The sequence below is a fragment of the Miscanthus floridulus genome, chromosome 1 (assembly GCF_019320115.1).
Source record: "Miscanthus floridulus cultivar M001 chromosome 1, ASM1932011v1, whole genome shotgun sequence".
NCBI classification, from domain to species: Eukaryota; Viridiplantae; Streptophyta; class Magnoliopsida; order Poales; family Poaceae; genus Miscanthus; species Miscanthus floridulus.
This window is the reverse complement of record NC_089580.1, coordinates 170,170,610-170,242,698: the sequence shown is the minus strand read 5'-3', so window position 1 is coordinate 170,242,698 and position 72,089 is coordinate 170,170,610. Positions and strand designations below refer to the sequence as shown.

General features: G+C 46.2%; 2 protein-coding genes across 4 annotated transcripts; one reads left to right on the top strand and one right to left on the bottom strand.

Moving 5' to 3' along the window:
* The first annotated feature begins 46,167 nt into the window (after positions 1-46,167).
* LOC136547930 (serine/threonine-protein phosphatase PP1) lies at positions 46,168-52,009 on the top strand. Of its 3 annotated transcripts, XR_010781792.1 has the most exons (5): positions 46,170-46,542; positions 47,682-48,241; positions 48,341-48,563; positions 51,351-51,474; positions 51,598-52,009. XR_010781792.1 is itself a non-coding variant. In XM_066539622.1 (4 exons), exons 1-3 carry the CDS (start codon positions 46,323-46,325, stop codon positions 48,527-48,529), a joined length of 969 nt encoding a protein of 322 aa, XP_066395719.1. In that variant the 5' UTR covers positions 46,168-46,322; the 3' UTR covers positions 48,530-48,563; positions 49,087-50,098. The 3 variants fall into 3 exon arrangements, 2 of the variants coding, with proteins under 2 accessions (XP_066395719.1, XP_066395712.1); XM_066539622.1 differs by lacking the exons at positions 51,351-51,474; positions 51,598-52,009 and adding an exon at positions 49,087-50,098 and having other exon boundaries at positions 46,168-46,542; XM_066539615.1 differs by having other exon boundaries at positions 51,351-52,009.
* Positions 52,010-54,197: 2,188 nt separating this feature from the next.
* Positions 54,198-58,307, bottom strand: LOC136547950 (E3 ubiquitin-protein ligase BRE1-like). The gene is made up of 15 exons (XM_066539630.1): positions 57,837-58,307; positions 57,614-57,695; positions 57,427-57,449; positions 57,223-57,297; positions 57,100-57,153; positions 56,930-57,007; positions 56,759-56,827; positions 56,543-56,695; positions 56,292-56,460; positions 55,688-55,728; positions 55,289-55,378; positions 55,108-55,212; positions 54,844-55,014; positions 54,623-54,732; positions 54,198-54,538 (listed from the first exon to the last, which is right to left on the bottom strand). The coding sequence occupies exons 1-15, from the start codon at positions 57,867-57,869 to the stop codon at positions 54,463-54,465; spliced, it is 1,329 nt and encodes a 442-aa protein (XP_066395727.1). The 5' UTR covers positions 57,870-58,307; the 3' UTR covers positions 54,198-54,462.
* Positions 58,308-72,089: the final 13,782 nt, after the last annotated feature.

Here is a 72,089-nt window from a genome sequence, read left to right as displayed (position 1 = left end):
ATATGGATTAGTAAATTGATAGGATAATCTAAAAGAATGCTTTAATAAAAGTCTTATCATTTCTCTAAGTCTCCCGTTACTAATCTGGAGGGTTGTCCGTAATGGTTGGTTCTTATCTGTTTATAGATGAACCTAAGGTCTGATCACGGGAGTACCAGCGTAGGGGTAGGCCCAAGCGATAACGATCGCAGTGAAGGCATTGGCAACACCAACGAGGAGAGTCATGAGGCCCCACTTCTGGCTCCTCCTCCTCCGCCATCGCCACCTCCGATGACCCATGCGGAGATGATGGCAGAGATGTTGGCTGCTCGACGTGAGTTAGCACGTGCCTTGGAGATGCTTGCCCAGGCCATTGGTGGCCTCACCCATGGAGGCCCTGGTGGCAATGGCAGGAACGGGGGTGGTCCCCGTGGTCTTGAGGGGCCATGCTCTTACTAGGATTTTTGAAGACGCACCCACCCACGTTCACATCGACTGTCGAGCCTCTAGATGCGGAGCATTGACTTCGTATTCTAGAGCAGAAGTTTTAGCTGCTCACTATAACTAAGGAGTAGAAGGTGCGCTTTGCAGCATAGCAGATGTTGGGTTCTGCCAGTGCATGGTGGGACACGTTCAATGCCATGCAGCTGGTGGATCACCGTATGACTTGGCAGGAGTTTACTGCCGCTTTTAGAGAGTACTACATTCCTGCTGGTGTGCTGAATCAGAAGTTAACAGAGTTTCTGGACCTAAGGCAAGGCAACATGTCTATGATGGATTACGTGAACAAGTTTAACCATCTATCATAGTATGCTAGGACCCACATCGATACTGATGAGAAGAAGAGGGACCGTTTCTATCGTGGCCTCTCTTGCAATCTACAGAAGGAGCTGTACACAGGGAACTACCAGACTTTTGGTGCTACGATGAATGCTGCTATTGCCATGGAAGGACTTCAGTGTGACTCTCAGGCTGAGTGGAAGGGCAAGCGGGTGATTACTGGGTTTTCTAGTCACCTCTAGACTCAGAAGGTATAGGTTGTTAGGCAGGTGCCCTATCAGTCTTCGGGTGGGTAGTCATTCTGTCAGCCTTAGCAGACCTACCAAGCACCTCCCACTCAGTACCATGCATCTACTCCGTAGGTGCAACAACAATAGCCCCAGGGGACAGTAGGTTCTGCCTCGTTAAGGGTAGGGGAACAAGCCTGGTGCTTGTTTCAAGTGTGGCAAGGAAGACCACAATGCTTGAGAGTGTCCGTAGAACTAGCCTGCATAGTCTGCTCAGCCCTCAGCTAACTCCCGTCTAATCAAGCGGACGATCATCAAGAAGAAGGTGCCCGTAAGCTGCTCTGGGCAAGTCAACTTCATTGAGGCTGAGGAAATCTTGCAGAATGAACCAGTGATGGCTGCTAGGTTTGCTATTGATTCCCACCTAGCATATGTGTTGTTTGATTCTGGTGCATCACATTCATTCATGAGCATATGGTTTGCACAGAGGCACAATATATCTCTTATGGCTATTCCTATTGCCTATAGAATTAGTACTCTGGGTGCGTAGTTGTGCGTTAATACTCGAACGGACACAGTTGGATTAGTGCTAGCCACTCACACTTACCGCCTCCAGTTCATGGTGCTGCCTAGGTAAGGCATAGATGCAATTCTGGGCATGAACTGGTTGCGTGTTTATGGGGTAATCTTAGACCTTAAGCAGAGAGTTGTTGAGTTATAGCTTCCTTCTTCCGATGATAGGATGTCTCTTCTTATGCCCTCAGATCCAACCTTACCAGTTGCTGCTCATGTTGAAGCTTCTCTTGATCTTGCCTCTATTCCTGTGGTCTATGAGTTTCTAGATGTCTTCCCTAAAGATCTACCTGGGTTGCCATCAGATAGAGATGTGGAGTTTTCCATTGAGTTAGAACCTAGCACTGCTCCTATTTTCCAGCGTCCCTACCGCATGGCTCCTAAAGAACTAGCTAAAATGAAGAAGCAATTAGAGAAATTATTGGAGAAAGGATTTATCCGTCCTAGCTCTTCACCACGGGGTTGTCCAACTATTTCTATGAAGAAGAAGGATGGTACTTTGCGGATGTGCATGGATTATCGCCCTCTCAATGTTGTAACCATTAAGAACAAGTATCCTTTACCTTGTATTGATACTTTGTTTGATCAGTTGACTGGTGCAAAGGTGTTTTCAAAGATTGATCTTCGTTCTATGTATCATCAAATTAAGATCCGGCCATAAGATATACCAAAGACTGCTTTCTCTACAAGGTATGGGCTGTATGAATACCTAGTCATGTCATTTGGTCTCACCAATGCTCTTGTATTTTTCATGTATCTCATGAATTCAGTCTTTATGCTAGAGTTGGATAAGTTTGTAGTGGTGTTCATTGATGATATCTTGATATACTCTAAGAACAATAAAGAGTATGCATAGAATCTTCGGATAGTACTGACTCGATTAAGGGAACACAAGCTATATGCAAAACTCAGCAAGTGTGAGTTTTGGTTAGATCGAGTGTAATTTTTGGGACATGTTCTGACACCTAAAGGTATCTCTGTAGACCCAAGCAAGGTGCAGGATGTGTTAAATTGGAAGTATCTGAAGTCAGTGCATCAGATCCGTCAGTTCCTTGGTCTTGCTGGTTATTATCGGTGCTTCATTCCTGACTTCTCCAAAATAGCCCAACCCATGACCAAGTTGCTCCAGAAGGATGTCAAGTTTGTATGGAGTCCGGCTTGTGAAGAAGCTTTCCAATCCCTGAAGAAAATTCTTACCACTGCTCCTAATCTTGCCCAACCAAATATTGATAGGTCATTTGATGTGTATTGTGATGCCTCAAGGATTAGATTGAGATGCGTGCTTATGTAGGATGGGCGTGTGATAGCTTATGCTTTACGCCAGCTGAAAAAGCACGAGGTGAATTATCCCACCCATGATTTAGAGTTGGCCGCTATGGTGCATGCTCTAAAAATTTGGAGGCATTATTTGTTGGGAAATAAAGTACACATTTTGATAGATCACAAGAGCCTCAAATATATTTTCACTCAGTCCGATCTGAACATGAGGCAACGAAGATTGTTGGAGCTAATAAGGATTATAATTTAGAAGTTCATTATCATCCTAGAAAAGCTAATGTGGTAGCTGATGCTTTGAGCCAGAAGTCATATCAAGTTGAAGAAGCACCCTTGTCTCTCAACCATGCTGAGGTGCTAGCCCATATTGCTCTAGTCTTGGATTTACTTGAGCAAATTATTATAGAGCAAAGACATAATGTTTTGGAAATCCTGCATATCAAGAAGTTGATTGCCGAAGGGCGTGGTCCTCATTTTAGGGTTGAAGATCAAGGTGTAGTGAGATTTAAGAACAGATTGGTTGTTCCCTCAAGTGATGAGCTTAGAAGAAAGATTTTGGATGAAGCTCATCATTCCAAGTTATCCATCCACCCAGGAAGTAACAAGATGTACCATGATTTGCTCCACTTGTATTGGCGATCAAATATGAAGCAGGATATCACCAAGTACGTCATGGAATGCGACACTTGTGGAAGAGTTAAGGAAGACCATATGCATACCCTGGGATTTTTGCAGCCCTTGCCTATCCCTGTATGCAAATGGAAGGAGATTTCCATGGATTTCATTATGGGTTTACCCCGCACGTCCAAGGGCTATAACTCTATTTGGGTCATTGTGGATCGCCTTACCTAGTCCGCTCATTTTCTCCCGGTGGATACCAGATATTCAGCCAAGAAGTATGCCAAGTTGTATTTTGATAGGATTGTGACCCTGCATGATGTTCCTCTTACTATCATCTCTGATAGAGGGTCAGTATTTCTCTCATTTTTTGGAGCAACTCCAAGAATGTCTTGGTACTAGTCTCCTCAGAAGTTCAGATTATCATCCACAAACTGATGGTCACATAGAAAGAGTCAATTAGGTACTTGAGGATATGTTGAGGGCTTGTGCCATTTCTTTTCCTAAAAAGTGGGACGAATGCTTGGCTCTAGCTGAGTTTTCTTATAATAATAGCTATCAAGAAAGCATTCGTATGGCACCTTTTGAGGCCCTATATGGTAAGAAATATAGAACACCTCTTAACTGGGTTGAGGTGGGTGATCGTTGATATTTTGGGTCTAATTTTATCAAAGAAGCTCGAGAGCAAGTCAGTATTATTCAGAGCCATTTGAAGGTAGCTCAAAGTCGTCAGAAAACTTATGCGGACAAGCAAAGAAGGCCCTTGCAATTTGAAGTTGGTGATCATGTGTATCTCAAAGTGTCACCCATAAGAGGGGTGCATCACTTTGGTGTTCGTGGAAAGCTAGCCCCTCGCTATGTTGGACCTTACAAGATTTTGGCCTAGTGTAGTTCTGCTGCCTACCGTATCTGGCTCCTAGATATTTTGTCAGCAGTACATAATGTCTTCCATGTTTCCTAGTTAAAGAAGTGTTTGCGGGTCCCCGATGAAGCTGTGGAAATTGAAGGACTTCATTTGCAGCCTGACTTGTCTTATATTGAGCATCCTGTTAAGATCTTAGATGAAAAAGAAAGAGTGACTAGAAATAATGTGGTGAGGTTTTATAAAGTTCAGTGGTAAAATCACTCGAAGGACGAAGCAACATGGAAGCAAGAAAGCTATATCATGAAGTATTATCCCCACCTTCTTTCTAGTTCACCGAGGTAATTGTTTAAATCAGAATTTATTTCTTATCTCTTTTCCCCACACTAGGCACATGAAATCTTGGGACAAGATTTTGTTTAAGGGGGTAGATTTGTAACACCCTCGGTGTTACGTCGTAAATCACTTACTAAAACATATCATAAGCATCATGTTTAAATGTTATTGCATGTGATAATATGAACAAGTAAAGCATTGAAATTTAAACGAAAAGTCATTTCGCGACTGAGAAAATTAGCAAGTAAGGATATTCTCGAATTTTTATTGAACAAGAACACTATAGAACATGTAGGTGGCACTAAAATAAAGTTGGGAGTGCAAACTTTGTAGAGGGTGATGAAATACTTGCTAATGAAAAATGATATGGTTAAGTGGTATTTCTAATAGCTTAGAAATGCAAGCTGAAATAGAGTTGATTTGAGACTTAGAGAAAATTTCATGTTGGGAACAACAGGACATAACCATGTTTGTCAATTTATTTAGGAGAATTGGGTTAGGGAGTGAAGGGGTGCTTCAGCTCGGTTTAGTAGACCTATGTGCCAACTTGGGGTGGAAGAGGTGGTTTGGAGGTAGGAGTAACGGTTTAGGAAATTTTCACGCTTTAAAAACTGTGCATGCATTGTTCCCGGCGGCCGCCTCTGTCTGAGTGCGGTCACCGGGACAGGCAAGCTCAACATCATGGCCCTGGCGCACCTGGCATGCGCACTCGCGCTGCCATGTGTGGCTAGCCATCTCTACTGCTACCCCATGCCAGTTGTCGTGCCCATTTGTCCCTACGCCTGCTGCCCTGACATCGCGGCACCGGTGTGTTGGCGTGCGTGCACCCTGCGTGTGGCCGCCCTTTGCGCACCCATCGCTGCCTCTGCTGCTGCTGTTGTCGCATCCCCTTGCTATGAGCTGCCCTGCACTGCACCATGTGCTTCCGCACACTGCGCTGCTGGGCGCTAATCACTATGCCATGGCCCCGCTCAGCGCTGCATTTCTGGCTCGCCTAGGCTCTGCACGCATGTAGCCGAGCCACCATCACCTCATCATTAATAGCATTAAGGTGCGCGGGCCGCACCGGCCATGGGGGTGTGCCCGTCACCTTGTGCTTGGCTACGGGGTGTTCCCATCGCGCCTTTAGCGTCACGCCAAGCCACGTTGAGTCATGACCGTCTCCCCACTACCGTCCGTTCCCTCTCTGCTCGCACCCCTACCCCCGACGTTGTTGCACTGTGCCTATGTGCCTAGGGCAAGACATCGCATCCCACCATTTATTTTACCACTACTTCGCCACCACACCCCTCTCTGGCCACCCCACCCGCTTTGATTGTGGCTCAATCGAGCCCTAATTTGTAGCGGCGCCTGCCACCGCACTGTTAAGACCCATCCCCCCATGCCATGGATACAGTTGTGCCATTGCTGCCATCGATCACCCCTGCCATGCGCACATGGCCAGCTTCGCTCGGGTTGGCTTCGACCAAGCCAGCACCCCGAATAGGTCTCAAGTGAGTCGTCATTGCTCGCCTGCCTCCCCTATCGCCTTATGGTTGTGGTGGCTCACCAGAATGCCTTTGTCATTGCTGCAAGATCCACGCCAGTGTGGCTAGGCCTTGCTACGGTGTCCCGGTCTGTGTTTTCACCACCCATCGATTCACGTCGGCGTCTAGGTGAGCACCGGTCCCTTAGATAGGGCAGGAAAGGTCCCAGTTGGATGGCGGGGGTCACCAGGGCCATCGGCCGCCGCATCGGCATGTGCAGCCAGGGTGAGGACCTCTCCATTGCGAAGGAGAGAAGGAGTGAGGGTTTTGTTGCAAAGTCGTAGTGTTATGAAATAGTGCACATAGCGTTAGTAGTATTATCGGAGAACGTGAGGGCATTTTTGCAAGTTGGTCGGCGTGCGCGCGGGCTCCCCCATCGTGGGCCATTTGCGTGCGTGGGCCGTGCCTTGCATGGGCCGAGTTGGCCCGCGCGGGAGGCAATCGTTTTCCTTTTTAAGGATTAGAAATAGCTTATTATTTTATGTTGTATGTAGAACTTTTGAAAAAGCATATCAATTCGAGCAGGCATCAAAAAATTGTGAAACCAATTTTGTTAGGTTCCTAAAATTGTGCTCTATCTATTAGTGTATTTAGTTCATATATATATTTGTTGATACCAGCAGCTATTAAATCATTTGCGAGTGTTTAGTTTTGTTTAGATTAGTATTTGTAGGAATTTTTATGGCAAATTGGTAATAGCTTTGACCATGAAATTTTTATAGTAGATTCATTGTATTATTATGTGCTCACTGTAATTTTTGTGGCCTTAGAATAGGTTGAGAAATATGGTAGCTAAGTACTCCTTGTTATAGTATATACTAAATCGTTAATAAGAGTAAGAATATATTTTAGTTGCTAAGTAGCACTTGTAGGTGAAACCCTGCTGGTTTGAGGGGAATGATGATTAGCTCAGTATCTTAGTCATTAGAGCTAGCTTAGTGGCTTAGTAGATGTATTCTTATTTTAAGAACTGTTGTTGCCTTAATATTGAGTGTTGCCTCATCATTGCATGCATGTAGAGGATGAGTTGGTGGAGTTCGTGACCGCGTGCGAGCAGGAGTACGAATAGGTGATTGTAGAGTACGAGGAGATCCTCATGCAAGAGGAGGTCCTAGAACCACCACTGACTGACTGAGCTGACACCACGCTTGCCCAAGGCAAGCCCCAGTGCATAACCCTTATTTTGAATTATCACTGGATATATATATATATATACATACATATATGTGTATGTGTGTGTGATGCGCATTTATGTTATAGGCATTTAATGGAACTACATGCATAGATAACCTACCTATGAGTCCTACTAGCTGTCAGCATGAAAATGTGTCCGCACACAGCAAGCCAGAAGGATCTGCTTGATGGAGTTGGAGATCCGCTTGGCTTCAACGTCGGGATAACCGATCTTGCGTATTCCTCCCAAGACGTGCCTGCCAATTTGACCCTGCAATTGATAAGAAGAGAAAATTTATCAGTAATTTAAGGTGGAACATGTCAGTCTGTGCCTAGTCAGTTTCAATTGTGCTGCTTCAGAAGCAGCCAGACAAGAAAAACGACTAAATAGCCGATACGCACAGAAATCGATTGTTATGGACTGTAAAGCTCGTGGGTAGCGATTGATTTTATGTTGATAGGTACAGTACATGTAGATGTAAATGAGATCATCAGCTAGGTAGATATTACCAGTGTGAATCATTAAGCCGATGAATCTAACGAGAAAGGATATAACATGCGAACAAATTGACTATCTAATACAAATAGATCTACAAATACTCTGAATCTAATCTATTACCATCAATAGTGAGGTTCGACCAAATCGATGATAGCTATGATGATAATAACAAACTAAAACTGAAGAATCCGTAAAACCATCTATAATTCGATAGGCTTTTCGAAAGACATGCTATACGTGAAGGCTCAGGTGAATCAGCTAAAATAGCCGATTCAGGTGAAAAGGGACTACAACGTGTGAACAATCGACTATTTCATGTGGATAAACCTATGGACTCATCAGACCTAACCTGCTATCCCTAACAGTGGGGTTCGACCGAATCGATGCAGCCGTGATAAGGACAACAAATCAAACCTTTAAAGTAAACAAATCTATTCACATTTAACAGAATCATGTAAGCACACTATAGGCGTTAACACATAGGAGATCGACTATTTAACCGATGTAGGCATAACAAATAGTTAAGGTCATGCCTAATCAAGAATAGATCTACTAATTAGCATCCTCCAATCTATAGTGCTATTAGTGGGGTTCGACCGCATCGTTACAACCATAATAGTGGGCCGTAGACCAGATTTAACTAGCCAGCAAACCTCTTCAAGATCATACATGCCTTAATCTCGTACTATGCATGATCAAGATCAAAGTAAAAACAACCATTGAAACATAAACCGTCGCTCAAGGTAAACGATATCGTGTTGTAGCAAGGCAAACGACGAACTAAAGGATATGAGGCCGATCTAGATCGATCTCGACCGAGCAGGTTGATATTGCTGAAAACTAATAACAATAAAAACATTAGCAAGATCGATAACTTAATGAATCTACCCGAAGGACGCCACCCTTAGGTAGAGCCGATAACTTGACCTTAATCTAATTCGAGCAGTGGAGGTCAACCAGATCGATGCAGCTTTACTTGAACTAGATAAGAGTCGATAACTAGCTTATACTAGAGCTAGCAGTGGAGGTCGACCAGATAGATGCAGCTATACAAACAGAAGTTTAAGCCATGATGGTACTTATAGACAAGCCGGAGGTCGGCCAGACCGATGCAGCCCTGCTTGCTGAAGAACTCGCCGAGATCTACTCTACTCCTACTCCTAAGGGTTGGCACAGAACCGAAAAAAGTAAATTATATTTGATTGATTGGATGTCCTTTTACAATAGCCGAGGTCCAATATTTATACTCGGAATCTAAACATGAGTCCTACTTATGCACGACTCATTACAATCTTTGGCATAAGAGAAAATATTCCTAATTTAAGATAACTTGGACCCTAATCTTTCCCTTTTTGTAGAGTCCGACATATTTCTCCCGACGCCAACCGTAGCTTTCTGTCATTATCTGCTGGCATCATCCGAAGAGAGCCGATTCCAGTGTTGCTTTTGAATCAGCTGATATTGACTTTTATGCAATTGAATCCTTGATGACACATTCTTTGGGAGCTTCGAATTCCCGCATTTATCTTCCCAAATTTTGGTGTAAACATATGCCCCCCAATTTTGGGATAAAAGTAATTTTATTCCAAAATTTCCATGCCTGTGCCTCCGATAGGTCTGTAGTCACGGGTAGAGAATCTTGATCTAGGGTCCATTATCTGTCATCATCTTTGCCAGCTTATGAGCTCATGCTTCAAAGCTTTACGAGAGCATTATTGCTTCATGGGCGCTTGGATCCTTCTTTCTAGGCCGACTATAAATGTTTATCCGACTCTAGCGAGAGCAACTCAACAACTTCAGTTATGTTTCTCCTCTGTTTGCTTCCTTGAGTGCCCCTAGCTTCGCCAGACCCTCCATGGCCTAATTGCTTGCTATGAGGATCTTGAGTGGTTAGAAGAATTCTTGTCCATAGGGTGATTGTGTCACTCATTTTAGTGCCTTGTCGAGCAAGAGGATTAGCTACGGTGGTTAGAAGAATTCTTGTGACATCACCTGAGTTTTCTCACCATGATCGTAGAGCTATTCTAGTGTTTGCAAGGGCTAAAATGTGTGGATACCTTCCCCTTGTTCGCTTCATCAAATGTCCATTGGGAAAACCATAGACTTCTTTCCCACGGTTTCCCAGCCACTGATAAATGGGCATCTCTTAATAGGCGGCTTTCTTTCCCATTGTTTTCCAGTGACCGAGAAATCCATTGGGTATACGGGCATCTTTTAAGCAAGCGGCCTTTCCTCTTCCCCTAATGCAATTTTATCAATGAGCCGATATGACTTGGTCCATGATGACCTTTGACCCTGTGGGGATGCAGACTCCCTTCAATCCAAAGAAGTCTTGGTGGGTTGATCACCAGTTAATGTAAACCCTTCGTATCAATCCCATTATATTTTGTAATTATGGGAAGCAATAAGTTCGAATCTATTGTCTCTTTATGATCTATGCCCTGAATTTTTAGAGTGTTGATCCATTTCCATATCCGATTTTAATTCCATAACCCCGACGAAGCCTATCTTTTCACCCCTCAGGCTATATATTTGGGCCACGGCTGTGGATCGAAAAACAACCTACCTCATCCCAAACCTTCTGTACCTTTGGTGTGATTCTGCCTTCCCATAGGTTTGAAGGCATGGAGAACGGCAAGAGGTCTACTGAGGAGGCCTTCAACGGGTCTATGTTACCACGCTAGCATCTTTGTCCCAGAGCATAGGGCTGACTCCGCTCAACTTTTGAGCTTGTCTTCATCAACAACTCACCACTAGCTCCCCTACTACCTGAGGAGGCAGATCGACAACGACGATCTGATTGCCTCCATCGACTAGGCTGGCCAGAAGCTTGTTGACTATCTCTCCATCACAGAATCGGCTTTGGCCATGGCTCGATGCCGATCACCCACCAAGGTCGACCCGGTGGAGGATAGGTTGGCCAAGGCTGAGGCCAAAATCATGGGTGAGATGCCTACCACAACTTTCTATCTCTTCTTGATTTTATCTTCAAGATCTTAATCATCCTTCCCTTGAATCTTTTTAGATCTATCGACTCAGCTGGAAAGCCTTCGATCAGCTACGGAGTACGCAGCGGGATTCATTAATGCTAGGGGCATCGTTCTGGTGGTTCTCTTGTATGACATTCTGAACCATGTCAGAGAGGTCGCTCTTCATGGTGTTCGTCATGGTGCTACCATGGCATTGGCTGCTGCGCTAGCCCGCTTTGGCCACAAGCTTTGGCTTCTTCCCCATGGTTTTCCAGCCACCGAACACCCTGGGGATCATGAGCGCCTGGTCGAGGATTTCTTCAATGTCGCCAACTCTATAGCCCTCGCTACCTAGGATGAGGACATAGTGAATAAAGTGTTCCCCAACCTTTAGCTTATAATAGGAGAAGCTGGCAAACAATTTTGTTGCTTTAATTGATTTCTCTTTTTGTCTCATGCATCATGTTCCATGCATCAATTTATCTATGTTTGTTTTGCTCTTATAGGCGATACATATCGTATTGGCTTTTCCCCCCTTGGGTTTATTTTTGAACTAGAGGCGACACCCTTCTGGTATCGGCTATTAGAGCCGATGATCGAACAAAATCGACTGTCAAGTATTAATCCAAATGCTAGGATAATATTTCTTTAGATATTTTCCATTGATTGCTCTGTCAAACTCTTCTTTTCCTCCTAGCATTTCCAAAATATAAGCATTGCCAGGCGCACAATATTTAATCCGATAAGGTCCTTCCCAATTAGGCGACCATTTGCCAAACTTGTTGTCCTTTGACCCAATCGGTAATTTCACCTTCCAGACTAAGTCTCCTTCAAAAAAATATTTGCCCCTGTCCTTTTTATTGTAATACTTTGCAATCCTTAGCTTATTGGCTTTGATATTCTCAAGAGCATGTAGCCAATGTCAACTCAAGTCCTCTAAGTTATCTATCATAAGATTCTTGTAGACTTCGACTGACAAATCATTTTGTAATGCGACACGCCTCGATCTAGTTTGAATTTCCCAAGGAAGGACTGTATTATGACCATACACAAGTTCATAAGGCGATGTTTTAATCGATGCATAACAGGCCATCCTATATGCCCATAATGCCTCATTAAGTGTCGAATGCCACTTCCTTGGCTGTTCCTCAATCTTTTTCTTGATCAGCTTAATCATAATCTGATTGGTCGCCTCTGTCTGGCCATTAGCCTGAGCATAGTAAGGACAGGAATTTAGCAGCTTAATTCCCATTCTGGCAATAAAATCTCCAAACTCTTCTGATGTGAACATTGTCCCTTGATCGGTGGTGATAGTTTGAAGAATCCCAAAACGATACACAATATGCTCCTTGACAAAATCAACCATGTTCTTCGAGGTTATCGTCTTCAAAGGAATTGCCTCAACCCACTTACTGAAGTAATCTGTTGCTACCAATATGAACTTATGTACTTTACTTGAAGGTGGAAAATCTGGCCAATTAGATCAATTCCCCAACCTCGAAATGACCATAGTTTGATTATTGGATTCATAGCCGATGCGGGTGGTTTCTGAACATTACCAAAGCATTGATAGTCTAGCACCCCTTATAATATTTAAAATAGTCTTCCAGTATTGTTAGCCAGAAATATCCAGTCCTGCGAATAATCCATTTCATCTTATAAGCCGATTGATGAGCTCCACATATCCCTTCATGTACTTCACCCATCAACACCTTAGCTTCTGCTTGATTTAAGCAACACCCCATCGACTATTTTGTAATATAGCTGATCATCTAGAAAAACATACTTAGTGGATTTGTACCTTAGCTTCATGGTAACTTTCTATGATGGATTCCTAAGGTAATCGGTTATTTCAACTCTCCAATCATTATTCGAGGTTTCACTACTTAAGACCTATTGAAACACTCGATAACCTGATGCACTCTGAGCTAAATGATTGGCTTCTTGATTTTGTGCTCTTGGAATATGTTAAAGAGAGACATGAGGAAATTCCTTAAGGAACCCTTGGCACTCATCATAATATCCCCTTAGAGTATCTTCTTTGCATTCATATAGGCCGATCAACTGATTAATAATTAACTGTGAATCTCTAAATACTTCAATTGCCTCTGCTTTTACTTCATGAAGAAGTTAAAGCCCCTTAAGAATAGCTTCATATTCCGCTTGGTTGTTGGTAATCATTGGTTCGGCTGGAAAAGCAAACTCAGAACTTGCCCCCCGAGGTGAAACAATAACAACATTAATGCCACCACCTTGCTTGCATGATGACCCATCAAAGAACATCGTCCAGGGTACTGGCTCCACATAGCCAACACTTGGCTTATGATGTTGGGTGACAAAATTGGCTATTACTTGCCATTTGACTACTTTAGCCGATTCGTACCTCAAGTCAAATTCTGACAATGCAAGAATCCACTTTTCCATTCTTCCATTTAATATTGGCATTGATAGTATGTGCTTGACCACATCAGTCTTAGAGACAACTATACACTCAGTCGACAACAAGTAATGTCGTAACTTAGTGAAAGAGAAATATAAGCATAAGCATAACTTTTCGATGGGAGAATATTTTGTCTCTGGATCCAGAAGCCTCCTACTGAGATAGAAAACAACTCGCTCTTTCCCTTTGAATTCTTGCATCAGGGCTGATCCAATCATTTGGTCATCGGCTAATATGTACAACTTAAAAGGCTTACCTTACAGAGGAGGGATCAACATGGGTGGATATTTCATGTATTATTTTATCTTCTCAAATGCTTTTTGTTGTACGTCACCCCATTTAAATTCTTGATCATTTTCAACTTCAACAAGGGAGAAAACGACAAAACTCTTTTCGACAAATTCAAAATAAACCTCCTGATAAAATTAATCTTACTAAGCAAAGATTGTAACTCTATTTTAGTAGTCGGGGGCACTGCCTCATCAATTGCTTTCATGCTTTTTTGACCAATTTCGATTCCTCTCTCGTGGACCAAGAAACCCAGGAACTGTCCTGCTGATGCTCTAAAGGCACACTTATTAGGATTCATCTTTAGACCATGTTTTATTGTGCACTCCAAAGTCTCTCACAAATCAGCTAGATGTTCTTTGTACCCTTTGGATTTTATCATCATATCATCAATGTAAATTTCAACAATCCTACTGATCAACTTATGAAAAATATAATTTATTGCCCTCTGATAAGTTGCACCAGCAGGTCATTACAATCCATTTGAACAAACTGATTGCATCAGGGCATCTGAAAGCTGTTTTTGCGATGTCTTCCTTAGCTATGAAAATTTGGTTATATCCTGCATTGCCGTCCATGAAACTAATAACCTTATGTCTAGCTACTGCATCTACCAACATATCGGCTATCAGCATCGGATAACCATCCATGCGTGTAGCTTTGTTTAGATCTCTAAAGTCGATGCAAACTCTTAACTTCCCATTTTTCTTATACACAGGAACAATATTCGATATCCATTCTGCAAATTAGCGCGGTCGAATAAGTTTTGCTTCCAGTAATCTTTCAGTCTCCTTTTTTATATCAGCAAGTACGTTTGGGTTGAATCTCCTTGGAGCTTGTTTAAATGGCTGATATCCAGGTTTGATTGACAACCGATGTTCAACAATCGATCGGTCTAGACCAGGCATCTCATAGTATTCCCAAGCAAAACAATATTTAAATTCCTTTAATAAATGAACTAATTCTTGCCTATACTCGGGGTCCAACTTGGTACTTATATATGTCGGCCTAGGCCTATCTCCAGAACCAATATCTATCTCTTCTAATTCATCGGCCAACGTAAAGCCATGTCCTAGTTTACCATATGTACCATCTATTGGATTATCCATTAAAACAAATTTTCAAAGCCGACTGCTTGGATCGACTATTGTCTTTCATTATTGATCTTAATGAAGCTTCCTTTCCATAACTTGCAAGAAAAGCACTCAAAGTCTTCTAGCTCCCAATATACTGGATCGGTTGTTGCGATACTAACAAACTCATCGGTGCGAACCAGCTCGACATGATCTCCATGGCATTGAATCAAACACTGATGCATGGTTGATGGCACACAATAGTTTGCATGAATCCAATCACGACCAAGGAGTAAACTATATGGCCCTTTTCCATCAATGACGAAGAATGTGGTGAGCAAAGTCTTACTTCCGATTATCAATAGACGCATTACCCTCAAAATCCTTAAGCATCATATCAGTTTCAATCAAATCTTCTAGCCCTTGCCAAGCTTGTGAAAAAGGGTGTAAGGCATAAGATTGACAGAAGCACCTCCATCCACCAACATCTTGCTCACCGGCTTCCCATCAACAAAACCTTTTATATATAAAACCTTTAAGTGCTGATGCTTGACTGGCTTATCGAATATGGCCTGTTGTATTACCATCAACTTGGCAACTATCTCTTCATGCTTCGATTCATCAAAATCTGAATAGACTTGATCTAATAGAGCTCTAAATTCTAACGGCAATAGGAAAGCCATCTGAATATTAGCCGATGGTTGCCCCTTATCGACTGTTTGCTTAGCATGCCACACTTGAGGTTTGCCAGACGCCTAAGCCTATTCTACCTCTCTGTTTCTTAGGCATTGCACTCTTCTTTTCTGGCTTCTTGTCAGACCCCATGGACACCATTGGCCTTCCTGCCAAACATATTCTTCCTCATTACTTTTTTCTCCATAATCAGCCCAATTTTGATCAACAACTCGTTTCCCAAGCCGATCATAAACACTTTTATTTTTTAAGCGCCGATCTATGTTATTTGATGATACTCATCTTGAGCATGGATAGACCGGTGGTTCGCTTGAGATTGCCTGAACTCCCAATATTGCTCGTTGCATTCTAGACAGTTATTTCTAGTAGGCAATTTCAAACCTTCGTTCTAGCAATGTCTGGAGAAAGGACAATTACAATGTGATTCGGCTTGTTTTATTTCATACCTCTCTTTTTCCTATTGACACTGGTATTCTTGCTCTTCTGACCAACGCTGATAATCCTTTTCCTTCTGCCACTATCATTTATTCAACAAAATTCGAGATGTAACACGCGGCCTTGTTGCCCCATCCTTTAATGTCTCTCCCTGCTCATATTGGTTCTTTTGTTGGTCATGACACCTTTTAACCTCTCTATATTTAGTAGCCGATATTTGCATCTCAGGATCGACTGTTCCTGCTTCTCTTGATTTAATTGATGTTAGGACTTTAGTCTTTCCTTTGAGCAATTTAGCATCAACCATGTTCTGATCTCTAGGGAAAGGATTATCAACTTTCATCTTTCGAGGTGTGTCAAATTTGAGCCTTCCTTGCTGAATAGCCCTCTGTATATGCTACTGGAAAACTCTGCACTCATTGGTAGAATGAGAAGTGGCGTTATAAAATTTGTAGTACTTCTTGTTCTTCAACTGATCAGGGGGCAACATAACATGATTATCGACAACTTGATTTGTCCCTTCTCGAGCAAGAAATCAAAGAGCTTGTTTGATTTTGTGACATCAAAATTGTAGCTCTCTTCAACTCCTCTTCCCCAAGAATTTGGCACCATTACTATCTTCTTACTCCAATTCCATTCAGCCACAACAACCTCTTCTCCTTTATCGTCCTCATATTTGTCATCGACTGAATATGGATTATAGGCTTTGGCCATTGTGGTATTCTTCTGGAATCGGGTATCTTTGTGCATATTCTGGAATTGGCTATTGAGTGCTGCCACTCGTTGAACCAACTAACCCAAGTTGTCAAATTCTTGTCCCAACAGCTTCTCTCTCTATGTTGGCAACATTCATTGAACGACCAAAGCAACTAGCTGATCATCAGTTAAGTTCAATGAGAAGCACAAATTTCTAGTCTCTCAGAACCTCTGAAGAAACTCGGTGCTCGATTCATTAGTTCTCTGCCTTATGGTCGTCAGATCGGTAATTTTCTTTTCTCCAATTCCAGTATAAAAATATGTATGAAACTTCTTCTCTAGGTCAGCTCAATTGGCAATTGAGTTAACGGGCAGTGATGAAAACCAAGTAAAGGTTGGCCCCGACAGAGATAAGGAGAAGAAACGAACTCGATGGGCCTCTTCAATGGATGCTTCACCCAACTATGTAAGATACCGACTAACATGTTCTATTGTGCTTTTACTATCTTGGCCAGTGAACTTAGCAAACTCCGAGAGCCTAAAATTCACTGGAAGAGCGACCAAATCATACCATTCTGGATATGGGCATTTGTACGAGAAGGTCTGCCCTTTTGGCTTCAAACCAAACTAATTCTTCATCATCTCGATCACTCTTAGCAATAACTCATTAGCATTTGAATTTGAATCTCTCTGCAATTGTTGACCCATCTGTGGATTAAAATTTTGAGTACCTTGATACCCTGGATTTGGAATCATGTGAAGGGTGTTGTAATCTATGCCACAATGATACCCTTGTGGAATCTCTATCTGCTGGGTCCTTTGCTGGTTTGCTGCTTGAAGTCTCTGATTGTTGATGTTAGGATCTATATCTTTACGAATCCTTTGAACTAATGGCGCTATTTTTTGAGACGACAAAAGTATCTGGCATGATGTGCCAAAATTTTCCATTTGATTTCGAACTTGCCCCATCGGCTGTTGCACATGCTATTGCAACAATCAAGGATTATACTATATCTGATTAGTAGTAGCACCCAAAACTTGCTCAGCTAAGGTCTGAACCACCTGGACATCATCATTACTAACTGGTGCTGCTTCTTGATGGATAGTACTGGCTTGATTAGTCCCTTGAGTCAACGGATGTGGAATGTTGTAATAAGCCAGTCCAACCTGATCAACTAAAAACCCATGAAACACCTCTTTCATGGTGTTGTGGAATGTGTTCAAGAAAACTTCATTATGGTTTGATATGGCATCATGAACATATTTATTTACAACTTCTATGTAGAAATGCCTATCTTTAGCTTCATCTGCATCTGTCTACCCATGCAACAAAACTCTTGGTAGTGGATATTTCTAAACAATTGTATTGTCATGTGTCTTAGTGGAGGACAACAAACACTTGTTCTGAAATTCTTCTATAGCTTTACTGATGACATTTTTATCTCCATCAGGTAAGTCTTCATAAGGCACCATAAGGATGTCATTGTTGTTGTAAGCCGCCATGATGATTGTGGTGTCCCACTGAGCGTGCCAAAACATGTGTCTACACAAAAATGTGTCAGCACACAGCAAGCCAGAAGGATATGCTTGATGGAGCTGGAGATCCGCTTGGCTTCAACGTAGGGATAACCGATCCTACGTATTCCTCCCGAGACGTGCCAGTCAACTTGACCCTGTAATTGACAAAGAGAGAAAGTTTATCAGTAATTTAAGATGGAATATGTCGATCTATGCCCAAACAGTTCTAAGTGTGCCGCTTTGGGAGCAGCCAGACGGGGAAAATGACTAAATAGTCGATATGCACACAAATCAGCTGTTACGAACTATAAAGCTTATGGGTAGCGATTGATTTTATGTTGACAGGTACAACACACGTAGATGTAAATGAGATCATCGGCTAGGTAGATATTACTAGTGTGAATCATTGAGCCGATGAATCTAACGAGAAAAGATATAACATACGAACAAATCGACTATCTAATACAAATGGATCTATAGATGCTATGAATCTAATCTGTTACCATCAATAGTGAGGTTCGACCAGATCGATGACAGCTATGATGATAATAACAAACTAAAACCGAAGAATATGTAAAACCATCCATACTTCGACAGGCTTTTCGAAAGACATGCTATACATGAAGGCTCTAGTGAATCGGCTAAAATAGCCGATTCAGGTAAAAAGAGACTACAACATGTGAGCAATTGACTATTTCATGTAGACAAACCTATTGACTCATCAGACCTAACCTGCTATCCCTAATAGTGGGGTTCGACCGGATCGATGCATCTATGATAATGACAACAAATCAAACCTTTAAAGTAAACAAATCTATTCATATTTAACATAATCATGTAAGCACACTATAGGAGTTAACGCATAGGCCATCGACTGTTTAGGCGATGCAGGCATAGCAAACAGTTAAGGTCATGCCTAATCAAGAACAGATCTACTAACTAGCATTCTTCAATCTACAGTGCTATCTATAACAGAACCGACCAATTTATAAGAGCACAAGTACGAAAGCAATCACCGGAGTGATCAAACCATCATACTTGAACCCATATAAACCCGATAGTCAACTGAAACCACGAAGGATTTCAAACCAACTTGCATACAACCAAGATCATAGTAATTCAACATAACAAGCCACATGTTACATCCATTTCACAAGTAGTTCGCAAGTACCTCATACATCAGAGTGCACATAGTTATTACAAAACGAGTTCACAAATAGCGGAAGCAAAGTAGTTTGAGACCGTCACATACACTTAGTTCAAATACAGGCCAGTTCCATAGTCATATCCAACAAAAGCAGTAAGATAAGATAGCATAGATGATCATGCCCATGATCTAGTCTTCATCCCCCATAGGGTGGAGACAATACTTGCAGTAGCCATTATAGAGCACGTCATCTGCAACAAGGGGGAATAAACCCTGAGTACGAGAATGTACTCAGCTAGACTTACCCGTCATAAACCAGAAATAAATGACATCAAGGAGTATGCAAGGCTCTATCGATGGATCTTGCTTGACAACCATTTTGCATAAAAGCTTTGGTGATAAGAGAGCATAATTTAATTTATGAGTAAGCAGCAAGTTAACAATATTAACCTGTCAACTAGATTAGCACCTGTATTAGAGCAAGCAATTGATTAACTCCAAACATTAGTAACCATATCCGGTATAATGTTGTATCATCATCATCGATTTAACCATCAAGTTCCATTAAGTGCATCTACGTTGCCGCTGCTCAGTCAAGTTCTCACTATCCGGGAGAGACGGCGATTCGAATTGATTCCTATCCAGCTGGAGGGGTATTCCTAACACAAACCCAATCAACCTGATCAGTGGTTTCCTCGGGTCACCTTTGGTACAACTCAGAAATCGCGGGTCCGCCCAGCCCCTCACCCTCAGGGAGTCCACTCTGCCAGGTGGTCAATCTCACCTAGGACTTATGCCAATGGCTCCCCGCACATCCTTACTACCTCCAGGGTGCGCAGTTTCACTTTTCGGTTCCCGGCCTGAGTTGAGCTACTCGGCTTCACGGTCGGAACGAGTTATCTGGCCAACTAAGTGATAGGCATGCGTTCAACATGACATGAGGACGTACAGCGAATCGGTCCTTAACCGACACAGACGGGGATAGATCCACACCCAAGACCTCCTTGCCTTGTTGCTTCTCTATCGACATCCCGCCCAGTCACAATTCATTATTAACACATGGTTATTTTTCACGATAGCAAATATAGCCAACCGTGACCAGACATCATCCTAACTTGCAGGTGATAGGAAATCACCTGACTTTTACCGGTCTAAGCAAGGCTAAGCTTTGATTCGCTCATGGACCTAAATAGGATTTAGGGTACGTTTACTGGACAAGGAATAGATATATATGCAACAAGAGTTTGCATCCAGTTCCTATCACTTAATGCATCACAATTAAAGATACTCAAGGTAACCATTTTTAAAACATAGGAGACTTAGAATGCTCTAGGGCTTGCCTTTCAGAAAAGACGAAGGTTGGTGATCGGAACACTCAAGAACTTCCTCGTCGGCTCCTTCTTCGGGTGTCTACACCTCCTGCTCCTGAGCTTGCTGCTGCTCCTCCGGAAGTACTTGCTCGAATTCCAGAAGCATGACTCCCTCCGAAACACCTATTGCATGCATATGCATAGTATAAGAATCATGCATGCATAAGAGATGGAAGGTGATGATGAAATGTACAGCCATGTATGAATGGACGCATGAAAGACATAATGATACAAGATTAACATCGATTTTATCAAGTAGGTGCATATCTCTTTTAGAAAACAAGAATGGCACACTCACCAAGTTCTAATAACCTAAGATAAAGTTGTTCATCTTCAGTAAGAGGTCTAGCACCTGCAACTAACAATTTATCTTAATTAGCCTAGCATCTAAATTACCACATCAACTCATATAGAGCAAGCAAGTCATTCACTGCGCTCAACAGTTTTCAGGCTGCAAACAGTAGCTACAAGTTTGATCCATAACTAGAGTTCTACAGATCCAAATACCATGATTTAAGACTTTCTGGAAATCTTATAAAATTGTCTACAACTTTCATTTAATCACCAAAGACTAATTCAAACTCAAACTAGGTCACCCAGACTGATCTTACAAAACTGTCCGTGGATTCCAGAGAGTAGGCAGTTGGGAGTGCTGTCTTCCAACTGAGATAACTCTCAAACTACTAGGCCAAATGTCTTGAAATTTTGACACAAGCTATATAAACAAGTTTCCTACCACTTTGTTATTGACCAATTTCACAGCAATCATCAAATTTACTAGTTAATCTGCTTAACTCTAAAATCTATCCAGAAAGTCACTATAATAGAATTATAGTGAAAATAATACTTCATTACATACATGAATAGTACCACGAGTACTACCAAGGTTACCAACAGTTAACATACATCAAATGAACATAAGCAAATATAGTGGCCCTTCCTAAATAAATCATTTTCATTCCTTTATTAATTTATTTAGATAATTAGGTTAAATAATAAACACATATCCAAAGTATACAGAAAATTCTACAAAAATTACAGTAGCTTAGATATGTCTCCAATAGGCTACTACATAAATTTCACATCAATTGAACAAGTATCACATCCTACACAAAAATGACAAGGCATAAAGGCTTAAAATGGCATAATTAGGAAATCCTAGTGAAAAGTGTCAAGCAACAGATTTTATAATTTTTCCTAGCATCCTTAAGGTACTAGGACATCCTCAAACAATTTTCATGGTCATTGAATTCATAAATAAATTACTAAAATTCCTATAAGGATCATCCAATGATAAAAGGAAAATCTATAAATCAAAAACCATACATGCTCTGACTGTCAAATTTTTACCAGAGCTTCTACTAAGCAAGAAGAGCTCACCCACAAAATTTCATAATTTTTGGAGCACAGAAACTCAAGATATAATTTAAACAATTTTGCATGCTTTTAAAAACACATTTCAAGTTCCTATTTAATTCATCCAAAATTTCCACTTCAAGTGCTCATGTCATATTTTTCCTAAATGCTAGACTTCACTGTGATTCTACCGAAATTAGAATCACTCCATTTGGATCTACACACAAAGAGATACAAAATTCACAAAATAGCATCAAAATCTAAACAAATGCACTAGCTTTCTGGATCTAGGTCACTGACACGTGGGACCCGCGGATCAGTGGACCCCGCCGGTCAGCGGCTGAAAACAGGGGAGGCGGCTCTCCGGCGACGTAGATCGGCGCTACCTCATCGGCGGCTACTCCTCCGGTGAAACCAAGGGCACCGGCGTGTCCGCCTAGACCTCCCGCATCTATTGACCTCCTACACCTAAGCTCTACCGCCCTCAAGGTGCATCGGCCACGGCACACGGCGGCGCTTCGATGAAAGCCGACCATGTAAGGTGTGGCTAAGCTCGGTACAAGCTTCAAGATTTCGCGGGGAAACTAGAGGAAATAAGAAAGGAACATGAGAAGGCTCCAGGGGTGGTCGACCACGTATGGCTCAAACTCCGGCGAGACTCTGTCATGGCGGGCGGTGGAGGAAACGGCCGGAGGCCCTCACCTATGGTCGATTTGACGCTACAAGTTGGTAGAGATGATGGAGCTAAGCAAGGCGAAGCTTCCGGCTAGCTGGAGCGAGGTAGGACGTGATGGCGAGCGCACACGAGCTCGGCGGAGTTGCTGCGGCTGTTGCTTCGGTGCTTCGGGCGAGCGGAGGAGGCAGAGCGCGTGCGGGCGAGCTGAGAGGCAGCAGGGCGTCCTCCACTTCAAGTCGGCCAGTGCGCGGCGCGGTTAGGGCAAGCTAGGCATGTGGCGGCCACACGGCGGCGACCTTCTGGTCTCGGTCGGCCATGATTGGCCTGAAATTTGCGTTTCAGGGTTCAAAGGTACCGACTGACAGGCGAACTTTGACGGTGATTAACTCCTAATCCGTGATGACGTAGCTCAAGGTATAATTGACAAAGTTGGACATCTACATGGGAACTACAACTTTTACAATTGGAGCTCGAGCTAATTCGGTCAGGTTAGGGAGATACAAAGTTCCAAACAATGGTACATGAAACTGAAAATCATCTGCCAGACTTAGAAAATTTCTAAGTAAAGAATCAGCACTGATTTCTGGCTTGTGGGCCCAATTTGAACATGTTCTACACATTTTCATGAGTTGGCTCCTAAACAAAGTTTGTTCCTTATAAAATTTGCTACAACTTTGCTTTAGGTTGCTCAGACATGCAAACACTCTAAGTTGTACTTTTTAAACAGTCAAACTTAGGAGCTCTAGTGTTCTACAATGGTCAAACCATGACTTGGAAGTGTAATTAGGCAATAAGACCAACATAAACATTGTTCCTAATTACATCCTAAGTATAGCTAAGTTGTTTAAGAGGACATTTAACACACATTTGCATAACCCACACATGAGCACTCACAATTGCTAGCATAGAACCAAACAATTCAAATGAAACACACATGAAATGATACATTCATCATGGTATGATTCTTATGAATGAGATGATAATGCACATGCTCATGTGATGCAAGTGTTTTAGTGCAACCATAACACCAAGGTGTTACACTATCAGTAGGGATCGACTAGATCGTTACAGCCATAATAGTGGGCCATAGACTAGATTTAACTAGCCAGCAAACCTCTTCAAGATCATACATGCCTTAACCGTGTACTATGCATGATCAAGATCGAAGTAAAAACAACCAATGAAACATAAACCGTCGCTCAAGGTAAATGATATCATGTTGTAGCAAGGTAAACGACAGACTAATGGATATGAGGCTGATCTAGATCGATCTCGACCGGGCAGGTTGATATTGCTAAAAACTAATAATGATAAAAACATCAGCAAGATCGGTAACTTAATGAATCTACCCAAAGGACGCCACCCTTAGGTAAAGCCGATAACTTGACCTTAATCTAATTCGAGCAGTGGAGGTTGACCGGATCGATATAGCCATACTTGAACTTGATAAGAGTCAATAACTAGCTTATACTAGAGCTTGCAATGAAGGTCGACCGGATCGATGCAGCCGTACAAACAGAAGTATAAGCCATGATGGTACTTACAGACAAGCTGGAGGTCGGCCAGACTGATGCAGCCTTGCTTACTGAAGAACTCGCCGAGATCTACTCTACTCCTACTCCTAAGGGTTGGCACGAAGCCCAAAAAAGTAAATTGTATTTGATTAATTGGATGTCCTTTTACAATAGTCGGGGTCCAATATTTATACCCGGAATCTAAACATGAGTCCTACTTATGCACGACTCATTACAATCTTTGGCATAAGAGAAAACATTCCTAATTTAAGATAACTTGGACCCTAATCTTTCCCTTTTTGAAGAGTCCTACATGTTTCTCCTGATGCCAACCGTAGCTTTCTGTCGTTGTCTGCTGGCATCATCCGAAGAGAGCCGATTCTAGTGTTGCATTCGAATCAGCTGATATCAACTTTTATGCAATCGATTCCTTGATGACACGATCTTTGGGAGCTTCGAATTCTCACATTCCTCTTCCCAAATTTTGGTGTAAACACTAGCATAGGTTGAGTAGCTGCTATGCTTAGGCTATCGGTAACATGAGTAACCTACTGTTACTCATAATAGGTGATTATTATTATCACTCATGATAAAATGGTGAAAGGAAATGGAGACCAAACAGGGATATGGTATGGGTATTGATGGGTGTAAGGGGTCATGTCCCATGGCCAACGGGGCATAGCTTGGTTACACTATTTTCCCTATCCGTGTCGGTTAAGGACCGGCCATTACATTGGATTCTAGTCAGGTCACAGACTTATTATCCCGAGCACATACTTATTTTTGGGAGCAGGGAAGGCTCATTGCTCTCTTGTCATGGGTTCTGGCTCTTTCCGAACCGACTGATTGGAGGTGGGGATGGTGAAGGTCTAAGCACCACACTGAGTCTAGGACTCAGGTGTGGGGGCTTGGAGTCCATGTTTGGACGGGGTCTAGACCCCTTGACAGGAGAGTGATGGGTTGGTCCTGCTTGTGCCTAGGGTACAAGCGGGGCGTGTGTTTCGGGGTACCCAGCTAGGCACATTGATTTGTGAATCGCTGGGTAATCTGATATGACTTGTCTATGATCTAGCACCATAGTAAGAACTGGAAGATGAAAGATGGTGAAATGGATCTGATTGCTCAACTCTTGCTTGAAAGTAGAACAGGTGCTTACATAGAATGGTTAGCTAATGAACTAATCATGACTGCTAATAAAACACATACATAAGGAGTCACTACTAGTATTGCTTTTCGTAAAAAGGAAACCCAACAAACCATAAAGCTTATCATAGCCTTTGGAGTCAGGAAAGTATTCCCGCTAGTCGGGTAAGTCTTGCGAGTACATTGTGTACTCAGGGTTTATTTACCCCTATTGTAGGTGCAGCTTGAGGAGTAGCTATTGTGTGGAGAATTCTTCTAGTGGGCACAGATGGATCCTTGTATCTTATCGTTAGATGTTTATTATAATTCCACTATTTAAATTCTGCACTCTGAACTTAGTATTGTAATAATGTATTTCTAAGAACTCTTGTTGTATGAAATGGACTAAGTATTGTAAACTCGTTCTCATTATTGGATACCAGAGGAAAAATGTGGATTATTCGAGTTCTCCCTTGGGGTGTGCTTGATGGAACCGTCTGATGTAGCCAGCTTTCGGGGTGCTCAGTGTCTAGTGGAAGACGAGCACCTCTAGAAGTGTGCTATTTCGGGAGGTTCTGCCATAGGTTGGCGGCGGTATGGGTCCTCGTTGGACGAGATGAAACCCGAGTCCTCGAGGTCGAGCGAGACAGAGCCTACGACCTTGGGTGAGACAGAAACCATGTTCTTGGGGTCAGGCGAGATGGAACCCGTGGCCTTGAGGTCGGGCAAGACGGAGCCCGCGACCTTTGGCGAGACAAAACCCACGTCCTTGGGGTCGGGTGAGACGGAGCCTACACCTAAGGGGTCGAGCAAGATGGAGCCCGCGACCTCGAGGTTAGGCAAGACAAAGCCCGCGACCTTGGGGTCGAGTGAGACCTTTTAATATGTCTCAAGCCATTCAGGGAAGTCAGCGTGGGTGCTAACTTCCTTTCTTTGGGTATCCCTAATATCGATACCCGATATTACTCTTTGGAACTTTGCTTCTATATAGCTTAGTGGTTGTCGGTGAGTCACCAAGGTGTGGTACACGATCGAAACTTTGTAAGGGTTGATCTTTTCACTGAAAGAGGAAATAAGACTGCTTAGTGGAAAGGTGAAAAAATGTCGCTTTGGACCGGGCCATGAGTTAACCTTTGTTGGGTCCTGCTTCCACAATGGAGATGTATGACTCACTTGGTTTTGCAAGGAATTAACTCAATGTCTATCAACCTTTGGTAACAAGTAGAATCAATTTGAGATTTCACGTTTCCTAGGTTCAAAAATTCTGACCCCATATCAGAATTTTTGACCCTATATAAAGATTCTCGACCTTGGGAGGTTCAAAAATTCTGAGCATGCTTGAAAATTCTGACCCCGTTCGTTGCTGCATGTTTTATATTTTCAAGAAATGCTATTCACCTCCCTCTAAGCATCATCTCAGTCCTTTCAGGCTGCAAACAATGAATTGCTATCTGCTATAGATACTACATCACATAGCCGCAGCCGCAGCCAAAGAGGCTATAGCGAACAGGCAATATATGTTATGTTGTAACACATGATCATGTTTGCTAATAATTAATAAGTAATGCTAAATCCACTTCAAATTATAATACTTCTTGATCTTTCTAGATATATTGATTTTACTATATATCTAGACATAATATATATCTAAATATATAATAAAAGTTACATATTAAAAAAGATAAAACGTCTTATAATTTGAAATAGAGTGTTGGGGACCAATACTAGGGTACCCAAAGAGGAGGAGATAATAACCATCAACGTTGATTCATCCGAGCGGTCAAGAGCACGGCTACAGCTCTTGCCGACCACCGAGGCCACGAGCTCCACCGCATTCGACCCCCGAGGGTTGGCTGTGCCTCGGCTAACCCCCCGAGGGTTGGCTCTACCTCATCCGACCCCCGAGGGATGGCTTCACCTCAGCATACCCCCCGAGGGCTGGCTCCACCTCGTCTAACCCCTGAGGGATGGCTCCACCTTGGCTGACCCCTAAGGGGGAGGGGGGTTCCACCTCGCCTGACGTCTGAGGGTTGGCTCCACCTCGTCCAACCCCAAGGGGTTGCTCTGCCTTGATTGACCCCTTGAGGGTTGGCTCTGCCTTGTCTGACCCCTAAGGGTTGGCTTTGCCTTGGCCTGACCCCCGAGGGATGGCTCTGCCTCACTCGATGTTTGAGGGTTGGCCCCACCTTGGCCCAACCCCCAAGGGAGGGCTCCACCTCGCCTAATATCTAAGGGCTAGCTCTGCCTCACCCGATGTCTAAGGGCTGGGTCCACCTTGCTCAATCCGTCGGGCGTGGCTCCCAACGTAAGCCCACACCGTCACCAACCACTACTGGCTAGAAGGTATAACCCAAGGTCAAACTTCTAGCATCGTGCAGGGAGTAGTCACGTCTCAACATGGTCTGTCCCCGTGACATGTCATTCTAGGGAACTCATATCGCCCACAGTGATAGACATGTGGTCACTATGCTACCTACTCCATGTACGGCCCCTGACCAGATCGTCGGTTCACCACGCCGCCCACCAGGGAGGAGTGGGATGTTACGACCCGCTGATAATGGCGGGGCATGGCATGATTAAGTGGACAAGCACCCGGTGTGGGGCTATCCGTATCACCACCTACCGTGTCCGCGGAACCCGCACAAAGGAAAAGGATGGCCAGACAACCCTAAAGGTCTCTCTCTCTCTTTCTCCCCCTTCCCCGCTGCTATAACCCTTGCTTTCCCTTGGCCTATAAAAGGGAAAGTAGGGCATCCCACTAAGGGGCATCGAACAAGCGACCCATAACACATCAGATCGGACAACAGACATTCGATCCGAACACATCCAAACTCATCCGAACCGATCTGAACTCATCACAACACACCACTAGAGACTTGGAACCTGTCCCTCTCTCGACCATTTGTAACCCCTACTACGAACTTTTAGTGCTAGTAACACGAGTAGCAGCAACAAACTGGACGTAGGAACATTTTGCCCGAACCAGTATAAATCTCATGCCCTCTTAGCACACCATCCGAGACAGACGCGCAATAATACAAATTTACTCATTGGTGTTTACTCGAAACACTGACAGTTGGTGCTCTAGGTAGGGGCCTTTGCGTGTCTCGACATCAACGCTAGGCCTCGGATGGCTAGTCATGACATCAGCTGGGTCTCGGGCGCACACGTGCACTTTAGGGACCTGGACTTCATCGTCACAGCAGAGGGAGAGCTGGCATGGGCGTCCATCATCGTTCAACCCTTCCGCTCCACCAGACTCAATGCGGTAACTGAGGCGCTCAAGAAGCTATGGCTACATGCGCTAGAGGCCCACGCCCCCGGGAGCGGCCAACTTCTTGACTTCGACTATGGGAGGTTGGAGTGTCAGCTCGGCATCTTCCTAGGACCCCAACCGTCCTAGGAGGGCCTGCACCACCTCACCTTCTCATTCGCCAACATCATGGCATATCTTACTGGGAGAGAGCCACTCTCCCAGGAATACCTCATCCAAAGCACCCCGACAGTGCTCCCATTCGGTCTCCGCAACACCGTAGAGACCATTGGTCACCTTGTGGTGCAACACACTATTCCATCCCCCACGAACAACGAGTTTGTAGGGGTGATCGAACATGTCATGGAGTCTTTCAATGACCTCCTCATAGAGGAGTTAGAGTCACCCTCCAGCTCTAACTCTAGCAGGGGAAACCATCACCCCTCTCATGAATGCTTCATGGCAAGTACCTCTGAAGGACATGTTGAATGCATCCACGAGGAGCACACTACCCCGACGAACGACCTCGACGACGAGGTTGAGGGGGAGACAGTAGCCCTACCTTGCATGTGGGTGGAGTAGCTGAAAGCCTAGCACCAAGAGCTCGAGGAAGTGTGACTCTAGCTCGAGCAAAAATGCACAGAGCTCGATCTCGATCGAGCGCCACAGAAATGGGGGGCACGCACACGCCATTGCCCATGACATGAAATGGAGGATCATCGAGGATGATCAAGCACTCCCACCCTTCACCTAGGCAAGCCAGAACATCGCTGCTACGGTAGCATTGCTTAGGAGACTTCTGGGGCCTATGACGCTAGAGGATCGATGGGCCCACCTCGAGATTCACACGCTGCTCGAGCGTGCAGCTGCGCAGCAGGCTGTGAGCTCCCTCTCTCGGCGACACGAGCTCGACGCTAGCCAGCGCATGCCCTCAGAATGCCCTAGCAAGGACGCGTTAGTCTACCAGGCGCCACAAGGTGGCGGATAGCGCACCATGGTCTCGGTGCATTAGCGTCTTGGATGCAACTAAGACGCCTATAGACGTACCCACGACAACCCAAGAGAGGAAGCTAGCCACGGCTATCACCCTCGTCATGGTAGATGCTATGATAGTGGCGAGGATCGAAGCCCGAGCCCTAGCCTGCCAGGGCCTCAGGCCTTCGGTCGACACATCCTCAACGCTGCCTTCCCGCCAAGGTACCAACGACCAACCAACATCCTAAAATACTCTGGAGAAAGGAACCCTAGACTATGACTCGAGGATTATCGGCTTGCCTGCCAAGCCGGTGGAGTGGATAATGACGATTTCATTATCCACAACCTTCCATTGTTCCTGGCCGATTCAGCGTAAATATGGTTGGAACATCTTCTGTCCAACCGAATCCAAAGTTGGGCATATCTGAAGGAGATCTTCATGGGGAATTTTCAGGGCACATACAAGCGTCCTGGGAACTCATGGGATCTTAAGAACTACCGATAGAAGGCCAGAGAAACCCTCCATGGGTATATCTGGTGCTTCTCTCGGTTGTGCAACGAGCTACCTAACGTCGCTAATGTTGACGTTATAGGAGCTTTCCTATCTAGGACCACCTGTGAGTCCCTGGTTCACAAGCTAGAATGCATGGGCCCGCAAACCACCAAGGAGCTCCTCGTCATGGCCACCAACCATGCCTCAGGCGAAGAGGTGGTTAGAGCGATCTTTGACCACCTTAAGGTCAAGGTGAAACGGGATGAGGATGCCAGCAAAGGTGCCTCCAACCATCCCACCAAGAAGAAGAACAAGCAGTGACGCGAGGGCTCGCTTGTGGCCACCGCTAACCGAAAGGGTGGTCGGAAGCCCGCGGAGGGTACTCCAAACCACTTCGAGAAGCTACTCGAGGGGCCATGCCCAAACCATGCCTTCCTTGTCAAGCATCTATACAAGGACTGTGACCTCATGAAGCGATTCTTGTATAGAGGCTCCAACAAAGGAGAGCGTGGGAAGGACCCCGATTTGACCACGGATGATGCTGTGGGGAAGGACGGTGGCTTTTCAATGCCAGATGTCTGCCTCATGATCTTTGAAGGGTCGGCAGCCTTCGACTCCAAGTGCTGTCAGAAGCTCGCTCACCGAGAGGTCTATATGACTGAGCTAGTCATGCTTACCTTCCTCCGATGGTCGAAGTCTGCCATAACCTTCAATCGGATCGACCACCCGAAGAGCATTTCGCAACCAGGGAGATACCTGCTCATGGTCGACCCGATCATCGGTATGAAGCGGCTCACCAAGGTACTGATGGATGGAGGTAGTGGCCTCAACATCATGTACGCTAAGATGCTCGATGCCATGGGCATTGACCAAGCACGGATCTAGCCAACTGGAGCGCCTTTCCACGGCGTCGTGCCTGGAAAGCAGGTCATGCCACTTGGGGTAGATCGATCTGCCCGTCACCTTCAGGGGTCCATCCAACTACATGGGTCTCAACAAAGCATGCCCAAAGGATCCATTTCCTTTGCCACGCATAGACCAGATAGTCAACTCTACCTCATGGTGTGAAACCCTCTGCTTCCTTGATGCATACTCTGGCTACCATCAAATCATGATGAAAGAATCTGACCAGCTTGTGACATCTTTCATTACCCCCTTCGGATCATTCTACTATGTCACAATGCCATTTGGTTTGAAGAACGTTGGGGCTACATACCAGCGTTGCATGCTCAAGTGTTTTGGAGACCTCATCGGGAGGACCGTTGAGGCCTATGTAGACAACATTGTGGTTAAGTCCAAATAGGCTAACTAGCTCATAGCTGACCTTGAGTAGACCTTCGCTAAACTCCAAGCAAACGACATCAAGCTCAATCCCAAGAAGTGCGTTTTCAACGTCCCGAGGGGTATGCTGCTTGGTTTCATCGTCTTTGAGCGTGGCATCAAAGCCAACCCAGAGAAGATCTCAGCCATCACAAGGATGGGCCCGATTCAGAACATGAAGGGGGTACAACGAGTTACCAGGTGCCTCGCCGAGCTCAACCACTTCATCGTGTGCCTCGGCCAATGAGGACTCCCTCTTTATCAACTTCTGAAGAAGGCGAACCACTTCGAATGGACGTCTGAGGCCTAGGAAGCACTTGATGTGGTCAAGCAGCTTCTGACAAAGGCCCTGGTCTTGGTTCCTCTAACCGATGGAGAACCCCTTCTGCTCTACATTGTGGCTACCACGCAAGTGGTCAGCGCTGCCCTGGTGGTGGAGCAACAAGAAGAGGGGCACGCCCTCAAAGTATAGCGCCCCATGTACTTCATTAGTGAGGTCCTATCCGACACCAAAACCCGCTACCCCCAAACCCAAAAGCTCCTATACACCGTCCTCATCGCCAAAAGGAAGCTACACCACTACTTCGTCACATCCAGTGATAGTTGTGACGTCCTTCCCCCTTGGCGAGGTTGTCCAAAACCAGGACGCCACGAGAAGAATCGTGAAGTGGGCGCTCGAGCTGATGGGTCAGGGCATTCTATATGTGTCCCGGATGACAATCAAGTCTCAAGTGTTGGTTGATTTCATTGTAGAGTGGACAGAGGTCCAAATGCCACCAGCAGTCGTCGACCAAGAGTACTGGACGATGTACTTCGACGGATCGCTAAAGAAGAAAGGCGCCGGCGCGGGGCTGGTCTTCATTTCACCTCTTGGAGTATGCATGAGGTACATGGTTCGCATCCATTTCCCCTCCTCCAACAATGTGGCTAAATATCAGGCTCTCATCAATGGCCTATGCATTGCCATCGAGTTGGGCATCCAACGCCTTGATGTCTGGGGTGACTCCCAGCTGGTCGTCGACCAAGTCATGAAGGAGTCAAGCTACCATGACACCAAGATGGCTACATACTGCTGAGAAGTCCACCTGTTGGAGGACAAGTTTGACGTCCACGAGCTCAACCACATTCCGAGGCATCTCAACGAGGCAACCGACACACTAGCAAAAGTAGCATCTGGTTTAGAGCTGGTGCCAGTGGGTGTCTTCACCAGCAATCGGCACAAGCCCTCGGTTTGCTACGAGGGATCATAATGAGCCGGTGATGGTCCGCCCTCCCCGAGCTTGGGGGCTAACCAACCATTGGCTCCATCTGGCACTAAAGTCATGAAGCTCAAAGAGGACCCAACAACAGAGCTCGACCCTCTGATTGACTAGAGGACACTCTACCTCGACTACCTCCTCCATGAGGTGCTGCCGACAGACAAGATAGAAGCTCCGTGGCTCGCACGTCGTGCCAAGTCCTTCGTCCTCATTGAGGGCGAACTCTACAAGCGAAGCCACATGGGGATCCTACAACGCTGCATTGCCATCGAATAGGGGAAGTGGTTGCTGAGCGATATCCTCTGTGGGGTTTGCGGTCATCATGCCGCACCCATAACCCTGGTCAGAAATGTGTTTTGACAGGGCTTCTACTGGTCGACTACGGTGGCCCACGTTGAGCATATCGTGCGCACCTGCGAAGGGTGTTAGTACTACGCTCGGTAGACCCACCAGCCAGCCCAAGCACTCCAGATGATCCCCATCACGTGGGTGTTTGTGGTGTGGGGGCTCGATCTGGTTGAACCTCTCAAAAGAGCTCCTAGGCACTACACCCACTTGCTTGTCACCGTAGACAAGTTCACAAAGTGGATAGAGGCTCGATCGATCTCCACGATCAAGTCCGAGCAGGCTATGCTATTCTTCCTCAATATCGTCCATCGCTTTGGAGTCTCAAACTCTATCATCACGGACAACAGCACACAGTTCACCGAAAAGAAGTTCCTCTAGTTCTGCGATAAATACCACATCCAGGTTTATTGGGTTGCTGTGGCATACCCCTGCACGAATAGGCAGGTTGAGCACGCAAATGGCATGGTCCTACAGGGCCTCAAGCCTAGGATCTTCAACCAGTTGAACAAGTTTGGTGCACGATGGGTCACCGAGCTTTCCACGGTGCTCTGGAGCCTAAGGACGACCCCCAGCCAGGCCATCGGCTACATGCCGTTCTTCATGGTCTACAGCTCTGAGGCTGTCCTCCCAATCGACCTTGACTATGGAGCGCCATGGGTCAGGGCGTATGACGAACAGGGGGCCAAGGCGTCCCTCGAGGATGCCATGGACCAACTAGATGAAGTGCGTGATGTTGCCCTCCTCCGCTCAGCCAAATACCAGCAGGCGTTATGATGGTACCATAGCCGACGAGTGTGGGGTCGGGCCTTCAGCATCGGAGACCTAGTTTTTCATCTCGTCCAGAGCAGCAAGGACCGCCACAAGCTCTCCCCTCCATGGGAGGGACTGTATGTCATTGTGGAAGTGCTCCGGCCAGGTGCCTACAAGCTCAAGACCATCGACGGCGAAGTCTTCGCTAATGCCTAAAACATTGAGCAGCTACGTCGCTTTTACCCTTAATAAACATACACTTTCTTTTATCAGTTTCGTTATCAAACTCCCTAATCTTTCATGACACCCAACCCCAGCAACGGCGGGAGTTGGGCCTAACTATGGGGCTAATAAGAGCATATCTATCTAGTAGATAGTCTCTATGTCCGACTCCTTCTCACATTAAGACCTAGGAGCTAGGGTCACGGGAACAGGCTCTGAGTGTAACTAGTCAGACTAGGAGAGACCTATGCCCTAGTGGCTATGGTGCCTTTGCTCACCAGCATGATCAGAATTGGCTCACCCACACTTCGAGCTTCTATGACCTTAACAACGGAAAGGGTCGGAATGCACTAACCTTTTTATACAAAAAGGGGAAAAGAGCTAAAAAGTTGTTTGCCATAACGAAATTTAAGAGTTTGTTTGTTTGTCACAAGTTCTTCGCCTAGCTTATCTGCTTAACTAAATTCTTGCACAGGATGTTCTCATCCTCTATCTCCATAGGAAACTCTTGTCTCAGTAGGTAATATGAGTCGATTGAACGGCTTCGCCACTGCCGAGAAACGGGTAGGGAGCAGCAGGATGCCCCACGCGGGTCATGCCGACCCCGTCATGAATGACGGACCCAGATCCCGCTCGATCATATCCGGTAAGAGCTTCCCGAACCCGTCACTTTTACCATTGAGGTAAATCCTATGCCTAGGTCGATCGAACGCCTCAAAGCCATTGCCAAGAGACGGGTCGCCCTTACTTCACACATTAATTTTGTTGTCGAGCCTCTAACCCCAGCAACGGTAGGGGATCAGACATCGCTCGGGGGCTAGTGAGAGTGTCTTTTTGACAGACATTCTCTATGACAGACCCCTCCTTACGTTAAAGACTGGAGACAGGGTGTGTGGAAAATAAACTCTGAGTAAACCTGGTCAGACCGCTAGAAACCTATGCCCCAATGGCTATGGAATCTTCGCTCTCAAGCATGATCAGAGTCTTTGTCCCCGCACCCCAAGCTTTAGCCTTCGCCTTCTTGGGAAGGGTTCAGAGGGGCCACCTACGAAATCTCCATCGAGGAGAGGATGGCAGGTCGCCTAGGTCGATCGGATAGCTTGGGCTACTGCCGAGAGGCAAGTATGAAGAATTGGGATGCCTTATGCAGGTTACGCTGGCTCCATCACAAATGTCAGTCCTAGACCCCACACGGACATATCTGGTAAGAGCTCCCCAAACCCATCACTAGAACCATCAAGGTAACTTTACTGATCCCCACCTTTCTTTTCCCATTGCATGATCATTTATTCATCCATTCTCATGCATGCATTCATTCATTCATTCATTCATTCATTCATTCATTCATCCCATACAATCTGAGCATTGCATATGCAATTGCTACATCACAACGCTTCACGTCGCTTCATGAAGCGGTAGTTGTCTCATTCGATATGGGTGGCAACCAACCGAGGTTCGAAGGTCAGTCCGCGGAGGGCTCGAGGCCGCCTCACGTCAAACAGAGCTAGGGGTAAAAAACCAAGATGAGCCCCAGCAGCCTTACCCGACCCCGTTCAGAAGCGGACAGGGACATCTCGACCTTTCTCGTTCGAGGGGAGGCCAGTGGGCCACCTGAGTCGCTCTCTAGAGTGACATGGGCATCTGCCGAGAGGCAGATTAAGGAGCAGTGGAATGCCACATGAGGGCTATGCCAACCCCATCAGCGGATGATGGATCCAGATTCCACTCGAACATGCCTATTAGCGAGCTCACCGAGCGTGACACACGAACCATCAAGGAAAGTGTCGCTAGCTCTTCCCCTCTAGTTATGAAGACCAAGGATGGGGTGACACATGAAACACGGCCGACCCCTACCGAGCCTCACGGGGCTCGGGGGCTTGAGCCGCCCGATCCTAAAATTGGGAGATCGGGGTTCGAAGGCCGGCCCACAGAGGGCCCGAAGCCACCTCGCATCGAACAACAATAGGGGGAGAAGATGCAGATGAGCCCTAGTGGCCTTCGCCCAACCTACCTAGAAGTGGATAGGGTCATCTCAACCTTCTCATTCGATCCTAACCTCCAATCGAGCCCATAGAATCCCCATTGAGGGGCATTTGTTGGAAGGCGGGTTAAGGAGCAGTAGAATGCCACATGAGGGCATTACTGAGCCCATCACGAGCGACAAACCTAGATTCCACTTGAACATGCCCATTAGCGAGCTCACCAAGTGCATCACTCGAGCCATCGAGGCAAGTGACATAAGCTTAATCCCTCTGATTGTAGAAACCATAGACGGGGCGACAATCACAAAGACGAGCCAACCCTTGCCTGAACCCCTACTACTCGTAGGGGCTTGAGGAAAGTTGGACTCATGAGGAGACCGAACGAGCGGTCACAGAATGATGGCTCAGAACCTAAGGGGGAAGTACGTGCGAAAATAAGAGACATTGTCTCCTACTAGTTTCGCTATCTTCTCCTAGATCTTTAGTGAAACCCGACCCTAGCAACGGCGAGGGGTTGGATCTCACTCGGGGGCTGATACGGGCATAAATACACCCTTTCTAAAATAGTTCCCGCACCCGACCTTTCCCTCACTTTAAACCTAGTGGCAGGGTTTGTGGAAATGAACGATTGAGCATGGTTGGTCAAACTATGAGAAACCTACACCCCTGCGGCTACGGCACTCTTGCTTACCAGCATAATTAGAGTTTCCCTCTTGGACCTCGGGCCCTACGGTCTTAACAAACGGAAGGGCATAACACACGAACTCCTTTTCACACATAAAAAGGGAAGAAAAACAAACTCAATCAAATGAAACAAAATGATAAGTTTGTTCGATAGTACAGAAGGGTCAGAGCTTGTCTACTTGTTACATGAATGATTACATGACCTATCTGACTAACTAACCCCTCTAGGGGAGAACTATGTCCTCTATCTTATCCACCAGGTTCCGTGAAATGGGAGCCACCACCATCTCTATCTCATCCAGCTCATGGGCTTTGTAGCCGGGCGTGAAGCCAAGGCTCATCGTCTCCAGGTCGATGCTGTCCCTGTAATGAGAACGAGCAATCATGAAGGATTGGTTGACCCTAGCACAAATGGCGTTCCTCTCAAGCTAGCGCACCTACGCTATGATCTCGACGGCACGGGCCACGAGTGAACTGGTCCCCTCTGACCGCACCACCTTCAGGTCATCGCAGACCACTCCGAGGGCGGCGCATAGGATACCGAGCTCGTCGCTCTTCGCCAGAAGGTTCCTCCTCACCTAGGCGAGGTTCATGGCTAGCCCAGTAGAGATGCCCTCATCCTCTAGCCTCTGGGTCGTTGTGGTTCCAAGCTTGGCCTAGAGGGAGCTGATCTTCTACTGCGTGTCGTCGTGCTCTTGGAGGGCCTAGTCACGCTGCTCATGAGCCATGCCACGCTCCAAGTAGAGCCTCTCTGTGGTTTGAAGTAGCTTGTCCCACTCCTTGCAAAGCCGGGTGACCGCCGCAGCGTCCATACTCACCTTCTTCTCCAAGGCCGCGAGCTTCTCCTCAGCTCCCAACTTTAGCTCCCGCTCCTTCTCAACCTCGACTAGAAGGTCGTGGATCCACTAGCGGATCTCGATGTCCTTTTGGAGCACCTCATCCTGCTCCCTCTTGACCTTGGCTGCCTCCTCATCATCCTTCCGTGACCTCACCAATAGGGCCTCGAATGCCCTCTTGGCCTTGTTTGCATGCCGACGGGCTATAGCCACCTGCGACTGAAGACTGCCCACCTCCTCAGTAAGGGGAGTTAGTTTAGCCACCTTCTGCTAGCACGGCAGCAAGCTAAGCCATCGCCTCCCCGCGCAACCATGCCTCCTCGATGAGGTGGTCCCAGGTTCCCTTCTGCTCACAAAGGAACCGTGACTTTCCCCGGCTATGAGCGATGAGGGACTGAAAGAAGATGATGGTCAGAATACAAAAATATGTGGAGAAAGGAAAAAGTGAGAAGCAGGATCAAGCAAGTACCCAGCCAGCGGGAATGACAACGTCGACCAAGGCACCCTAGGCATGGTCTAGAGCTTCGAGCATGGATGAGACTCCCACGTCGAGGCTCTCCCGCTCCATGATCTCGGTGGCATCGTCGAGGGTGAAGAGCATCGATGTCAGGTCCTCTGGACTTGTCCACCATAGCAGGGGTTTGCCCCACATAGGTGAGTCACCTCCTATCAATGTCAAGGCCAAAGATGACTCCCCGCTGACTCCAAGCACTGCCGAGCCCTCTCATTGCGATGTTCCCACCGAGACACCCCCTCCAGCGATGGAAGGGGCCAGCGGTACGGGCGCTGACCTCTCTCCTACCACCATGATGTCTAGGGACCCCTCGGCCACAACCCCCTCCATCCGGCCAACATTGGGCGCCGTCGCTTGGGCCATCGGTGGCGAGGGTCACGTGCGCTGCCTTGGGCGCCGCCACGGTTGCGTTCGGCTATGGCCCACCTGTCACAGCCACCGCCACCTCTGCCTACGTCAGCGGGGCCTTGACCAGCTATGTCATGCCCATCGTGGCTGGTGCCATGAGCATGGAAGGCAGCTCTATCTGCCCCGACATCGGCAGCGGTATCGCCTCCATCGCTGGCTACTCAGTGACCTCCGAGGGCATCCCTTGAGCCCCTGTGCCTGCTTGTCCCACCAAGGGCATGGGCGTGACTATGGGAGGTGCCTGACCGGCCAACGACATGGTCCCATCGGCACCGCTCCCACCCGAAATGGGTACGATGCCAACCGACGGCTGCCACCCCACTTGAAGGGTGACACTCTTCTTCAGCGCCAATGCCAAAGGATTACGCCGCCTCAAGACGTTGCAAGGAATGAAAAACATAAGTCATGATGAAAATAGAGAAAAACAGAGAAAAACAGAGGAGCTGGTGACTTACATCGGCGCTGTTGGGCGACAGATACGTTTGGGGGTGAACCCCTAGACCTCTGCTCTGCCTCATTAGGGTGAGGCCATTTCAAGCCCACCCCCTGCTCCCAGGCAGAGGGGCTCGCTCCCCTAGCATCTTGGGGTATGACAATGGAGCCACCCACCTCCGCTGGTGCCTTGGGCATGGCGGCAGATCTGTCTACCCCTATTGGCTCCTAGGTAGGTCAACAGTCTAGCCCTTCTCCATTAGCCCCAAGGACGTGCCCTCGTCCCCATGGAACGGGAAGGGTCCCTACTCCTACAAAGACGAGCGGATACCTATCAGCACATCCTCGCTCTCTAGGTCATCCCACTTGATGTTGTCGACTACCTCATCATCGTCTTCCTCATCATCATCGTCGTCGCTATCGGTGTCCTCCCCTCGCTCCCACGCTTATAGCTTATGCAGCCTCTTCTTCCTTTTGTCCTCCTTTGCCTTCCTAAGCCGCTCGCCCTCGGCGTGATTCGCCGCCCTCATAGGCGAATCCCTCGGCAACGAAGTCGGGTGATCCATGAGGACGAGGTCCCTCGGCTAGTTCCCCCATCTCAATGTTAGTATCAAGAGGTTAGGAGATCAATTGAAGAGGAGGCATGAGGAGAGGAAACTTACGAAGATGACGTAGCCTGGTTCTGGCTGCATCGGAGGGTGTCCCAGCGCCAGGTACACAAAATCAAGGGGGGCGCCCACGTCGTCCCACGAAGGCTCCATTGCCTCCTTAATATGCTGCACAACTTCAAAGGGGGAGAGCGCTCCCTCGACCAGCGTCGTCCATCGAATGACGCGTCGGGCGCCATCACATACAGTGGAAGCGCGCGCCTCATCAATGGCACCACCCTCCTCGCGTGGTAGGACCCAATGATGCCCGACCCCTTTAGACTGCTCTCCTTTAGGATGTGGATGGCGGCGAGGTGGTCCTAGATCCTCTTCTTGTCCTTCTTTAGGACACCCTACTTCCTCCACGAATCTGTGGCCTCTTCGACTAGGCACCCGATGAACTCCGGTAGGGGAGCGACAACTTCATTCTTAAGATAGAATCACTGTGAATGCCACCCCTTGGTGGTTGACAGCCGCATCGATGGGTACTTGTCGACCCGGTTGTTCTGGAGGTCGATGCCGACGCATCCCATCGGCATATGCAGCTCCTGCCTCTCTCCCTTCTCCCTCTTCTTCTAGAGGGTGATGGTGAAGAAGTGCAGCCATAGATCGAAGTGGGGACTAATCCCCAGGAATCCCTCGCACAGGGCAACAAACGTCGCCATGTGCTAGATCCCATTGGGATTGAGGTGCTGCAACTCAATCTTGTAGTAGTGCAGTAGCCCCTGGAGAAATATGTGAGCGGAGGCAGCGAACCCGCGCTCATGGAAGTGCGCAAAAGACACCACATAGCCATCGGGCAGTGATGGCATCTCCTCCTCGCCGGGTAGCAACCACTCCTCGACCGAGGTTCGCACACGAAGAAGGCCACGACGGATGAGGCCCTCCATATGCTAGAAGGTGATGTCGGAGCCGCACCATGGATCCATTGGAAGATGGCAACGGGTGGATGCAAGCTTGACGGCGGCTAGGATGCGGATGTAGGAAGCCTAGGCGATTGGTGGTGGAGGTTGCAGATATGAAGGCAAGAAGGCAAGGTATGAAACCTTGGGGACGAACCCTTTGATTTTATAGGGGCGACAGATGTGAGGAAACCAACTGTCCACCTAGATCTACGTGCTTGCCATGATCTACCACAACGTCACGCCATGGGATATGCGCACGAAATCCCTATCCTTTCCCTCAGAAGACTCGGTAGATGATTCCCCCCCCCCCCCCGGGCAGGTCATGACTCGTCCCAAGTAAGAGGAATATGGATAAAAAACACCTCTACGGCCCGTCTAGGCCCACAAATTCAAAGGTTGGCCTGTCAATGGGTTCGACAGCCGCTCCAGGCACCCTTAGGATAAGGATGGAAAGGGATGGGCCCACAAGCGGCCAGTACCTAGGCGCATGAGCGCCACGGGCGTCCCGGCTCACGTTTGAGTCTCGGCCGGATACGATCCTTGGTTTTTTCTTGAAGAAAGGCACATAGCCCTTGGGACCGGTCGAACGGACCCGAGAACTACATGGATCGACCACCAAGAATCTGGGGCTGGTCACCAAGCTGACCCTAGCCGGATCCCCACGAATGGGATGCTAGGACCCCAATCAAACTAACCAGCTAACAAACCACCAAATCTCACGACCATACCTGCGAAGGGTCCAACCTCAGCAAGAAGGAATCACCGTCCACGCCATGGTTGACAAAAGAAGGCCAGGGCCCTCAGAGTCCTCCCTTTCGGAAAACCTCAGAAGGAGTATTTTACTCCTCCGTAGGCTCGAGGGCTACACCCACTGGGTGCGCTCGCGCGTACCCACTGGGAAGTCAAAAAATCCCCAAGTGATTCTACTCGAATCGCCTAGGGGCTCAGGGCTACTGTCGGGGACCAATACTAGGGTACTCGAAGAGGATGAGCTAATAATCATCAACGTTGATTCATCCGAGTGGTCAAGAGCGCTGCTACAGCTCTTGCCGACCACCGAGGTTGCGAGCTCTGCCTCATCTGACCCCCGAGGGTTGGCTCCATCTTGGCTGACCCCCCAAGGGTTGGCTCTGCCTCGTCTGACCCCCGAGGGATGGCTCTGCTTTGGCATGCCCCCTGAGGGTTGGCTCTGCCTCATCCGACCCCTAAGGGATGGCTCCACCTTGGCTGACCCCTAAGGGAGAGTGTGGGGGTATGGCCCCCGGATACCCATGGCAGACCACATGGGCTACACCCTCAGGGATGGCCCAGCGCACAAGATTAAGGCGTGCACGGCGCTGCTCGGCGTGCATCGCAAGACATTGTATAGTACCGAATAAGATACTTACCTTGTAACCCTGCTCCTCCAGACTATATAATGAGAGGCAGGGGTCCCTTAGCGGACACGATCCATCACGATCCATCAAGATCTATCTACTACAGATTAATACAATACACCAAAGAATCGGGACGTAGGGTATTACATCGATCAAACGGCCCGAACCTTTCTAAATCGTTGTCTCTGCGCCTTGTGTCACCATCCGGTTCCTGATTACGCGCACCCCCACCAACAAATCTACCATCGTGGGATACCCCTCGGTGGACTGTCGACGATATTCTATCGACAGTTGGTGCGCCAGGTAGGGGTGTGCGCTTGATCCCATGGCGAGTCAGATGGACCTCAAATCAACAACGCGTTCTCATCATCAATCTCGTGGAGATCCATGCTGGTCCATGACGATGATTCATCGCTGGCTACATCAGCCCCCGCGATAGCAGATCCGATCTTAGAACCGCTTCCGAGGTCGTCTTCACCAATAACTCACCGCCCGCCAGGTGCTCGCTGTCAACGCCAACCAGATAACGCCATACGTCGCTGACTAGACTTTCCGTCTAAAGCTAAGTCACACTTTAATATTCTTCTAAATATTCTCCAATCTCCGTATATCGGCATAATGTTTTTACGAGCTGTTTTCTCCATGTTTGCTCTCTAAATAATTTTTCGAACCCCCGAACAGTCATGTTGATGTTCGAACGCCTCTAGAGATGGCCCTGTCTCCGGCTCCTCCTTACACGTGCTATGGGCTCCACGCTCTGCATTATGGGTGGTCGGCAGCGGCTCCTTGGTCACGCCTGTTCCTCCTACACGTGCACGGGCTCCGCAGTCGACATTATGGACTATGGGCTAGCTAGGGCTCAGCTACATACTAACTGGTCGGGCGGTTTATATTAAATATAAATATATCTTCACACCAACTAATTGCCGAGCTATTTACACTATTTCATCACCATTGCTATTTTTTCTCTAGAGTTCATATATTTTTACATCATGTACTACCCATTCTACATGTTTGTTTTATAGGATCATCGTCCAAGTGATCGGATCACCTAGCGCTCGGACTTCTCCACCGATCAACTAGTCGGACCGCTTGGTTTATGGACTCCATCGCCGACCAGTTGATCAGACTGTTCACCGATCGCTTCTGCTCAATGCTCACTTCGCCGCCGACCAGTTGACCAGTCTGTTCACCGCTCGTGCTTCATCGCCAGCTACGCCGGTTACTCCTCAGCGCTCGGATACTTCGTGCTCGAGGACTAAGTGGGCACACTTCACCGCATGGACGTCGTCAGCTATGTCGGTGCTCGGACCTCACCGCCTATGCCGGGGACTCCTCAGTGCTTGGACCTCGCCACCTACGCCGAGGACTCCTCGGTGCTCGGACATCGCCAGCTTCGCTAGGGACTCCTCGGTGCTCGGACATCACCGCCTACGCTGGGGACTCCTCGGTGCTCGGTCATCGCCAGCGACACCGGGGACTCCTCACTCCTCGGTGCTCGGACATCGCCAGCTTCGCCGAGGACTCCTCGGTGCTCGGACATCGCCGCCTACGCCGGGGACTCCTCACTCCTCGGTCATCGCTAGCGACATCAGGGACTCCTCGCTCCTCGGTGCTCGGACATCGCCGCCTACGCCGGGGACTCCTCACTCCTTGGTGCTCGGTCATCGCCAGCAACGCCGGGGACTCCTCGCTCCTCGGTGCTTGGTCATCGCCAGCGACACCGAGGACTCCTCGCTCCTTAGTGCTCGGTCATCGCCAGCGACGCTGAGGACTCCTCGCTCGTCAGTGCTCGGTCTTCGCCAGCGATGCCGGGGACTCCTCGCTCCTCAGCGCTTGATCATCGCCAGCAACGCCAGGGACTCCTCGCTCCTCGGTGCTCGGACATCACCAGTGACGCCGGGGACTACTCGCTCCTCGGTGCTCGGACATCGCCAGCGACGCCGGGGACTCATCGCTCCTCGGTGCTCGGACATCACTAGCGACGCCGAGGACTTCTCGCTCCTTGGTGCTCGGTCATCGCTAGCAATGCCGGGGACTCCTTGCTCCTCGGTGCTCGGACATCGCCAGCGGCACCGGGGACTCCTCGCTCCTCGGTGCCCGATCATCACCAACGACGTCAGGGACTCCTCGGTGCTCGGACATCGCCGCCTACGCCGGGGACTCCTCGGTGCTCGGTCATCGCCGGCGACGCCAGGGACTCCTCGCTCCTTGGTGCTCGAACATCATCAGCGACGCCGGGGACTCCTCGTTCCTTGGTGCTCGAACATCGCCAGCGACGCCGGGGACTCCTCGGTGCTCGGATCTTGCTACGTCTCGTCGAGGTGCTATCAAGCTGCTCCATGCTATTCGGATCAGGGTGCTGATCTTGGGCAGCATATCTGGGGTCTTGATACGCGCATGTTAGACGATGTCAGCAAGCTTTCAGACTTCTTTTTCTTTAACCCTGCTACAAGATTCATTCTTCATCTTCTAGCAGGCTCGGGGACTAAGTGGGCACACTTCACCTCGCGGTGAATGTGCTTGTTCTTATCTCAAGGCTATGCCCAGGGACTGGCTGTCTGCTCGACTAGTCTTCTACTTTCTGACCCTGGCACCACGTGACTACGTCACCTACTATCAGGCTCGGGGACTAGCTGTGGGGGTATGGCCCCTGGATACCTACGACAGACCACATGGGCTGCGCCCTCAGGGACGGCCCAGCCCACAAGATCAAGACGTGCATGGCGCTGCTCGGCGCACACCGCAAGATATTGTATAGTACCGAATATGATACTTACCTTGTAACCCTGCTCCTCCAGACTATATAAGGAGAGACATGGGTCCCCTAGCGGACACGATCCATCAAGATCTATCTACTATAGATCAATACAATACACCAAAGACATAGGACGTAGGGTATTACGTCGATCAGACGGCCCGAACCTGTCTAAATCGCTGTCTCTGCGCCTTGTGTCACCATTCGGTTCCTGATTACGCGCACCCCACCGACAAATCTACCATCGCGGGATACTCCTCGGTGGACTGCCGACGATATTCTGTCGACAGGGAGGGGGGTTCTGCCTTGCCCGACGTCTAAGGGCTGGCTCCGCCTCGTCCGACCCCCGAGGGGTTGCTCCACCTTGGTTGATCTCCCGAGGGTTGGCTCCGCCTCATTCGACCCCTGAGGGTTGGCTCTGCCTTGGCCTGACCCCCGAGGGTTGGCTCTGCCTTGGCCTGACCCCCGAGGGATGGCTCCGCCTCACCCAATGTCTGAGGGTTGGCCCCACCTCGGCCCAACCCCCAAGGGAAGGCTCCGTCTTGCCCGACGTTTGAGGGCTAGCTCTGCCTCATCCAATGTCTGAGGGCTGGCTCCGCCTCGCCCGATCCCTCGGGCGTGGCTCCCAACGCAAGCCCACACCGTCGCCAATCACTACGGGCCAGAAGGTACAACCTAAGGTCAAACTTTTGGCATCGTGTAGGGAGCGGTCACGTCTCAACACGACCCGTCCCCGCGACATGTCATTCTAGGGAACTCATATCGCCCACAGTGACAGACGCGTGGTCACTATGCTACCTACTCCATGTACGGCCGCTGACCAGAGCGTCGGTTCACCGCGCCGCCCGCCCGAGAGGAGTGGGACGTTACGATCCGCTGACAACGACAGGGTATGTCATCATCAAGTGGAACCCGCGCAAAGGAAAAGGAAGGTCCGATGACCCTGAAGAACTCTCTCTCTTTTCTCCTCCTTCCCCGCCGCTGTAACCCCTGCTTTCCCTTAGCCTATAAAAGGGAAAGCAGGGCGTCCCACTAAGGGACATCGAACAAGCGACCCATAACACATCAGATCGGACAACGGACACTCGATCCAAACACATCTAAACTCATCCGAACTCATCACAACACACCACTAGAGACTTGGAACATATCCCTCTCTCGACCGTTTGTAACTCCTGCTACGAACTTTCAGTACTTGTAACACGAGCAGCAGCAACGAACTGAACGTAAGGACATTCTGCCCGAACCAGTATAAACCTCGTGCCCTCTTAGCACACCATCCGAGCTAGACGAGCAGTAATACAAATTTACTTGTTGGTGTTTACTCGAAACACCGACATAGAGGGAGTAATAAACAATATTATAAAGAGGGATTGTGATAGAGATCACTTAATAAGAGTATAGGGGACATTCAGAAGAGAGAAGAAAAGGGATACTCTCTCCGTTTAAAAAAAATGTAAATCCTGTTTTATGAGAAGTAAAAAAATCTAAGATTATGTTAAATTTATAGAAGATATTATCTATATTTAGATCTCTTTATTATAAAAAATTATTTTACAATTAATCTAATAATAATTATTAGTTTTTTTTAACATATGGAGGATGAATACTGTTGAGAAGAAAGGTGAGGGGTCGCGCGGGAGCCAGCATTGCTCGGCTGATCAACCGAGCCCCCGCTCGAACATGCTACCGAAGGAGCGCGGACGTCTCGGCGTGTCCGTCACATCGCAGTTGCAAACCCACCAGGGCAGGTCACCACGAAACGAACGCGTATACGGCGCACCACCTGGCACCTCGCCACACGTCGATAGAAAACGGGAGAAAAAAACGTTCACTGACCGAAAAACCGAAACAACTCGGGCGACGAGACGCGAGAGTTTATCTAGCTATCTGGTCCGCTTTGTCCAACCTCTCTCCTCCGTCCCTCCGCCCCCTTCGCCCTTCCCGACGCGCCGCCCGAAACCCTAGCTCCACCGATCTCTCTCTTTCCAGCTCAGCCCAGCCACGGGGAGGGGATGGCGGCGGCGCCAGCGGCGGGAGGGCAGGGCGGCGGGGGCATGGACGCCGCGCTCGTCGACGACATCATCCGCCGCCTGCTCGAGGTGCGGACAGCGCGCCCCGGGAAGCAGGTGCAGCTCTCCGAGTCGGAGATCCGCCAGCTCTGCACCGTCTCCCGCGAAATCTTCCTCGGCCAGCCCAACCTCCTCGAGCTCGAGGCGCCCATCAAGATCTGCGGTGCGTACCTTACCTCCCTCTTTCTCGTCTCCGGCCGGCCGTGGCAGTAGATCTGGTCTGGTCGCGCCGCCAGCTTTCGTCTCGTGGGACTGACGATCGCTTCTCTATGAAGCAGTGGAGTAATCGTGGGCCTGTACCCTTAGTCTGGTCTATTCTGGATTTAGTGTTTCTGTTTTTGCTGGTATATGGACGTGATTCTGAGAGCGTGCAGTATTGATTTATTCTCCTGGGTTTTAATTTGAATAAGGATGGATGTTTATGTCATTACCATGCTGGTGAGGTATTTGCAACGAGGAAATTTGGGCAGCAATACATGTGCTTGTATGAAAGCCAAAAATCAGCTGTAGGCATGGGGGGCATGGTGACAAAGAGTGGTTTCCCTCTATTTAGTTAATTCTGTTTGCTGATTATTCACTTGCACTAGTATGCTTGTGCCTCTTCCCTATGTTCTTTCTGCAAGTTCCTTAGGATGGCTGGGGTGGCTCACCAGTCTTATTACACTAATGTTCTGTTTCTATGGTATGGGTAAGGTTACGTAGAAATTCTCTTCCCCAGGCACAAGAGTTTAGCAAGCTTTCTGTGCTGGGTATGCCCTTTTTAATGGCACATACAAAGCTATACTTATCTGTTTACATATACTTCGCATACTGAGGATGATCCACATGTAATTAGCTTTTATTATCAAGTATCTACACTAGGGTGACGTTGAACATTTGAGTAGCAAGAAACTGTTTTGTGTCTCCTGTTTGTGTGGTTGTAGGCACATAATCTGTGTTGGTCTTTGAAGTAGCAATGTAGTTCCTGCCCACTTGTTCCATTTGCCATTCCAACTGCTGAACTACCACTTTTTTTTTTCCTGATCTACTGAATTGTTTTTCCTCTATTATTCTCATGTTGTTGTTCCTTGCCTCATAAATCTGTTGTATGCTTCAATTTTTTACTGATGCAAGCTTTCGACTGTGATTGTGTGTCCTTTGTCTTCACTGATATTCTCATATTGTTGTTCCTTGCCTCATAAAATCTGTATGTTTCTATTTTTACTGATGCAAGCTTTTGACTATGATTGTGTGTCCTTTGTCTTCACTGAATAGCCGAATATTAGTATCTAAATGTAATCTCCCCTGTCATTTGGTATTCAGGTGACATCCATGGTCAATACAGTGATCTTCTAAGGCTTTTTGAATATGGAGGCTTTCCTCCTGAAGCCAATTATCTATTCTTAGGTGATTATGTTGATCGAGGCAAACAAAGTTTGGAGACTATATGCCTTCTTCTTGCTTACAAAATCAAGTACCCTGAGAACTTTTTTCTTCTGAGGGGCAATCATGAATGTGCCTCAATAAACAGAATATATGGATTTTATGATGAATGCAAGCGTCGATTTAATGTGCGGCTATGGAAGGTCTTCACAGAATGTTTTAACACTCTACCCGTGGCTGCTCTTATCGATGATAAAATATTATGTATGCACGGTGGACTCTCTCCTGATCTAGCACACTTGGATGAGATAAAGAACTTGCAACGTCCAACCGATGTACCAGATCAAGGTCTACTGTGTGACTTGCTTTGGTCAGATCCAGGAAAAGATGTTCAAGGGTGGGGCATGAATGATAGAGGGGTCTCATATACCTTTGGTGCCGACAAGGTTTCAGAATTCTTGCAAAAGCATGATCTTGATCTTATTTGTCGTGCTCACCAGGTACCGCCTTAGTATTTAGTGCAGCTTCTGTTCTGATCTTTTTATTTCTCAGTTAACTGGAAATTGAAGGTGTTTATATTCCATGTGATGTGATGTCAGGTTGTCGAGGATGGGTATGAATTCTTTGCAGACAGACAGCTTGTCACCGTGTTCTCGGCCCCCAATTATTGTGGTGAATTTGATAATGCTGGTGCGATGATGAGTGTTGATGAAACTTTGATGTGTTCGTTCCAAATTCTGAAACCTGCTGAGAGAAAAAACAAATTTATGGGGTCAAACAAAATGTGATAGTGAAAGCCATTTTGCTTCCAGCAGCTCTGAGGTCAGTTAATCTTGTTTCAGTATTTTGTCCTGCTGATTTACTTGCTCCACACAATTGTTGAATCACATTGCTTATGCATTTGTGGATTGTGCTACATATATTTATGAGAGAATTCCCTGTGGCATAAAAAAATTGCTCTCCTGTCTCTACCACATAAAAAGTGTGTTACCCTTCTGGTACCACAATTCATGTTTTTTTACATCTATACTACCACTGCTGTCTGTTTTTGCTAACTTGAGCGCGTTAGCTGTGACAAAAAAGGGCGTACCCAGTGCAGAGAGCTCCCGCTCTGTGCGGGGTCTGGGGAAGGGTGTCAGTGGCAAGCCTTACCCTCGCCTGTGCAATGCGAGGAGACTGCGACTTGAACCCTGGACCTTCCGGTCAGAGGCGGTAAGACTACCGCTTGCACCAGGCCTGTGACAGGAAAAACCAATTTGCCCCTGTGTGCTGTAGCTTCCTGCTAGATTTTGTTTCCCTTCGATGCCACTCATCGTCAAAGCACTGATGCTGCTTCTCTCTGTAGTACGGACTACGGACCAACATGAATGAAAGCAACTACTACAAATGAAGACTTCTAGAAAGCTCACAATTCCGCAAAAGCTTCTTCTTGGAACAACATTAGCAGGACAAGCTTAATTACCTTTGATCTTTCACCCTGACTACCAAAGACCACCATAATTTATTGATTACAACTCCTTTGTATCAAAACAATAAACATGATCTTATGAGAAACCGCAGTCTGCAGCTAATCTAACAACATCCAAAACCAACCTAACAATAGAGGCAATGTTTTTCTAGGCGCTAGGCGGTTTCTAGGCGGAGACCCATCGCCTAGCGCCTAGGCCTAGGCGTTTTCTAGGCGGTGGCTAATACACACATATATGTTGAAAAAAAGGAAAAAGAAAACAGGAGATAAATGGACTTCACTAAAGAGAGAGGCCCTTACAACAGAAAACGGCCCAAAGCCCAAGTCCCCTAGCACCATATCCCTTCTTTTCTCCTCTGAAAACGGCCCAAAGCCCAAAGTTTCCGACCTTCTTTCTCCTCTGCTCGGTCTCTCCCGCAGTCCCGATGCCGCACAGCCGCCGCCGCCACTGGATCCTCTCCCGCACCTCTCTCTCAGCCTTCTCTGGTCGGCGCGCCGCCCGCACACGCACGCGCCCGCCCCTCCTCCCCCACCGGCGACCTCCGCCCGCCGCGCGCCGCTCCTCCTTCCCCACCGGTGACCTCCGCTCGCCGCTCCCTTCCTCCTCCGCCGAACGTCCGCCTACACCCCTAGGCGAGGCGGTACCCCTCCGCCCAGCGCCTAGTCGCGCTTAGGCGACCGCAGAATCTCGCCTTGTTGAACATTGAATAGAGGCAGTAGTGCTTGTTGTAGCACTGATAATCATAAATCAAGCAGATGCCAGTGCCACCTCGCCGCTGTCGTGCCTGTGACCACAGGTGAGCAGAGAGACCTTGTGGCACTGTGGGTGCGCCATCATTGGGCGGAGGCAGTCATCTCTAGGAACGGGGAGCGTGAGCAGCTCCCCCCCCCCCCCCCCCCCCCCCCCCCCCCCCCCCCCTCCCCCTCCTCTTTGCCAGCCCGTGAAAGCTTCCTCCTGGCTGTGGCTGGCAGAGCTAGCAGCAGGGGCGAGGAGGCGCTGACCAGGATTGGTGGGGAGATGTGCTCTGTGGAGCCGGAGGCAATGGGTATGGGGGATTCATCCTCCGCAGCAGCGGGTGACCGCATCCCGGCATGGACGGAGAAGAGGTAGCCGACGGGCACTCGCGCTAGCTGGGGCGGCTGCGGTTGGGGGAAACGAAATCTAATAGCTGCCTACAGCACATAGGCAAATCGGTCTTTGAATTATGGTACCAGAGGAAAAGACACTTCTTTTGTGGTAGAGATGGGAGAGCAACTTTTTTTGATGCCACATGGAATTCTCTCTATATTGTATTGTTTGTCACATTTGCGGTTTGTAATATCATAGATGTCTGATTTACTTGTTCTAGTGCGATGTTGTAGCTACAAATGGATTTAATCTGCAAGGAATGACAAGTACATATGCACAATTAGCTTTGCTATTTACATGAAAAGTTGGGTCCGCTGAGGTACAAAGAACTAGTTCTACACAACAGTTGTCATAATCTATACAATAGTATAAAAGGCGTGCGATCGGAAATCTCCGACCTCTCTCACAAAACACTGTTCCGGGCACAGCAAACGTGAGGTGTACAGTACCGGTTTTCATGAACAGTAACCGGTTACGATGAACAGTATTCGACCCGTTAAGGAACAGTACCAGACTTTTTTTTACGGCCTTTTTTTCCCCACTGTTGCCCGCGCAAAGCGCGGGGTTGCCTGCTAGTTTTACTGAAAGTGCCACATGAAGAAAGTCTAGCACTGTGCCATCTGGAACTGGGAAATTTGTTAATTTCTCCATCGAAGATGTTAATCATCTGGAAAAAGAAAGACCTATTTTTGCATTGCCTAGTCACTCTGTTAATGATCGTTAGTGTTGTTAGGCTGAGGTTCCCAGTCTCATGAATGTTCTGTTTCTGGATTACAGTTGATTCTATCCTGGGGCAGAGCTTTCTTTATGACTAAAAGGGGCATGGCCACCCTTGATTAGTGCACTTTTGTATAGACTAGATTTGAAGTCAATTAGTTGATTAGTATCTTGGTTATTTCATTGTTGTGTATCCTGAGCAAGCTCCTCCACTGATACTATCAATTGTGTATCCTGCATGACCTATGAAATGATTTGTGACTTCATTTTAGCTCATGACACTAATGTTGTGTAGGCTCTCCTGTGGCTGCATAGTGACAACAGCATGCTGGCGCCAAGCTTGAGGGCAGCATTGGGCTACTACCAGAGAAACCAAATAATATCATACCTAACTGTTCGTCTGGAAGTAACTCTTCATGGCAAGTGCCTGAATTTTTTCCTCTTTCCTGTTACCGCGTGTCAGAACAATTATGTAGCTGTAGATATATTGATTATGGAAGGATGAAGTTGCCAAATTGACCTGAGGCGATTTCCTTCTCCAGCCAGGAAAATTCTGAACATCAAGGAGTTTCTGTTTGCAAGTTTCACTATTTAAAAGCAGTCATGTCACTTGTGCGGAGGTAAGGACTGGGCCGAGGCAGTATTATCAGTTTCTTGGATATGGATGGTTGTGCTAGTTTCGATAGCGGTGTCAAACATCAATTAGGATGAAGAGGTGAGCAACATTCAAGGAGGTGCTGATGCTTGATGACAACCTATGAAAAGGCGTTTCTGTAGCTGACTACTTGGTTTGTCGGTCAGACAATTCTAGACGTGAATTTTGATCTGTTGGCTAGATTAGCTGCCAAATAGTATTTCGTACTCCCTCCATGCCAAAAAATGCAGTCGTTTTGGATAAGGCTTGGGTCAAACGTTGGGAATATAAATCATGAATAACTTATAAATTATTGAGTTTGGAAATGTGAAAACCGTATGTATAGATTTGTCTTGAAAAATATTTGCACAAAAGTTTACATATATCACTTTTTGATAAATATCTTTATAAAAATAAGTAGTCAAAGTTATGTTTTGGAGATCATGTCGCTGTTCAAAACGACTTCATTTTTTAGTACGTTCTTGTTGCGATTCACTTGCCTTTGTTATGGTGCTACATGGGTGCCTCTCAACAAGGCAATCGTTTGACTCTGCAAGCCAAATGGTTCTGCTTGGTTCCGCAAGGCAAACTTGTTATGGTTCTACATGCATTTTGCGCACAACCCTCCTGTGCATGGTTTTGCCTGGAGGCTCCTAATCAAGGCAAAAATGGTAATAGCTTCCTTGCACCGTTTAGAGGGAACGTTGTGCTGCATCAGGCTCCGGGCCAGACTGCAAATAGCCTCCTGAGTTCGCGTAACAACCAATTCGCACCTAAGGAAAGTTTGTGCGCTACCTCGAACGGCCAGCACGCGCATCTAGGGCTGGTTTCCCCTAGCGCCTAGCTTTGAGCCTGGGCTCTACATGCGCACGTCCGGACAGCGTGGACGTGAGGGCAGGTACATGCTAACTCGTACGCCGTCTTATGCAGTGCCACGGATTATGCAGTGTCACGTAGGATTGTTGTTGATGCGGAGGAAAGAGAGGGAAGAGAGTAAGATGTTGTTTTGCGAAACAATCATCTTATGAGCTAAAATTTAGAACTAGGCGACAATTATTCTATCATTGTATGAGTTGTTATCATGCAACTAACAAATTTACTTTTATTCTATTTATATAAATTAAGAAATTATGAGTTACTATAAGACAACTTAAAAAAAATAATCATGGTACATGTTATCTATTAAATCGTCTTAAAATTGGCACTATATGAGGCCACCTACGAGACAAGACCAATGTATTTGCCCTGCACTCAAACTCGTGGATAGGGTTGAAAAGGTTGGAAACGATAGGTAGGAGGCTAAATCACTTTTATTTTCACATTATTTTCTCAGAAAATGAAATCGATACGATATTGACGGAAACGAATACGGTGTTGATATTCCGGTAATTTCAGAAACGAAACTATTTGTTCGAAAGTGCACCGACAGTGATCGAAAATCATCAAAGCGGTATCTGAAATACGATAAACACATCAAACGCATGACAATAGCTATATAACACATAGTTATACTTGATACGAAAGAACCAGAAGTGACAAAGCCATACGCCCATAACTACAAGTTCGACGTCCTAGAGACCTGGACTTAAGAGTTAGATCTCACGAGCATAAAGCTGAGAGCCACGTAACACATATTAGATACTCACAAACTTGAACGTACCGGTACACTCGTAACCAAACCAAGTTCTTAGTTCGATACTTGGACTTAAAAAAGGATAGAAACGAGGAATAATGCAAGAAACATGATTCTTGCGTGGGGATAAGACTGGCAAGGGGAGCGCTCAACACTCAGCAAGCTGGCGTTGTGAGCTTGTAGCCTGCCTGGAATACAGTAATTATCGACGGTAGAATACTGGCCGATTACGGTATTTTTCGAAAACCGTATAGTTTTACCATTCTCATTTTTGTTTTCTCGGTTACCGTCACCACTTCCATTTAGGAGCTAAAGTCGGTAATTTTTCAAAAACGATTCCCGGTGAACAGAAATTATCACCGTATAGTTTTACCATTCTCATTTTTGTTTTCTCGGTTACCGTCACCACTTCAGGAGCAAAAGTCGGTAATTTTTCAAAAACGATTCCCGGTGAACAGAAATTATCGTTATCGCTTTCGGCCCTACTCGCAGACTCCCCTAACGATGTATATGCACACGTCCAGACAGCGTGGGCATGTATTAGCACTCTTAATACATATAGTACAGTATTTTTCTCTCACAGCATATTAGGTTTAGCCAGATTATCAGCCGTAAAAACCATCAGCAGAACAGCTCCGAAGGCTTCAAATATTTGCCTGAGCGTGCCGCCTGGGGCAGGATGCATCTGCACGAGCCTGTGTTGCCATATGCCTCCATCCAAACAAACAGCCCATATATGCGGACTCGTCTAACGCTCAAACTCGAACATTCGGACTCGTCGAACGCTCAAACTTGAACATGCGGACTCGCCAAATGGCAGGATTAAACAAGACCGAAAAGTTGTTGAGCCCAATTTGTGGATTGAGAGCAGGGAATAATAATTTGTCGAACCGATCTTTTTCTCCATTTAATTGCTCCCAGTTTACAAGATGAACCAGTGTGGGAATCGGGTATACAAGAGTATGATAAGGCACAACGATCTCGACTGAACTCTACTTATGAATGGCGGCCACCAAAAGAACTGCTTTGCACCAGCAGCTTGAAAATGGCATGAGACCAATACATTCACAACGCAAATCAGTAAGGTGGAGCTTGTGCCCATGCCACAGTATAGAGGAGGATTGAGCTTCACAACATGTATCACTGGATCGTCGCATAAGTTTCTTGTTTCATTTTCATCAGATTGCTCTCAATGTTTCTTAATACAGGTCTGTATCTGCACGAGATGGCAATGGTTTAATTTCACCTAGCAGAAACAAAGTGGGCTTAGGGCAGATAAGCAGTAGCAGTGTATACTTACAAGCGTGCAAGGTTATTCTGTGCTTGGACTGCTTTCCTAAGCTCAGCTGAAAGTTTCATTATCTCTGCGGACAACCCCTCAGATCTGCTCTGTTCTTTTATAAGCTGATCCTATATGAAGAAAAGTATGTACGTTACAAATTACAATAAACTAATGGCATGATTTTAGTTACAATCGACTATAACCAATAATCTAAACAAAAAAAAGCTCCAGTGATTAACCTTTAGAGAAATATTCTCAGTGGCCATTTCTGGTGGGTTTGAGATAATGTTTTCAATTTGCCCATCTGATTGGGTAGCGATATTGCTTACTTTCAACAGGCTAGCTTGTTCAAGTCGTAGTTTCTCCAAGTGAGAACGGAGCTCTTCATTTTGCTTCAGACAATCTCTAACCTGAAATTTTATGTTAAGTCAAGAGGCAGATTTCTTATGCAAAGGGTTGCGTAACATAGATGCACGAAGTGACCAAGAAGGCCAACAGCACACCTGGTTTTCCCATTGAACTGTAATAGCCATGGCTTCTTGATAAGAAGTAGATAAGGCCGAGTTCTCCTCAAACAGTTTCTCTATTTCTGACGATTGAGAATCAATCTGTCTAACACGGTAAAAAATAATCAACATTTGAGACTAGTATAATTCAAAAAGAAAGTAAAGCGGCATCAAGCACCTCCATTAGCAGTTTTTGACGACTCCCCTCTAGCCTCTCAATCATCAAAGCCATGTCATGCAACTGGTTTTCAAGTTTTTCCCTATCTTGCTGTCATAATGAAAATTGGGTCAGTAGATAGGTACAGTTTGTGTGAATAGCTTAGTGAAGCTAGAAAAAAATACCATGGACAGACAACACTACAGATGCAAGTAACCATTTCAATCAGCCCCTTAAATACTCTTTTAGGTTTTGACAAATCCATCAGGACTGAAGGTGTTTCAACCATCCAGATTGCCAGTTGAAATGCATAGTAAACTATATTGGCTGTCTATACCAAAACATGGGGGTTATACAGCATACGTGCCAAAAAAATTTATCAACAAAGTTAACAATCTTAAAGTTCGTTAGATACATTACCATTGAAAATGCCTTGCGTGCAGCAAACTCAGAAGCCTCCTATGCATGGAAAGAAAATATTTAATTCAAGGCTACAATCCATGCAAATATATTTTTCTCGAACATGCAAGAAAATTGCATATATCATTTGATTAAGAAAGAAGAGAGTGCAAAAGGGATTAAAGAAACCCCCAAAAGACACCTAAGATGACCATAAGTCCAGAGCACTAGCCTAATGGAATGCCCGGGCAAGTAACTCCTGGAGGCCTTTTGCTCCAGCAGCACACCAAAGGATGCATTCATTTGTGAACTGTGAACTTTGCAGCACTATTGAGATACTGGATTTGCACCATTGAAGACAAAGTTGTTGCAGTTCTCAGCAAATATTATATCTAGAGTGTTGTCAGCAAGCATGCTTAATTTTGGATGTCACAAGATAGAACTACTTAGCATGTGGCAATAATGCTACGTATGGACAGTGAAGTAATAAAAAACACTGCAGAATGATAAATATGGAAGAGAACACATGCTAGAAAGTAGAGTGAAGCTACATGTTTACTAGCATGAACTGTTCTTCCTCACATTATAAAAGGCAGAATAACATAAGTATATGTATCCTCCATACCTGTAGCTTTCTTTGTCAACATAGTAATTTGGTCTTCCAATTGTTGCTTTTCAGCCTCCAGAGAAGCAACACGGGTTTGCTCTTTGGCTAGTTTTTCTTGCTCTTGTTGCCTCAGCTGGGACTCTTCAGCCAATTTTTGTTGCTCCTGTTGCCTTAGCAGTGACTCATGCTGTGTTGTTAGTTTAGATGTAATGATTAGAGAAGCGTGAAATAAGATAAAACAGGCAGATTTTTTTTTGAATAAACCTTACCTTTAGCTGTGCCTGTAAATCTTGTATCTCCTTTTCCATGGCAACAGATTCCTCACTCGATGTTCCCATTGTATATCCACTGTAAGAGTGTCCCATTACTTGCTGCTGCAGGGTATTTAGCTGTGCTCTCAACGAGGCCGAGTCTTCTTCTGCCTGTACATTTCAAGATTAGCAAAGTGATCATACCGCTAATAAGGAACATCTTTCAATAAATACCCTATACTGTTCTTCTTCTGCTTCCTTGAGCCGTTTCTTCATGCTCCTGAGTTGAGCTAGAGCATCCTCCTACTCAGCATACCAGGCAAAAGACAAAATGAGAAGGCATGCATAATTAGACCATCAGACACATGATAGCACAAATGCAACAAAAAAACAAGTGTTTAATACCTTAGCAACTACAGCAGCATCTTTCTCCAAAGAAATGTCATTCAAAGTTTTTTTCAAAGAGGGCACTACATTCCGCTCCTGCAGAGAAAACACATCAAGCCAAAAAATAATAATTAAAAGACAACAAACACCCAGAGCTCAGCACCAATAACAATATAGTCTTGACTCACGAGATCATTCAAACGGTTTACAAGGGCATCCTTCTCAATTTCGTTCTCAGCAATCTAGCAAAGACAATCAAAGTCAGAACCTCCGAGTAACTACACAATCAAACCAAATTGCATACAAAGTACCTTGGACAAGAAAATTTTGTTTTCCATCTCCAATTCCGTGTTCCCATTTTCTAGTTCTTGAACTCGAGCAAGAAGCTGGCATTCATACAAAAATGCTTGGTTACTCTCTGGAAAACACCAGGGGCTTATATTTGCAACCAGAAAGCAATTTATCAACGATCGAGTGCTCGTGAAGACGTGAACGATATAGAATGCTAAACTGACCTCAGCTCCGGCTCTTTGGTTCCCTAAAGATCATCAGCATTGGTAGAGACATACAGGGAAGGAAAATACAGCACAAAGTTAGCATCAAAGTAAAGCAAATTAAGAGGACATCACAACGAAGAGTCATCGAGTGAGGGGTGGAGACAAGGATGTACAGGGGTGGAGACAAGGATGTACATGTACCAACCGTGAGAGTCGACGTGAGACGCCGCGATCGGGAGGGCGTGCTGCATCCTCTCGGCGGCTCTCTTCTGCCGGATCTCCTCCAGCTGCCAAAACACGCGCACAAGATGGCATAATTGGGACCTCGGGTATCAGATCTCAGAAGCTGGAACTAGCGGGCACACGGATCTGCGCGCCATCTCATTTGAAAAAGGGTCGAAATAAGGAGAAACGAGAAGGGAGCGCACGGTGCGACGGCCCCGCGAGGCGTGGGCTTCCATTGCCGTGTCGGCACAACGACCGATGGATCGATTTATTTGGGAGCTCCGGTTCTAGGCGGCCGGAACCATTGGCGGACCGACCTATAAAGGGCGAGGTACTTCCCCTCCGGTTGGAACCCCTACCCTGGTCCCGCCGCCCTGGAGCTCGAGTACCGATCGGCGACCGCTCGTCCGCCTGAGGGATCGCGCGGAGGTTGAAGATTGCTACGGACAGGGGAGGTGGTCGCTGCTTCTGGTTGAGTTTGGGGCGCATGGGCCTTTTAGCCGGCCAGGCGTCCAGCCCATCAGTTAGGCAGGCCGCAGGCCTGTTTTTAATTGGCTGGTAGCTATTGTTAATTTGTTGACGCTAGCAAAAATGCCTGGTTTAGGATCTATAAGTGAATGATTTGTAGTTCGAAAATTCAACGGTCATGTTATGTGTTCCAGCATCTTGAAACTAGACTTTATATGGTGCCTTGACACACATTGTTCTAACGTATTGAATATGAGAGGCTCACAGATTAATTATTATGTCATGTTTCTCAATTGATCTTAAGATTATATTTCGGTCACACTTCTTTAACTCGTAGAGGCTTAACGCATTGAATATGAGAGGCTCATAAATTAATTATTATGTCATGTTTCTCGGTTGATCTTAAGGTTATATTTCGGCCGCACTGCTTTAACTTGTACAGGCTTAAAAGACATAGGATCATGGGAACTATTTTTAACTTTAAAATTAGAAAATAGCTAGTATAACTGTGCGTTGTTATGGATTTATACTTCTATTAAAAATTAACTAATCAAGTGTAGTTATGAATTGAGCAGTTTAGCCAACTTATTTTACTCACAACTTGTTTTTCACACACAACGTATTTGTTTAAAGCTTCGGAAACTGGCCTGGCCAGCCATGGCTCCCATGCGTCTATGGATGAAAACGGGACGGGAAATTCCTGTACCGACCGACACCGTATACCACATTAACCGATCGCATACCGTTTTTGCAGAAAAAACAGAAAACGGGAAATCGACACTGTATTTTAGCCAGGAACGGGAACGGAATCAGTTAAGGAATTTTCCCGACCGTATTCACGGTTCCCGTATTCGGGCAGGAAAATTCCCGGCGGTATTCCCGTATTTTGTACACATAAACCTCATATTCAGCCCACTGATTGATGCAGCCCACGAAATCTCCCGCTCCCCCGCGCCACAGGCCTAGCCCACTCCCGTCCGCTACTCCCTCCCGTCCGTCCCAAAAACATCGGCCAAACCCTATCCGCTATCCCCGAGTCCCCGACTTGGCGACTCCTGTCCCGTGCGGCGCCGCCTCCGCCTCTCTGCGAGAGCGAGACTACCTGGCTGCCCCTGGCGACTGCGAGTGGCTGAGCGCTGCGCGCCTACGCCGCTGTCCTCGGCCGGCCATGGGCAAGGAAGGGGCTAGCGGCGGTTCCCTTTTTGTGTTACCGCTTCTCGATCATAATCGACACGTTCCCGTTCGAAATATTCCGTTCCCAATATCCCGTAATACCGGTTTCGTTTTCCCATCCGGTCTTTCCGTTCCCGTTTCCGTTCCCGACAAAAAAATACAGGAGCGGGAATGGTTAAGACATTTTCCCGACCGTTTTCGACCGTTTTCATCCCTACATGTGTCCAATTTGGTTGTCTATGGCCAGGGTTGCTTGTGTGGACAAATATCGTCTGATAGGTTTCAATCAAAGAGACCCAAAGTGTGACACGCTGATAGATAGCTTTAACTCTTACAACTTGACTTAAGCTAAGCACTTGATTTATTATTGAGTTTACTCTTGTAAAGAACCTAGGCAGTCGTGCCTCTTGATTCGCATACGTTTTCTCATCATTTTTCTGTATCTTCTTTCTCGTGGTCGTGTTCATCTCCGTAGAGCCAGACAGCTAGCCGAAAGCAGGAGCTGCCGGAGAAGAGCCAGAGTTGGTCGTGAACAACGCGAACTCAGGGAGCTTCGCTAGTCCTGGGAGGGGTGGACGGTGATCACACGACGCTAGTTGTGCGGGCAAAACAACGGGTGCAGAGACCATGGCCGTCTCTCTTGTCGACGAACGCTAAGGGCGTGTTTGACAAAACTCCAGCTTTACTCAAAACAACTCCATGTTAAACTTATATGGTGAAATAGCTTTTTGTGGCTCTAGCTTCATGGGTTACAAAAGTTGTCGGGTTCATAAACCCAGGGTCCCCAATGGACCCGCTTCCCTACAAAACTCGGCCCAGCAGACGGCGCAACGACAACACACACTTGGGTCGGCCCAGATACATAATAACAGCCCAAGACCACGATCTGGTCCCCGACCGGCACCTTCGACCTCTGGGTCGTGGGCTCTGCCTCGCCTGACCTCTTTCTCTGACCAAGGATACGTCGGACCTCTGCTCGCTGCTCTTTCCCGTCTGACACGGTCGAGGACGACTAGGAACGACCGACCGGGGACGCCCGCTCGGTGTGGGCCTAAGGAGCAGGCGGAGCAGATAAGGTAAGGTGTGGCAGAACCGCCCGAAATAACACGCTTTTAGAGGCGCTTGTCTTTCACTAGACACTAAGCACCTCGAAAGGGAGCTATATCGGACAGTTTCGTCGAGCACACCCATGGGAGAACCCAAAAATCCATATTTTTTCATCAGGATCACAAATGAGAGAATAAAGCTTACAACATTTTAGCCATTTCTTACATCAATTTCATGCAACATCAGAGTATAATATTTATTGTTTATAACAGCGAAATATAATCATGTTATCAGAGTCTCAGCGGAAATAAAATCATTTGATGACAAGTTAAACATTAACATGATGATCCGTTATATACACATAACAGGTTATAAGTTTCTCCATTGTAAAACATTTTGGGTGGAAGTTTCAAATAAACTCTCTGTCCATAACGTTAAGGAAATCCTCGCTAAGCCCACCAGGAGGTTTTCACACACAAGTGTCAGCTCCTCATGTTTCTGTCACCTGCAATATGGTAGAACAAACCCTGAGTACTCAATTGTACTCCACAAGACTTACCCGTCAGGAGAAAAGAAAAGACTCTATTGATATGCAAGGCTATCTGGCTTATGGGTTTATTACATATGCATGAAGCATTACTAAGTGTGCATCCTTATATTTAATTTCATTAGCAATCATCATTAGTTCATTAACTAATCATTCTATGTAAGCCCTATGCTACTTTCAAGCAGGTGGTAAGCAATCAGAACCATTTTACTATCTTTCATATTCCAGTTCTTACTACGGTGCTAGACTGTAGACAAGTCACACCAGATTACCCAGCAATTCGCGAATAAATGTGCCCATGAAAGCTCTAGTTTGGTTTTGGTTAATTGATGAAACCCTAAGTGCTAACCTAGTTTATCAAAGTGATTATGAGATAGGTAGCACTACTCCAAGTGATGAAGCAATGACGAAGATCATGACAATGGTGATAGCATGGTGATGATCAAATGCTTGAACTTGGAAAAGAAGAAAGAGAAAAACAAAAGGCTCAAGGCAAAGGTATAATATGTAGGAGCCATTTTGTTTTAGTGATCAAGACACTTAGTGAGTGTGATCACATTTAGGATAGATAGCCGTACTATTAAGAGGAGTGAAACTCGTATCGGAATGCGGTTATCAAAGTGCCACTAGATGCTCTAACTCATTGCATATGCATTTAGGATCTAGTGGAGTGCTAACACCCTTGAAAATATTTGTGAAAAAAGGCTAACACATGTGCACAAGGTGTTTGCAGGGTTGAGATGGGTTTGGGTCCCTCTCTCCCTCCCGCCTCGCAAGCTCGGCGGGATTCGGCGCTTTCAGGAAAATGAAATGTGTATTTTCTATTACGCCGGATGCAGAATTCTTGGTGGTTGGCACATTTGAGCAAGGGTGAAGAAGTTAGAGTTGAAATGGAGTTGGTCGAAATGATGCTGGCATCGGTCTACTGACCGGACGCTGGGTCACTCAGCGACCGGACGCTGAAAGGCTGCGTCCGGTCGAGCTGGCAGAGAGGTCGCCAGTTTCGGTGTTGCACCGGACGCTGGACCTGAGATGCACCGGACGCTGGTTTCTGCGTCCGGTCAAACTGACATGTCTGCACAGTGGCTAAGGGTTGAGCACCGGACACTGGCTGCGTCCGGTCAAGGTGGACCGGACGCGTCCGGTCGGAAAAATATGCCTCGGGGAGCTTACTGGAAATGACCGGACGCTGGGGCTTCAGCGTCCGGTCAGTTTTGACCGGAGCGTCCGGTCAGCTTCGTAGCCGTTGAAATCTGACGAACAGCGTTTGAAGCTGGTGACGCGTGGCGTCCATCGGACGACCGGACGCTGAGGGCCAGCGTCCGGTCAGTATGACCGGAGCGTCCGGTCAGAGCGCGTTTTGCCCAGTGAAGGGGTATAACGGCTCTATTTGATGGGGGCTCTATTTATAGCCCCATGGCCGGCTCAAGGGCTCACTCTTGCACATTTTCATTGACATAGCAACCTTGTGAGCTTAGCCAAAGTCTTCCCACTCATCTCCATCATTGATCCATCATCATTGTGAGATTGGGAGAGAATCCAAGTGCATTGCTTGAGTGATTGCATCTAGTGGCACTTGGTATTCGTGTTGCGCTGCGGATTTCGCTTGTTTCTCTTGGTGGTTGCCACCACCTAGACGGTTGGAGCAGCGGTGAAGGATCGGCACGAGTTGGTGATTGTTCGTGGCCGCCTTCGGTGATTGTGAGGGGAGTTGTACCTTCCCCGGCGGAGCGCCGAAAGGTAACTCTAGTAAATTGCTCGTGTCATTGAGTTACCTCACTTGTGGGTAGGTTCTTGCGGTGTCCAATCGTGTGGACGAGGTTTGTGAAACACCTCTTAGCCGCCGAACCACCAAGTGTTGGTCGACACAACGGGGACGTAGCGTGTTGGCAAACACGTGAACCTCGGGAGAAAATCGATTGTCTCTTGTCTTTGGCATTCTCCCGGTGATTGGCTATATATTCATCTTGTGATTGGTTCATCCCCTACACGTCGGTATAATCACTTTACTCACTTATTTACATTCTTGCAAACTAGTTGACACAAGCTCTTTAGTGTAATTAGAATTGAGAGCTTGCTTTATTATTTATATTCATCTAGTTGAGCTCTTTAGAGTAGCAAGGTTGAGAGCTCTTAGTGAGTAATTACATAGCAAGTTTGTGTGCCTAAGTAATCATTGCAACTAGAATTGTTGGATAGGTGGCTTGCAACCCTTGTAGAGCTAGAGCAAGTTTGCATTACGCTATTTGTCATACTAATCAAATTGCTCTAGTTGATTTGTAGATTTTTAAATAGGCTATTCACCCCCCCTCTAGCCATATTAGGACCTTTCAAGTGGTATCAGAGCCGTGGTCACCGTTTGATTGAAGGCTTAACAACCTCGGTGTCAAATTATGGCTCAAGTTGTGTTCAATCATGTGGGGGGCAAACCACCATTTTTTGATGGCACAAGCTATGATTATTGGAAGAGAAAGATAAGTGTGTATCTTGGTTCAATCAATGATCAAGTATGGGATGTAACCGAGAATGATTATGCTATCATTAATCCCGACAATCCCACCAACCAAGATAAGTCTAACAAGCAATGCAATACAATGGCTCTCAACACCCTATACAATGCCCTTGATCCAAAGGTGTTTGAGCAAATCAAGGATTGTGAAAGAGCAAATGAAGTGTGGAGGAGATTGGAGGAAACATATGAGGGCACACCGGCGGTGAAGAGTGCCAAGTTGTACATCCTCAAGGACAAGTTGACAAGTTTCAAGATGAAAGATGATGAGAGCATACCGGAGATGTTCCATCGCTTGCAAGTCATTGTCAATGATTTGAAGGCTTTGGGAGAAAAGATCAAGGATGATGATGTCTCCCATCGATTCTTGATGTGCCTACCTCCAAGATTTGAGATGTTGAGATTGCTCATCATAAGAGGAGGATTGAAGGATATTACCCCTAACCAAGTACTAGGTGATGTCATGACACAAGAGACATACCGTGTGGAAAGGGAGGGGGATGACAAGGATGACAAGAAGGAAGAAGAAGACAAGAAGAAGAAAAGCATAGCATTCAAGGCTAGCTCATCATCATACAAGAACAAGGGCAAGTCAAAGAAAGAGTCAAGTGATGATGAGGATCTTAGTGATATTGATGATGAAGCTATGGCTCTCTTTGTGCGCAAGATGGGCAAGTTCATGAAGAAGAAAGGCTATGGTGCAAGAAAAAGAAGAGATCATACCAAGAGCAAAGAATATGTGAGAAGATGCTATAATTGCAAGAGTCCCGATCATGTGGTAGCCAATTGTCCTTACAATAGTGACAATGATGAAGATGAGAAGAACAAACACAAGAAGGACAAGAAAGAAAAGAAGGAGAAGAGGGAGAAGAGGATGACCTTTCAAAAGAAGAAGAAGGGTGGAGGCTATGTGGTCACTTGGGATAGTGATGGCTCATCGGATAGTGATGACTCTAGTGATGATGGCAAGAAATCAATCAAGAAAGCACTAGCAAGCATCGCCATCAACGACAAGCCCTCCATCTTGGACACTCCATCAACATGCCTCATGGCTAAGCCTACCAAGGTAAAATATGATGAAAGTGATGATGATGAAAGTGATTCTTGTAGGAGTGATGATGAAGATGAGGAGTACTCCAAGGAGGAGCTCATGGACATGTGTGAGCAAGTGCACGCTTGCAATGAGATGAAGAGAAAGGAGTGCAAAGAATTGCGCAAGAAAGTAAAATTTCTTGAGCAATCCTTTGATGAGCTAAATGCCACTCATGAGGGGCTAATGGATGCCCATGAGAAGCTTGGCAAAGCTCACTCAAAGCTTGAAAAAGCTCATTCCTCTCTCATTGAGCAAGTCAAGAAGAAGGAAGCCAAGGAGGAGCAAGTGATAGTAACATGTGATGTGGGACTAACATGTGATCTTATTGATGAATCTTTTCATGAACCCATTATTGTTGCTCCCACTAACACCTCTTGTAGCACAACCATTACCACTCCACCTATGAATGATACATCACTAATGGTGGAAAATGAAACCCTCAAGAAGGAGGTGAATGAGCTCACTCGTGTCTTAGGCAATGCCTATGGTGGAGATGCCCGCTTGCTAAAGTGCTTGGGTAGCCAAAGGTTTTCTCTCAACAAAGAGGGATTAGGCTATACCCCCAAGAAAGGCAAGGCGGCCTTTGTCACTCCCAAAGCTAGCTTTGTGAAGGGCAATGGTCGGTTTTGCAATAGATGCAAGCAAGTTGGGCATATAGAGCAAAATTGCAAGACTAACAAGAACAAGCTACCTAATGTATCCTCAATCAAATTTGATTCTTGTTACATGCTTTATAAGGGTGCCAATGGTGTGAAGGCTAAGTTCATTGGTACACTGATTGTGGGCCCAAAGAAGAAGGCCATTTGGGTACCAAAGACCTTGGTGACTAACCTACAAGGACCCAAGCAAGTTTGGGTACCTAAAAGAATTGATCTTCTTTTGTAGGTAAATTATAAAGCCGGAGGAAGGCATTGGGTGCTTGATAGTGGGTGCACACAACACATGACCGGTGATCCAAGAATGTTCAATTCAATCAATGAAAGCAAGAGCAATGGGATTGATAGTATCACATTTGGTGACAATGGCAAAGGCAAGGTCAAAGGACTTGGTAAGATTGCAATATCCAATGATTTGAGCATTTCCAATGTGCTACTAGTAGAGAGCTTGAATTTCAACCTATTGTCGGTAGCCCAATTATGTGATCTTGGTTTCAAATGCATATTTGGTGTGGATGATGTAGAGATCATAAGTGTAGATGGCTCAAACTTGATATTCAAAGGATTTAGATATGAGAATCTATACTTAGTTGATTTCAATGCTAGAGAGGCTCAATTGTCAACATGTTTGATCACTAAGTCTAGCATGGGTTGGTTATGGCATAGAAGGCTTGGTCATGTTGGAATGAAACAATTGAACAAATTGATTAAGCATGACTTAGTTAGAGGCTTGAAAGATGTCACATTTGAAAAGGATAAGCTATGTAGTGCATGTCAAGCCAGAAAACAAGTTGGTAATACACATCCTAAGAAGAGCATGATGAGTACATCTAAGGCATTTGAATTGATGCACATGGACTTGTTTGGACCAACCACATACACTAGCATTGGTGGAAACAAATATGGATTTGTGATTGTGGATGATTTCACTAGATACACATGGGTGTTCTTTCTTGTTGATAAGAGTGATGTGTTTGCAATATTCAAATCATTTGTCAAGGGCATTCACAATGAGTTTGAAACAACCATCAAGAAAGTTAGAAGTGACAATGGTAGTGAATTCAAGAACACTAGAATTGATGAGTTGTGTGATGAATTTGGAATTAGACATCAATTCTCGGCCAAGTATACTCCTCAATCAAATGGGCTAGTTGAAAGAAAGAATAGAACTTTGATTGATATGGCAAGATCAATGTTGAGTGAGTACAATGTGAGTCATTCATTTTGGGCCGAAGCAATCAACACGGCTTGCTATTATAGCAACCGACTCTATTGTCACCCCATGATGGAGAAGACACCCTATGAGCTATTGAATGGAAGAAAGCCCAACATAGCATACTTTCGGGTTTTTGGATGTAAATGCTATATATTGAAGAAAGGCACTAGATTGAGCAAGTTTGAAAAGAAATGTGATGAAGGTTTCTTGCTTGGTTACTCCACTACTAGCAAGGCTTATAGAGTTTGGAATTTGGCTAGTGGTACTCTTGAGGAGGTTCATGATGTGGAATTTGATGAAACAAATGGTTCCCAAGAGGAAGATGAGAATCTAGATGATGTAAGAGGCACTCAATTGGTCAATGCAATGAAGAACATGGACATTGGTGAGTTAAGGCCTAGAGAGGTGATTGATGTTGAAGATGACAAGAATCAAGTGCTCTCTAACTCAAATGTGCAAGCTAGTGGTTCTCATGATCAAATCCAAGCAAGCACTAGTAATGGCAATGTGCAAGATCAACAAATGGCTAGTTCATCATCTCAATCAAGTGATCAATCAAATGCTAGCAATCAAGTGCAAGTGCTTCAACCAACCAATGTTGCAAGAGATCATCCATTGGACACCATCATTGGTGATATTTCAAGAGGTGTGCAAACAAGATCAAGATTGGCATCATTTTGTGAGCACTTCTCATTTGTGTCATCCATTGAGCCTAAGAAGATAGATGAAGCTTTGAATGATGTTGATTGGATCAATGCTATGCATGAAGAGCTAAACAACTTCACAAGAAACCAAGTATGGGAGTTAGTTGAGAGGCCTAAGGGTCATAATGTGATTGGAACCAAGTGGGTCTTTCGGAACAAGCAAGATCAAGATGGGATAGTGATAAGGAACAAAGCAAGATTAGTGGCTCAAGGTTACACTCAAGTTGAAGGTCTTGACTTTGGAGAAACATATGCCCCGGTTGCAAGATTGGAAGCAATTAGGATCTTGCTAGCTTATGCATGTGCCCACAATATCAAGTTGTATCAAATGGATGTGAAGAGTGCATTTCTAAATGGGTACATCAATGAGCTTGTGTATGTTGAGCAACCTCCCGGTTTTGAAGATGAAAAGAAATCCAACCATGTTTACAAGTTGAGAAAGGCTTTGTATGGATTGAAACAAGCACCTAGAGCATGGTATGAGAGATTGAGGGATTTCTTACTCTCTAAGGGATTCAAGATGGGAAAGGTTGACACCACTCTCTTCACCAAAAGGCTTGGAAATGACTTATTTGTAATGCAAATCTATGTTGATGACATCATTTTTAGATCAACAAATCAAGAATTTTGTGAGGAGTTTGGCAAGATGATGGCAAGTGAGTTTGAGATGTCTATGATTGGAGAACTTAGTTACTTCCTTGGTCTTCAAATCAAGCAAATGAAGAATGGCATATTTGTTAGTCAAGGCAAGTATATCAAGGACATGCTCAAGAAGTTTGAAATGGATGAGAGCAAAGCTATTAGTACACCAATGGGGACAAGTGGAAGCTTAGGTAATGATGCTAGTGGCAACATGGTGGATCAAAAGATGTATCGGTCTATGATTGGAAGTCTACTCTATGTGACCGCATCAAGACCGGATGTGATGTTTAGTGTATGTATGTGTGCAAGATTTCAAGCCTCACCAAGAGAAAGTCATTTGAAGGCAACAAAGAGAATTTTGAGGTACTTGAAGCAAACACAACATGTTGGATTATGGTATCCCAAAGGAGCAAGATTTGAGTTGATTGGATATTCGGATTCGGATTATGCGGGATGCAAAGTTGAGAGAAAGAGCACATCGGGCACATGTCAACTATTGGGAAGATCACTTGTGTCTTGGTCATCAAAGAAGCAAAATAGTGTAGCACTTTCAACCGCTGAAGCGGAGTATATTTCGGCGGGTAGTTGTTGTGCTCAATTACTTTGGATGAAGGCTACTTTGAGTGATTTTGGAATCAAGTTCAAGCAAGTGCCTTTGCTATGTGACAATGAAAGTGCCGTCAAGCTCACCAACAATCCGATTCAACACTCAAGAACAAAGCATATTGATGTCCGCCATCATTTCATAAGAGATCACCAACAAAAAGGGGACATTTGCATAGAGAGTGTGGGCACCGAAGATCAACTTGCCGACATATTCACCAAGCCACTTGATGAGAAGAGGTTTTGCAAGCTAAGGAATGAATTGAACATACTTGACTTCTCCAATATGTGTTGATGCACCCCCATTATATGACATGCCTCTCCTTCGAGCAAAGCAAGGTAAAGTTGATTGACATGTCATCCATTCATTACTAAGGACTTGTTTAGTGCATCTAGTCATTCCTATCATGTCGTAGGCTCATTCATGAAAATCAAATGAATTTGATGCTTATATGGTACCACTATTGCTTGTATGTTTGAAATGATCTAGTGGTAGCATATGACATGTTTGTGGGCTTGTAAACCTAGTGTTTGATTTAGAAAATGAGCTATAAGTGTTTAACTCAACATGGTACAAGATAACCCTTATTTGGAGGTGTGAAGAAGCTTGTCCTTGGATCAAACCGAGTTAAATATCTTTTGCAAGTAATCTAGATTGAACCAAAATTGAGAAAATGATCCTTATTTCACATGGTTTAACCCCAACCTATCCATAATTTAAGCTCACCTTTTGTGCTAATTGTTGACAAAGGGGGAGAGAAACAAAGATATGAGTGATAGGGGAGTATTGGACATAAGGGGAGAGATATGCTAAAGGAAAGGGATCAATTAAAATTTTGAGCACACAAGTAGGGGGAGCAAGCTCATAAACTTGTATGGTGCATTTGAATGAGCTTTACATATGTTTGTTTGCATGGCATAAGTTTTTAATTTCAAATATCCATACTTGTGTGGTGTATGCTAGTTGTAGGTTTGAATTTTGAAATGAAAACTAGCATGCATAGGCTAAAAGTAACTAGACTCATGCTCATATTATGAAAACTAGACCCTTGCTTTTAAAATTGATCTCATAGGGTATTCTAGTTTTTGTGTATGTCTAGTTACTAATAGTGCTAAGGATGGTATATTGGTGCACTCCGATTTGTATCACGCTTCAAAGGTCCATCTCTTATACCTTAGCATCATTTGGTAGAAATTGACTCCTATATTTCCTATCTAAGCATATGTGCAAAGCTACAATCCAAACTCTTAACACATATGTAGGGGGAGCAATTACTACCATATGGAGTTCATAAAACTTGCCTATACCCTTTACACATGGTAAATATGCTTGGGCAAGCAACATGGATTCAAATGAACTTTAATTCATATCTTTGTATAAGGGTTGTCATCAATTACCAAAAAGGGGGAGATTGAAAGCTCTAGTTTGGTTTTGGTTAATTGATGAAACCCTAAGTGCTAACCTAGTTTATCAAAGTGATTATGAGATAGGTAGCACTACTCCAAGTGATGAAGCAATGACGAAGATCATGACAATGGTGATAGCATGGTGATGATCAAATGCTTGAACTTGGAAAAGAAGAAAGAGAAAAACAAAAGGCTCAAGGCAAAGGTATAATATGTAGGAGCCATTTTGTTTTAGTGATCAAGACACTTAGTGAGTGTGATCACATTTAGGATAGATAGCCGTACTATTAAGAGGAGTGAAACTCGTATCGGAATGCGGTTATCAAAGTGCCACTAGATGCTCTAACTCATTGCATATGCATTTAGGATCTAGTGGAGTGCTAACACCCTTGAAAATATTTGTGAAAAAAGGCTAACACATGTGCACAAGGTGTTTGCAGGGTTGAGATGGGTTTGGGTCCCTCTCTCCCTCCCGCCTCGCAAGCTCGGCGGGATTCGGCGCTTTCAGGAAAATGAAATGTGTATTTTCTATTGCGCCGGATGCAGAATTCTTGGTGGTTGGCACATTTGAGCAAGGGTGAAGAAGTTAGAGTTGAAATGGAGTTGGTCGAAATGATGCTGGCATCGGTCTACTGACCGGACGCTGGGTCACTCAGCGACCGGACGCTGAAAGGCTGCGTCCGGTCGAGCTGGCAGAGAGGTCGCCAGTTTCGGTGTTGCACCGGACGCTGGACCTGAGATGCACCGGACGCTGGTTTCTGCGTCCGGTCAAACTGACATGTCTGCACAGTGGCTAAGGGTTGAGCACCGGACACTGGCTGCGTCCGGTCAAGGTGGACCGGACGCGTCCGGTCGGAAAAATATGCCTCGGGGAGCTTACTGGAAATGACCGGACGCTGGGGCTTCAGCGTCCGGTCAGTTTTGACCGGAGCGTCCGGTCAGCTTCGTAGCCGTTGAAATCTGACGAACAGCGTTTGAAGCTGGTGACGCGTGGCGTCCATCGGACGACCGGACGCTGAGGGCCAGCGTCCGGTCAGTATGACCGGAGCGTCCGGTCAGAGCGCGTTTTGCCCAATGAAGGGGTATAACGGCTCTATTTGATGGGGGCTCTATTTATAGCCCCATGGCCGGCTCAAGGGCTCACTCTTGCACATTTTCATTGACATAGCAACCTTGTGAGCTTAGCCAAAGTCTTCCCACTCATCTCCATCATTGATCCATCATCATTGTGAGATTGGGAGAGAATCCAAGTGCATTGCTTGAGTGATTGCATCTAGTGGCACTTGGTATTCGTGTTGCGCTGCGGATTTCGCTTGTTTCTCTTGGTGGTTGCCACCACCTAGACGGTTGGAGCAGCGGTGAAGGATCGGCACGAGTTGGTGATTGTTCGTGGCCGCCTTCGGTGATTGTGAGGGGAGTTGTACCTTCCCCGGCGGAGCGCCGAAAGGTAACTCTAGTAAATTGCTCGTGTCATTGAGTTACCTCACTTGTGGGTAGGTTCTTGCGGTGTCCAATCGTGTGGACGAGGTTTGTGAAACACCTCTTAGCCGCTGAACCACCAAGTGTTGGTCGACACAACGGGGACGTAGCGTGTTGGCAAACATGTGAACCTCGGGAGAAAATCGATTGTCTCTTGTCTTTGGCATTCTCCCGGTGATTGGCTATATATTCATCTTGTGATTGGTTCATCCCCTACACGTCGGTATAATCACTTTACTCACTTATTTACATTCTTGCAAACTAGTTGACACAAGCTCTTTAGTGTAATTAGAATTGAGAGCTTGCTTTATTATTTATATTCATCTAGTTGAGCTCTTTAGAGTAGCAAGGTTGAGAGCTCTTAGTGAGTAATTACATAGCAAGTTTGTGTGCCTAAGTAATCATTGCAACTAGAATTGTTGGATAGGTGGCTTGCAACCCTTGTAGAGCTAGAGCAAGTTTGCATTACGCTATTTGTCATACTAATCAAATTGCTCTAGTTGATTTGTAGATTTTTAAATAGGCTATTCACCCCCCCTCTAGCCATATTAGGACCTTTCAGCCCAGCTAGGTACCTCGAAACACACGCCCCGTTTATACCCCAGGCATAAGCAGGATCAACCCACCACTCTTCTATCAAGTGGTCCAGGTCCCGTCCAAACTTGAACTCCAAGCCCCCACACATGAGTCCTAGACTCAATGCGGTGCTTAGACCTCCACCATCCCCGCCTCCAATCAGTCGGTCCAAAAAGAGCCAGAACCTACGACAAGAGAGCAACGAGCCTTCCCTACTCCCATAAACAAGTATGTGTTCCGGATAATAAGTCTGTGACCTGACTAGAATCCAATGCAACAGACGGTCCTTAATCGACACAGACAGAACAAGCGCAATCCAAGCCTCGCTCGAATGCC

Excerpts from the sequence above, each read along its gene's own strand:
- LOC136547930 (XM_066539615.1), top strand. The coding sequence starts at position 46,323 with ATGGCGGCGGCGCCAGCGGCGGGAGGGCAGGGCGGCGGGGGCATGGAC. Across the intron at positions 46,543-47,681 it reads GGCGCCCATCAAGATCTGCG|GTGACATCCATGGTCAATAC; the intron begins GTGCGTACCTTA and ends TTTGGTATTCAG. Across the intron at positions 48,242-48,340 it reads TTATTTGTCGTGCTCACCAG|GTTGTCGAGGATGGGTATGA; the intron begins GTACCGCCTTAG and ends ATGTGATGTCAG.
- LOC136547950 (XM_066539630.1), bottom strand. The coding sequence starts at position 57,869 with ATGGAAGCCCACGCCTCGCGGGGCCGTCGCACC. Across the intron at positions 57,298-57,426 it reads ACCAAAGAGCCGGAGCTGAG|CTTCTTGCTCGAGTTCAAGA; the intron begins GTCAGTTTAGCA and ends TATGAATGCCAG. Across the intron at positions 54,733-54,843 it reads CTGAGAATATTTCTCTAAAG|GATCAGCTTATAAAAGAACA; the intron begins GTTAATCACTGG and ends TTCTTCATATAG.